This window comes from Neopelma chrysocephalum, unplaced genomic scaffold (assembly GCF_003984885.1).
Source record: "Neopelma chrysocephalum unplaced genomic scaffold, ASM398488v2 Primary Assembly neopelma1_63, whole genome shotgun sequence".
Taxonomy (NCBI): Eukaryota; Metazoa; Chordata; class Aves; order Passeriformes; family Pipridae; genus Neopelma; species Neopelma chrysocephalum.
Genome location: NW_020897720.1, coordinates 7,958,279 through 8,025,371, shown reverse-complemented (window position 1 = coordinate 8,025,371; position 67,093 = coordinate 7,958,279). Strand labels below are relative to the sequence as shown.

Here is a 67,093-nt window from a genome sequence, read left to right as displayed (position 1 = left end):
GGCGGCCATGGCCCCGCTCGCCTGCGCGCGCGCGCCGCCCCGCTCCGCGCATGCGCGGGCCCCGCCCCACCCGCGGAGCGGCCCCTCCGCCCCCGCCCGGAGCCGGGACTGGAAGGGGATTTTGGGTGGAAAGCACCGGGAATTTGGCCGGGGAGGTTACGCTCCCCGCCGGCTAGAGGGGTCTGGCACTAGTGCCCTTCGCCCGCCCCCACGAAAGGGCAGAAGTTGTGGTTTGGGTTCGGTTTTGGGTCCTCCCGGGACGCGTGGACTCGCCAGGGCAGCGGCGAGTCTGGGAGATGACTCAGAAAAGCCGGTCAGCAAAATTTGAGGTAGTGTCTGGGCAAATGTTTAAAAGGCAGCCCTGCTATTTTAATAGTACTCTTTAGTGGCCTTGTGGAACACAAAGTGCTATATTAATTTCAAATACTAAAGGCTGACTCTGTTTTTTTCCAGTGTTGCACTGCAGAATCTCCAGTCATCTTTGTTGTGAGATCAACCAGAAAAAAACATCAGAATTTCTGTATTACTGCACTGTCATTTTTCAGCTGGAGACCTGAGCCAGAGGCAGCTCCCTCAGCCCAGTTCATGCTTCAGAGCCCTTGCATGAAAAGTCTCACCAGTATTTACTCATCCTGTAAAGGTTGCGTGGCCAGGCCCTAGCACACATTCCTAAGTGGTATGGAAAAAATTATGATCCAAGAGAAGTAATGTTTTTTACCTTAATATTTGAAAAAAAAATACAAAGCCACATTGTCTGGAACATGAAAAAAAACTTTGCTGCAGTGAGGAATGAGGGAATACACTGAACTGGAAAATCCTGTAGTTCACGAGGGTTGGGCTAGCCAACTTAATAATTGCTTTTTTCCTTCCATCTCTAATGAGAACTGGAGCATTCACAGACATAGGTATTAACAGTGCATGGCTTTAACACAGTGTCTAACTCTGTGAAGCAGAGATATTAAAATAAGAGGTTTGGGTGTCTATTTGCATTCTGATTTGCAACATTACCCTTGTCTGAGTACCCAAAGGTTTTTAAGCCGACAGAAGAAAAGGGTAGTTTGAACGTGTCTGTGGTGGGGCTCTGCCTTGCTGCATCCTCAGCTGGTTGCACTTGGTGTTCACACTGGGCCAGTCTCCAAAACTCCAGTCAGTCCACAATGCAGAAGGAAGGAGACCAAATGGCACAACTGACGGGGGTGTCCTAGACCTTTGCAGGTACCACAGAGGAGCTAAGCACAATTTTTCACAAGCTTCAGATTTTAATGCTATTTGAAACAATAAAAGGCTTTTTATTGAAAAATTTTTAGTTTGAAGCAAATAGTCCATGCAAGGATTCCTAAACTCGGTAATTCTTCTCTTTAGAAAGAACCAACCTGCATGTCCTGCCAAACTAAGGACATAAACATGTGATTGTTACTCATAAGCACTTCATGCTCTGGTCAGGCTTAGGAGGTTCACAGAGCCTCCTGTGCACAGGGCTTCTCTGATCTGCTCAGTGTCTCCTCTCAGCAGTTGGGTTTCCTCCTTTGTCACTTAACAGGTCCCTGCATGACAAATATTTGCAGGTCTTGTTTTATGTATCTTCTTAATAATCATGCCACTATCAGTCAATCCTGTTGTACCTGGGGTAAACACACTGCTCCAAACCCTGGACTCTGCTTCACCAGTCTCCAGCCACCCTGTTTTTCTGCCTGGCTCAGCCCACTCACCACTGTGCCCTTGTTTAACACTTGCCAGTACCTCACTTCTTATCACAAGGAGTATGAATCAGTGTCATATAAGGCATAAGAATTTCGGCCTCATTTCCAGGGGCTGCTTGTCTACTCATGCCATACATGGAAAAAATTCATGAGTCACTTCTTTTCTGTTCTTTGTGGGCTCAGTTCAACGCTGACCGAGGTTATGGGGATGGTGCAGGATCTCTAAGTCCTACCTCTCTGCAAAGCTGCATGGGAGACAAAAAGACAGCAAGCAGATAGAGATAAATATACATTCACAACTATAGACAGTAACAGGTATTTATAGGAGTTGAACTGGAAGTATCTATTATTATTTTAGAAGTAATTATATCACGAAAGTATTGTAGCAAATCCCCGAAGTTCTCGCTTCAATTTGCAAGCAAACAATAGGAACTGAACCCCACCTTTATTTCATTCTATCATCTCTCAGCATATAATTCTGTAAATGTGTTACTTCACAAAAGCAAAGGCTTTGTAATGAGCAGATCAGGTATGTGCCGTTACCACTGTTTTGTCAGACATGGCTTTTTAAAAGCACCTCAACTTTCTGCTTCATTTCTCTGGAATTTTAAAAGCCTTCCCTGCATTTTACACTGGGTGGCTGAGAATTCTGAACTCAATGACTGTTCATCTTTCATTATTAACAGAGGCCTTTGGATTCCAGAATTTCAGTGATCAGCAACTGAAGACAGAAGGGCACCACTATGGTGACATCTCATTAAAACTTTGAAAAGACCTTCTCAGAGTTCAGATAATGTGGAAGCTTGATTTGTCCATGCAGATGGACAAATGCCAGCACCCCAAACTGCTTACAAAGAAAATCCCTCATAAGAATTCTCAAAGAGCAGCAAAATATGCTGACATGGAAGGACATTGCATGCATAAGGTGGACAATAACATGGGCAGTTTTATTTGAAGCTTTTTACAAGCCATTGTTTCAAAAAATACTCATACATACATATGTAACAGCAAAGGAATGTCTTAACAAGTAGGTTATATTGCATAAAGTCAGGCAAAAGTTAAATAATGCAAAAATTAAGATTGCCTGTGAAACCTAATTTGGTGCCTCGTGTGTAATACTGATGGCAGCCAGCCCCCAAAGCCTTTCTGTTCTCTTCTTGCAATTTTATCCCATTCACTAAACAAAGGAATGAATAAATTTTAATTAAACTTTAATTCAGGCAGAAACACATACCCAGGCAAAGAAATTGGGAGCATTACTGGGTCCCACAATAGTAACAGAGCCAGTGCATCTCTCTCTGATTTACCTACTCTCACTCTGTATCTCCATCTCAAAAATTCCCCTGCTTTTCATTATTGTGACCCTATTTCCTAAATTTCTGCCCATCACTTAGCTTCTCATCAACCCTTATTTTTCCTCTCACTCTCACTGCTTTTCAGAGCTCTTTCTAGAATTCAGCCAGTCACAGTTTCTGAATTTCCTATTTGTTTTCACTCTCTTCAAGAAACCACTTCTGCAGTATCTCCGATAATTAAATCTCTCCTATGATTACATATATTTTTACCACTTCATAACGCTGGAGAGTGCTGACTCCAAATAAACAGCTGCTGTGATTTTCAGTGTACCTAAAGGAAAGCCATAGCAATCTCTGTGTTGAAAAGCTGGAGAGCTGGGTGGTGATGTAAGGAAAGGGATGAATCAGGTTTTGTTCAGCGAACAAAAGCATCACAGTTCTTTCCCAAGATCCCTTGCCAGTGGGGCATAATCTAGAATACAAAGAATCGAAGTAAATAAAATAAAAATCATTGGGCTGAATAGTGGCAGAAGAATAACAGTTGCATTCAGAAAGTGGAAAATCATATGGTACACGGGTACAAGCCTCTAGTATTTATAACATCTCACAGTGCCAACATTAACTAAATAATCCTGAAAAAAACTCCTGTAAGGAAACTACATAAATATTATTCTAACCTCCCTTTTATTGATAAAGAAGCGGAGACAGAGACTTACTGTATTAGTGATAACCTGAAAAAGTGTTTAAATTCAAACTTGAGACATTTCCATGTCTTCAGCTGAGCTGCCAGCTCCTAAAGCATTATTGAACACTGGGAATGCAGCACTCAGTGTTGTGCCTGGAGTCACAGTGACTCAGAATCACAGGGAGCATTCAAATGCTGCATTTCTGGGGCACAGTGATGGCAGTGTCCAGCACACCCCGCTGGCTGCTCTGCTGCAGTCAAGTGGTGATAAGCAGGGCAGGAGACTTGCACACACACGGCTGAATCAGGCTGGAAACACTGGGATGGGATTAGACTTCCAGAGTATGACATTCTCAGACATCACTGTTTCTAGCACCTGCTTAGAACAAACTGTGTAATAGAGAAAGGGAACAGAAAAAAGCAATAAAGTATTGTAGAAAACTGTAAAAAGAGGTGTGAGAGGAAACCAGAGCATAAAACATATTAAGAGTAAAATACACTGCTACCAAGGTACTTTAGGGATTCCTCTATTCTTAGTGCAGAATATGGGCTCTGTTCTAGATATTTTCCTAATGTGGGTTCAATTTATAAGTGGGGTAGAGGCTGGTGCATATTCAAGTGAGTTTTCTGAACCAAAAAACAATTTGGAAAAACCCCAAAACTTTTAAGACTTTGAAATCTGTCTGTTGGTCCCTTCTTAGTCTGCAGCACATTAACAACTGCACTGACTCTCCCTGTTAAAGTCACTGAATAAAGAAATATTTAGCATCTCTCAGGCCTGCAATGTCATCACCTTTTGCTTTCTACCTCCTTAGATCACAGAGACGTGATCTAATCTCTTAATTCCCAAAGCAACCTTTGGAGCTTTCCACACAGTTTTCCGCTTTAAATTTTCAAGGATTCTTACCCAGCTTCCCCCTGAGTTACTTGTGGGAATTTTTTCTCTCTTACATGCAGCATGAACAGCAATTTAGGAGATGAGCTCCTGGGTTTCAGTAGTTATGCACAGGAGTGCATTGCTCAAAACGCTCAGAAATGCGTGATGTGAACCTGAGGCACAGGAAGGGAGCCAGGAGGCATCAATCTGACATGCAGTCACTTCTTTTATTTCACCCTGGAGCATCCCAGGACGTAGCAGTGCACATCAAGGTGAAAGGGAACGTGCATGTGCTTTAGAATTTCCACACTGCTCTTCCTGCCTCTTGCCTCTACTAATTTACCACAGTGCAAACCCACCACGAAACATATTCCTCAGTACAAAGAAAAGATTATGCTGTTTGGGCTTTGAATTGTAATTATATGGTCATAGTCAAATCACCACTTTGCACTTATTAACATTAGGATTGAGCACCACCATGTGTTTTCACAGCTAAATAAATGGAATTATTTATCTGCACCATATGAATGTAGTCAGGATAAGAGCATCTTTCAAGGATGTCCTAAAAGCCAGGATACTAAAACACCAGCATCACACCAGAAACTAGATATGTATAAATACCTATAAATACCTTTTCATATAACTCCTCAAACAGAAAAAAAACCCCAAACCCAAAACCCTACTGCCTCTTTTTCAAGAGAGCTTTTTCAAAGCCAACAAGAAAATAATAAAAAATATTTAAAAAAAATTACAACTAGAGAGGTGATCACACTACGTGTCATTTTTGTAGCCTGAATTTTTAAGAAGGCCTGGAGGGTGCATATTTTCATGACAGGGTGTGACTTCAATTACGAGTTGCAGCTTTGGAAGCTTCCCAGCATTACTGCAACGCGCTGCCTGCGTGCAGAGGACAACTGTGTGTCATTAAAGCAAAAAGTAAACCCTTGGTGACTGGGATACAAACACAGCAACTGGTTTTAAGTGGACTTACGTGCAGTCAGAAACTAAACTTGACAATAACAGTCGTTACAGCAATTTCCCATTTGCACCACTCTTCTGGAAACCAAAGCAGTGCTTTTACATGAAAACCTGAACACAGAACAAACTCAAAATTCATATCCAGGCAGGAAATACATTAAATTAATATCCACTTAGGAAAGAAATCAGGCTTCTACACACTTTTTGCTTATACTGCCCTTCTCCACTGAGATTTATTTATACTAGGAATAGCTCTTAGAAGTTCCAGCAGCCACTCCGAAGAAACTTGGACTCAGTACAGAGCTGTTTATCTCTGCTCTTTTGTTCTCTTCCCTACTTATTACCAAATTAAAAAGAGAGAGAAGAACTATCTAACCTCTCAACACAGCAAGACCTAAGGTAATGGAGGACTGAAACCTTCACTTCCTTCCCCAAATTTACCACCATCTCTACCAAGTGGAACCGCAGCCTGTGTCACCTCCATGTGATTTCACATAAGAAACCACACTACTGCACAACAATTTTCTTCCCTTTAAACTATTTCTGTAAAGCAGAATACGTGAGTGCAAAAGGCCATTTTGGGGCAAAGTACATTTTTATTTCTACATCTGTTATCCATCCACAAAACCACTGCAGCTGAAGCTAGTTCCCAAGAATCCCACCAGTAGCCAAGAAGTGACCCTTGATTCAACAGATACAACAATATACCTGTAGAGAGTCAGCTTAGGAGTTAAGGGAGCTTTGAGTCATAGAATCATGGAATGGTTTGGGTTGGAAGAGACCTCAAAGATCATGTAATTCCAACCCTCCAGCAGTGGGAAGGAACACTTTCCACTAGAGCAGGTTGCTTCAAGCCCCATCCAACCTGGTCTTGAACACTTCCAGGGATGGGGCAGCCACAGCTTCTCTGGGCAACCTGTGCCAGTGTCTCACCTCCCTCACAGGGAAGAATTTCCTCCTAACATCTAATCTAAACCTATTCCTTCAGTGTGAAGACATTCCCGCTTGTCCTGTCACTCCGGGCCCTTGTAAATAAGTTTCTCTTCATCTTTCTTTAGGCTCCCTTCAGGCCCCGGAAGGCCACAATTAGGCCACCCCGAAGCTTCTCCTCTCCAGGCTGAACAATCCCAACTCTCTCAGCCTTTCCTCATGGCAGAGCAGCTCCATCCCTCTCATCATCTTGGTGCCTCCTCTGGACTCGCTCCGTGTCCTTCCTGCGCTGGGGACCTCAGAGCTGGGGGCAGCGCTGCAGGGGAGTGTCTCAGTCGGTATCCGTGGGTACGGAACAATCTTCTTTAAAGGTTGACAGAAAAGACACACTGGCGGCACAGCTGCCCCTGCAAGCCGCCTCTGCGGCCTCCCCCGGCGCTGAGCTCCCACGGGCGCAGCTCCCTGCGCGACCCCGCTCCCAGGGAGCTCCCTCACGGAGCAGCCCCGCCGCCGCTGCCTCCCGGCCCCGCGCACATCCGGGGCCTCCCGCTTCCGCCGGGCGCCAGTTCCGCTTCCTGCGGGCGGACGGGACGGGGCCGGTGCCGCGGCCGGTGAGCGGCCGCTCCGCGCTGCGAGGGCGGATCGGCGGCCCCGGGCAGGCCGGTGGGTGCGGCGGGGCCGGGGGGGAGGCCGGGCCGGTGTGGGGAGGCGGGGGCGGGCGGCTGTGGCGGCCGTGCCGTTGCCCCCGCGGGGCGGGAGCGGCGCCGGGGCCGCAGCAGCGCCGTGTGGGAGCTCCCCTCGCCAAGGCCGTGTCCGTGCCGGGACAGCCCGGCCGGGGGAGGGGGGCGAACCCGGGCTGGCACCGAGCTGGCCCCAGACCCCGCTCCCCACCTGTTACGGGGCCGCACTTTGTACGGCTCATCAGGCACTTTGTGTGTTTCGGGGGTTTTATCTTTATGTTGCTTAGTGGGACTTAAAGATGTGGATGTCTCTCTTCGCGATCTGCCAAGATAAATCGGTGCGATGCTACAATTTCACAGCACGACTTCAGCGCTTTCTCTATGACCTTCCAATCCGTTGGCTCTTGGTGGTCCAAAGGCCTTGTGAAGGCTCAGGAGGTGTAATTAACCCAAGGAAGTTGTATTTCACAGCACCCAGCCCCCATGGTAGAGCCCTTCTCCCCACGTCTTCCTCTGCTTCTGATCCACTTTTTTGTATTCATTGATTCGGTCCCCGTGTTTGGTGTGGGATAAAGGTGCCTTGTCCATGATGCTGCTCATTGTGACAGGGCTGTGGTTGTGTAAGGATCAAGGGTTGGTCAAGTGCTCAGCTTTGGAGGGATGAGCGTTTCAATTTAGCGCTGGACAGAGACTTGAGAAGTTTTCTTGCAGTTCTTGCCCTGTGCATTTCCTTGCAGAATGATTTGAGGTGTATGGTACAGGTAAGGAAACAGGCAAATAAACCCTTCTTTCTGTAAACTTAGTGCAAGGATTGTGGACAGGAATAATTTATGGCAGTAACCCTATGTATCAACATTGCTTGACATTGCAGCCTTAATCTCAGTCGAACCTCTTGGTGCTTCTAAGACCCCTTCCTCATGAGTCTTTTTCACAGTATAATACCAGGTCTCTATCTGATTTGAGAATACTTGGGGGAAAAAAGGTAAAAAATCATTCATTTTTTGTGATACCACTTTTCCTCTTCAGTTTGTTTTCAGGACTCATAGGGGCAGTAGTGTGGAGATGAGGCTTGTAGTGTCCTCAGCAAGCAGGTTGTATCTAGCCTACTTCTCACCTGGTCTGAGCTTGGTGGGGATATGTGAGCAATTACTTGTTTGTTCCCAGTAGCTTTTACTGCATAAAAGAGAAGTATTTTGGCTGAGAGTAGGTAACCACTGACAATACAATGCTAGAGAGGAAGAGGAATCAGATTTTTGGATTCTGAGATTTTTTAGAGTTGTCAGACCTGCATTTATTGGTATAATGCACTTCTTGAAGGTGGATAGCCCCAGGTTTTTCACAGGTCTGCCCTCTCTTTGAATATCAGTCTTTTGAGGACAATTTCACCATCAGTGGTGCAGAGGCCTTCTGTGCATCTCCTGACACTCTGTATCAGCCTTTTCATACCTTTCTAGCTCCTTGATTCTCTGTTTCCAAGCCCTAACAGACAAAACCATGTTCCTAATTTTGCATTAACCTAAAAATCTTGTATTTCTGCTGTGTTTAATGTAGGACTAAACTGTTAAATACAGTTTGTATAAACGATGCTGTGTAAACTAAGGATAGTATAATTATGGTTGTTTTGTCAGCACTGCAATGCAAGTGCAGTTCTTGCAGCGTAATTGCATTGTGCGGGTGTATGTTTTGGCTTTGTTTTCAAATTCCTACATTGATATTGCTACAGTGAGATGTGACCTGGGGTGTGTATTACTGCAGGTAATGCACAGTGAAAGGGATTAGAGAAATCCAGTGCCAAAAATGGACTGTAGTGTTCAGAAAACTATTTTTATGTGTTTATGTATTTTAGGTATTTAATATTTGCTGTTTTATTATTGCATGTGTAAAGGTATCCACGGGTGGTTGCATAAGTGTTGCAGAGGACGTTTCTGAGCTTTGCAATGACTGTTATGGTGCTGCAGTGCTCTGCTCAAGTGCTGGGTGTGCAGTGCACAGGCTGTACCTGCACAGAACACACAGTGAACGGTGAATGTGACATTGCTAAATACATCAAAGTGGAACTCAGAGCCCCAGTTCTAGCACTGTTCTTTATCCCTTTGTTTCAACACTTTATCAACATGTTTATCTTCTGCTCATGCGAAACAAACAGCTCTTTGATGTGCAATATAATAAAAAATCAAGAATACTTTAAATAGATGTTATGGTTTGTCTTCTGAAAAGAGCAGTTCTCCTATTTCTTCCTTACATGATCTTTGTTTTCCTCCTGCAGCAGATTTTTCAGAAAACAATACTGAACATATGCTTCAAGGATGTCTCTCTCTCTCATAATAAAATGGGGTGGACAGGAGTATACAATAACCTCGCTGTCAGAAGAAGACACAGTGTTGGACCTGAAACAGTCTCTTAAAGGCCTTACTGGAGTGTTACCAGAGCGTCAAAAACTACTTGGGCTTAAAATGAAGGGTAACTATTCTTATTTGATGTTTGTTGTGGATGTGCCTGAGATGTTTAAGGACAAACATCCTCTAAACCTAGGCAAGATGCCCACTAACAGGGCATCTACCTCCCAGTTCTAGCTCTCAAGTGAACATGAATACAGACATTTTATAAATCACCGGATATTGATTATTATTGATACATTTACCTGGTAATTTTTTAGTGGTTGCCATGGAAATGTGCAAATATATGCTAAAAAGAAGTTAAATTGCTGCTAGCCAGATAAGCAATGTGTCTGTATGTTGTGGTTTAAACCCACCCAGCAACTAAGGACCACAGAGATGCTGGGTCTCTGCCCCATCCCAGTGGAGAAGAGAACTGGGCGTAGAAAAGTAAGTGTCATGGGTTGAGGTAAGAACAGTTTAACAGTTGAAACAGAATAAAATATAATACTAATTATAATAATGAAAATAGTAATGAAAAGGGGAAACAGAGGCATAAAACCCAAGGGAAACAAGTGATGCACAATACCATTGCTCACCACTCACTGACTGATGCCCAGCCTGTCCCTGAGCAGCCATCGGTGGCTCCCAGCCAATTTCCCCCAGTTTATATACTGGACATGATGTTCTGTGGTATGGAATATCCCTTTGGCCAGTTCCTCCCAGCTTCTTGCACACCTGGTCACTGTCAGAGCACAGGAAACTGAAGAGTCCTTGATTTAGAGTAAGCACTGCTTGGCACCAAAGAACCATCAGTGTGTTATCAGCATTATTTCCATACTAAATCCAAAACACAGCACTGCACCAGCTACTAGGAATAAAATTAACTCAATCTCAGCTGAAATCAGGACACTATATGGAAGAGAATGATAATACAGCTTGGGATAGCTGGTATTTTACAGGGAGCTTATTTCAGTTAAGCATGAAATGTATTGACATTTTTCTAAAATCTATCCCAGTAAAAAAATTCAAATATTACCTGTTTCTGTTACAGGCAAACCTGCAGATGATGATGTCAAGCTTGGAGCTCTCAAGTTGAAACCAAATACAAAAATAATGATGATGGGCACTCGTGAAGAGAGTTTGGTAAATATTTTACCTGTTTATTAGGTTAAATTTAATTTAATTAAATTTAATTTAAATTGTGATTTTAAATTTTAAATATTTCAGTCATCATTTGATAAATGATATAGTACAGTAGATTTCTGTTTGCATTTATTTTTCTATGTAAAGTTAGCTTTCCTGAAGATTTCTGAGAGCAGTGTGTATTCATGAAACTCCTGTATTGCTCTGGACTTGAAGTACAAACCTATTATTATGATATTCACTGACTTCTCAGATTGAACGATCATCAGTATACTTTAGTAATTCTTTCCACTACTTAAGTGAAATCATTTTGGTTAAATAGTATTTTTGTCCTGTAATGTGCAGTAACAGAAACTCGATATCCATTGTTATTTTCCTTCTGTGATTCTAGTTATCTTTTATTATTATTCCTTTAGGAAGATGTCCTTGGGCCACCTCCCGATAACGATGATGTGGTCAATGACTTTGATATCGAAGAGGAAGTTGTGGAAGTAGAAAATAGGTTAGGAGTTTTAGCTATTAAAACAGTTTGTTTGTTATTGAATGTAGAGTGTGCATTTTAATTAACTGTAACTTTTTGCACTGTTACATTAGGGAAGAAAATCTACTAAAAATTTCCCGTAGAGTTAAAGAATACAAAGTGGAAATTCTGAATCCTCCTAGAGAAGGGAAAAAGCTGCTGGTTCTAGATGTTGATTATACACTTTTTGGTGAGTTTTTATGCAACTTGTGGGATGTTTTTGTTTTAAGAGCTCGGTTCATTTGCCAGATCACATTTTTTGAGTTTTGCTTTGCTGTCTTATACAACATACCTTCTGCTTTGTATGATTTTGTGGTCTTCTGCTCACATTTTAAAAAGCACTGAGCTTTTAAAATGTTGTATGGTGTTGATTTTAGTGCAAGAAGATATAAAAAAGTGGCAATTTAGTAATCTGTCTAAATAGTCTTTCTCTTGACACCTTGTGTTTTGTGGCAGGGCAAGATATTGTAAAATAGTCATCCTGGTCTGTACCTGATTGACTCCACTTTTTTGGGGGTGTGGGAGAATAGCTTCAAATTTTATTTACAAATTAATACTAAACATGCATAAAAACATGTTTTACCTGAAAATTCTGTCAAGCTGGTTTTTTTGGAAGCCAGAATTTTGCTTCTGACTTAATTTTCTGGGATGTAGGTGTGTCATGGCAGCATAATTGTGAGTAGTAAATAATAGCTTTCCTTTTTGATGAGATTTGTTTCCAGTCTAAGATCAAAATTCAACCCATTACTGAGTTTAAAATTTTTGTTTAAAGGTCTTCTGCTAGCAGGTTTTGGCAACAGTTTTTGAATTGGAACAGGCAGTGTTTGCATCTCTGAAATGAGCTTCATATATGCTTACAAAGTAGCTGGACTAGGTTTTAAGGAGTCTGTTTCATATATGTCCTGTTACAAATTTGCTAAGTGCACAGATGAACTATTTGTCCTGACTTTTCAAAGATACTCATACTCAGAGAACTCTGATTTAATTATTAGCTAAGCCCTCAAGGACTTCTAAGGATAAACAGATAAATATCCTCTCTGCTTCTTCTTTCCGCCTTTAAAACAGGGATGGTAGTTTGCTATGAATTCATGCGTGATCTTGTAGTGCCTCAGTGTTTCCCTCATGAAACTCTTCAGGTCTTTGGATAGATAGGAAAGTCAGACTGAACTTTAATAACTCATACTTTAATAATGAATTGCTTATCTCTTATATTCTTTTTAGACCACAGATCGTGTGCTGAAACTGGGGTAGAACTGATGAGGCCATACCTTCATGAATTCCTGACTTCTGCATATGAGGATTATGATATTGTAATTTGGTGTAAGTTTTATAGTCAGTACCTCAGAGTTTAGAGTAAATTGTCATTCAGAGCAGACACTCCAGGTGGGAGGTTTTTTTATTGCTTTTTAGTGTGAATCACAAGATCTAAAACAATACAGAAATGTTTGGCTGTAAGTCACACAGCTATTAGGAATATTTTAGAAAAAATAGTAATTCTTACGTGAAAAAGCTCACAGCAATGGGTCTCAGCATCATTTTACTGAGTGTTACTTTGTACAAACAAATAAGTGCTTGAAGTAACAGAACTATATAATCAGCATTCAAACACTGTTTGATAGTGATCTTTACAAATAATCTCCATCCAGACAATACCTAGTGAACTGCCAAATGAACCAAATTCTCCTGTCTACAGGGATGGTTGATCCTTTGCCTTTGCATGCTGGGTTGTTTCCTGTCCAACAGCTGCAGAACAGACTTTAGCCAGAACAGGGTTCAAACCATATTAAAATTGTATTGCAAAATGTCATTTTCATAGTCTGGAACAATATTTCTGCATATTCTTAGGTAAGTGGGCAATGTTGAGACTTTGTCCTTTCCAGACCTTATGTATTCTTATCATTGCTTCCAGGAGGAGATCTGCACAGGCAGTGTGATTCCTCAAACTAGGTGTAGCCCATTCCTTATGGTCCTGCAGACTGTAGAGTTTAGTAACAGCTGATCTAGAAAATGGTTTCAACACTTGCACTGCTTATCTAGTTGTTCATCTGAAAAGTAAGCTTTTCCAAATAAGAACAGACTTCCATGAAGGAAGACTGTCTTTAAGGCAGTAACCCTACAAGCTGCAATGAAGATAGATCTTTCTGAAATTAAATTTTGTGTAAAAATTTGACTTATGAAGTGAGCAATTTCTTGGCTTATTCATTTTTTGCCTGTAATGACTTATTTTGATAAAGTATTCTTTCTGTTTTCTCTCATTTGTTTCAGCTGCTACTAATATGAAGTGGATTGAAGCCAAAATGAAAGTAAGTTGTCCTGAAAACGTGTGATTGGTTCCTGGTTTGGGTAACTTTTTGTGTAGTTGGGCTCATGCTCAGCATTACAGAACGGGTTAGAAATTGGGGAGGTTGTATGAATCATAGCCTCAGTATTTTAAATTTTCATAGTCACTTTAAATTGTCTCCATCACAAAACTAGATTAAGTCTAACTTTAGAATTCCACACAAACTATCAGCATAGGTGCTAAATTTAGCAGAACTAAACACAAGTCAGTACCTGCTGAAACTTGGATTCGTCACGCAGCCTTCACAGTTGCTTTCATCTTACCTCTAATTATAGATCTCTAGTCTTTAAATGTAATTTTTTTAAAGGAGCAGACAGATGTGAGATGCTGCAGTAGGTTATCAAGAGGAAACTCTTCATGTTTATCTTTACCTATTGCAGCTGTGTGGTTCTGTGACTTCCTCTGCCTTATTAAACATCCTGTAAGAGCTCTTCTTTCAGTCCTGGTTTCTTCCGTACTGAAATTGGGCAGGAAGCCAGTTTTGCACAGCTGACCCCGTGGTAAACATATTTACTGTCAGGCTTAGCTGTAAATCTAATGAGCTTACTAAGAATTGCTGTGTGTTTGGTTGGTGGGTTGGGACATTTTATAAATCAAAGCTTGTTTCCATTTCAGGAAAAAGTTTTCCAAGTTTAAGCTTTTATATCTCCACTTATTATTATAGACTATTTTTTTCAGGTTTTAACAGAGCAAAGCACATTTTTCTAGTGTTCTCTTCCTCAAAATAATTAATTTCTACAATTTTTTCTAAATAAAAATGCCTCTGAGTGATCTCAGAAATGGGAACCTGTAGTCAGAGCTATAAAGTGAAGTTAGTGCAAGTACAGTCAGTGTTGAGCCTTGCAAACGTACTTCATGTGGCAGTGTTACATGTTTATCTTGTGTCTGTCAGTGTAGTGCAAGGATTTGATCTTGTGGAAAACCAGTGTTCAAAACTGGGCTGTTTCCCCTGCATTTGTCACCTTTCTACATTTCTTGTTTGCTTTCCCAGCCCTGTCATGTTACTGAATCTCTGTACCTGCTCCTGAATCTTGATCCATTGAGATTCCTACCACTAGATGCCACCTGCTGTTTCTCCTTAAACTGGTGACACCAGGGGTGCTTGTCTACAGAAGTTTCAGTTTTTGTCAGGGAACAGTGAACCCAGCAATGCTTGGCACTGAAGTTTTTGTTTTAAACTACAAAGCAAGAACAGCACTAAAAAGAAGGGAGTATCAGATAACCAAATTTAATCTTTCATTTGCAATCTATTTATGCCTGGAATTCCAACAGTCTAGAACAGCTGGTTCTGTCAGTATAACAGGATACTGACCCAGGCAGGTAGTGCTTTTCATTTGCCACATTCACTTTTTCATATGAAAGCAAATCAGTTACGTGTGGCTGGATATTTGCAGGAGAGCTGCTTCAGTGGATATTTTCTCCTTGTTATGTAGCTTTGCATATTACTGCTGTGGGACACACCAGAAGTCATCAGCAATATCTGTGTTATACCATGTCAGCAGATTTTGCTACTACTCTTCAGCATTTGAAAGGAATTGAAATGGAAATAATGGTCTCTCATCTAGTTAAAGTTTTTTAGCTTTAAAAAGGACGTTTTCCTTAGAGTCTTTATTTCAAGAGTTATCAAATCTTTAAAGTGTAAACTGACAGATTTCTGACTAATGTCTTGGACATGTGCAGGAGGGAATGGTAACAATGAACTGTTACAAATATTTCATCTTAAATTGGGCTGTGGTTTGTGCAACTCACTGTAAGGAACAAATAGCAGTCAGTACACAGTTGCTATAGGTAGTAAAGTTGAGGCATGTAGAACTTGTGAAAGATTGTGCATAAAGGTATGAGCAAGGCCTCTGTATTTTGCCTTTTCTGCAAAGTTGCTTTAATTTTATGCTGACATCAGTTTATAAGTTACTGCTACTAAACACTGCAAAACTAAATTCCTATCTGCGTTTTTCTCATGGTAGAACAGTGTATGTTTATGATTCTCATTGTGTAACAAATTTAAATTGCCCCAGATATCTATTTTTAGTGTGTCTCTGGTAATCCTCCACTGCTCACTCCGTGACAAACAATGTGTTGTAATTGTGGCTCCAGTTGCTCAGCAGTAAAACTATCTTAATTAGAAGCTTTAATAATAAATTTTTATGATGCAGGAGCTTGGAGTGAGTACCAACACAAATTACAAGATAACTTTCATGCTGGACAGTGCTGCCATGATAACAGTGCACACTCCTCGAAGAGGACTAATAGATGTAAGTACCTATTTTCTCCTGATCTTTTTCTACATTCAGCTGACTTGTTGCCATACCCCTTTGAAATATTCAACTATAAAGTTGTGCTGAAGTTTTCATGCAAGAAAACTGTAAGAATCTTGGAATTGCAGATTTTTTTTGCTACTGAAAGTCTCTATTAATGTTTTGAGTCATTCATTTGTATGTCACAGGTTTCAAATCAAATAGTAGGTAACGGTTGCAAGAAAATTTAGTACCAACAGAAAGCTTATCCTTAGTGTGGAGTATTTAGTATGTTATATTATTTCACATATCTTCCTTTATTAAAGCCAAACTACCTGCTAATGCTGAAGGAAAAGAATACAAGTATCTATTTAAGTTTGGAATCAGGTTCCTATAGATGGTATTTTCAGCTCCTGTATATGGTCTGGTTTACCTCAGGTACCTTGTATGTGTTGTATTTCCAGGTGAAGCCCCTTGGTGTTATCTGGGGAAAGTTTTCAGAATATTACAGCAAAAAGAATACTATTATGTTTGATGATATTGGCCGAAACTTCCTAATGAATCCACAAAATGGACTCAAGGTAATGTAAACTGGAATTTTCATTTATTATTACTTTTTCTTCATCCTTCAAGTAGTACTTTCTCATACTTCTTAGCTGTATCATAAGGAAAAGCTATTCTTAACTAGCAAAGTTGCATATTTTATTATACTTTTTATTTACAGTGCCATTTGTCTGGACTAATATTTCCCTAAGAGTAGTATTAAATAAACTTTGTTTCACTATTAACTGAGCTTTTAAGAGACTTCCAAAATCAATAAAATTATGATTTATGTGTAAGTTATACCTGCAAGCTATAATTGAGCTGGGCATTGCTGACAGGCACCATTGAAATATATGACGTTCAATCTCAAGAGTGGTCATATTAAATAGACAGAAAATAAATCAAATAACAAGTGACTGTACTTCATGGTAGTATGCCAGTGCAATCACAAGTGTTCTCTTTGGATAAATAATTAGTACCTTGAGCTGTTTTGACACAGAACAGCAAATATTTCATTTTATACAACTGTCAACCACTTTGTGCTCCATTATTAGCGCTGGTTCTGAATAAGAATGAAACCTAAATTTCTTCATATATATGATGGTAGAGCAGTGTGGTACTAAAAGAAATTTCATGAATTTTTTTTTAAATGAAAAAGATGTTTTCAAATGCAGGAATTCAAGATTTCTTTGAAAGTATCCATGATGTGAAAAGGGTAGCAGTTGATGAGATCTAACAAGATGATCTTAATTGGAAGGAGAATCAGGAATAGCAAAGATCTTGCTGGGAGAGAATTATCCAGAGAGGTCCCTCAAGCTCAGATTTCAAAGGTGTTTATCAAAATGTCATTAACAGCTGCAGACAAAAATGTTGAATCACTAAAACAAGGCCCAGGTATAATGTATTCCAGGCTTAAAGCAGCTGTCTGATAAGCTTCATTTCTGACATCTCTTTTCACAGAAGCTCTGATTGTAGTCAAAGGCTTTTTATTGAAAAAAAGCATCTTGTTCCAGTGATACCACACAGTTCATAATGCAGAGCTGAAAACCCCTCTTGCAAAAATCTCTGTGAAATCATATTAGAAAATGTGCCAGTCCATTCCAGATCATTTTATCAGTCTGTCTGGGAGGGGAAGGCTCAGAAAAGTTCAAGAGAAAACAAATTTCTTCCAGGGTGGTGCAAAGCAAAACCCCCACAGTCCAGTTTGCAGGAAGAACAGGGCAAATTGGATGTGACCACTAATGGAAAGGTTTTTCTTCCTCCTACCTGTAAGAAGTTATAACTTGACATAGTACTGAAAATATACCTTAATTAATGGTAAATGATAAAGAATCTAAAACTTTTTTTTGTGAGCCAATGGTTATACTCAGTTTATTTATTTTGTATAGATAAGGCCCTTTATGAAAGCACATTTAAATCGGGATAAAGACAAGGAGCTTCTAAAGCTCACTCAGTACCTCAAAGAAATAGCAAAACTAGATGACTTTTTGGAGCTGAATCACAAACATTGGGAAAGGTAAGAACAAAGTCAAAATTCTTGCTTCCTTCTGTCCCTGACCTCACATGTTTTCCTTGAGGTTGTCTCTACAAAGACCGGAAACAGTGGAGCTGATGAACTTTGACATCACTTATGAAGTTATGAAGATCTTCAGTTTGAGTAGAATTTTAATAAGGTTGTAGTGTTTGGGCAAGTTCTCTAAAATGATAAGATTTTGACAGAATGCATCTGTGTTTTCATATGTCTCCAGTATTCAGGACTGCCAATTATGCTTCCTAAAAGGAAAAGAATATTTGAAGGAACCTGGTTCCTGGAAATCTCTCTCTTTTCCCTGCAAAGTTAGGCTGTCAGTTCAGATCCCAGCTCCTTTGTTAGGTGGCAACTTTTCTGGCAGTTACTTCAGAGCTCTGGGGTTTTTCAGAGTGGTTCTCTGTCACTACCCTGGTTGTGTGGTTTCATAGTATTCATCAGCTCCAAGTTACTGTGTTATGAACAAGAGTTTTCCAAGTGCTCAGGGCACCAGTTATCAACCTAATTCTTGATAGAAAATAACTAGCTGAAGTGTTTGGGCAAAATTCTTGTTAATGGTTTTATGCAACAGCCTGAAGCTTCAATGCATGTGAAGAAAAGTGTGTGCAATTTGCTGTTTGAAAACCACCCGTTCAGTGCTTAAAAGAACAGCCTTGCAGGCTTGGTACAATTTTCTTTCTTGTTTCTGATTAGACAGAAAGTCAAATGTTAAACCTTAAAAGCAGTGAAAGTCATTGGATAACTCACAGTCAGTGAAATTGGTTGGATTCTTTTTCCTGGAGTATTTGCAAAGCCTTCACTGTCACACCACGGATTGTTCCAGCTCTAGTGCCAGGAGAACTGTGGGATCAGAATACAAGCCATTGAACATCACTCAGATTCTCTAAAGAAGCTGGTGGAAGGCTGTTCTTTTCAGGTTATGCTGGATCACTGTTCACTGAAGTGCTGAATTTATTTGAAGGAGTGCCATTACTAATGGGCCTTTTTATCTTAAAGGATGTAATAGCCACTTTTCCAGCTGATGTAATTTTCCATCCTCTTTAAATAAAACAGGTTTCCATTTCCTTCCTCCCTTTTGTTTAAAAAGCCTGATAGAGTCTAACTAAAAACATGACTTTGAATTACTGTAAGATAACCTATCAGGGAACTGAAAAATGTTGAAATCAAATAAAAATCATAAGTAGTGTTGATTGCATTTCTAGTTTGGGGTTATCAATAGGGGCATTGTTAGTGAGAAAAGAAAGCAGATTCGTAGTTTGATCTTAAGATCATGGATATATTTGTGCCTACCTCTTATATTGTGAAAAACTGTACTTTTATTTCTTTCAGGTATCTTTCAAAGAAGCAAGGACAATAACACTAATAAAACTGTGTGGCACTGAGTTGAAGGGAACATCACTAAGATCATTGGACTTTTCCTTGCTTTTATGCTAGAGTGTAATAGTGCTGGACACTGGACCCAATGCCAGAATGACTGCTAAACTTGGTCTTCCAGTTGGTTGGTTGTGGGTTTTTTAAAAGATCACAGCAATAAGCTCAAAGTGGGAGAAACAAGTCAGTTGCTTTTTCTTGCATTCAGTTCTGGCGTTACTTCTCCAAATACGTTCCTCTCCTTTGCTGCCGAAGTACAACCATAACCATCAAAGACCAAAACCATTCTGAAACTAGAAAGAAATATTTAGACCAAAAAAAGTTGAGTAAAAAGCCAACCTTGGCAGTGTATGAATTGTATAAGTCCTCTATTCCCTCCATCTTTAGAAACAGTCTCCCTCTCCCATTCCAGTATTTAAGTCTATAAATTACAAGTTGTCTAAGTTTGGTATGTATTAGTATGTCAGTGTTTCTCTGTGCAAGACAGTAAGATGGGAAAGTACCACCTCTGTGGCAAATTTACCCCAGTATGTGAACTTGTACTATAAAGCAGTGTTTACTGGAAAACAAAAGATTGAAGTTTGAGGGAGAGAAACCCACTGTTACTTGGTCAGTGAAAAGCAGTCTGCCTGAAAAATTCCCCTATGCCAGATAAAGGGTTTAAACCTCAGATGGGAAAGTCACATTCCTAACAAAGCATGAACAAAACCCTTGTTCTCTTCTAGCTAAATCTTGTCAAAGTGCAAACACTGTGTTTAAATACAATATTCAGCCATACTGTTCTTAAAATATCATTTACTTGCGCTGCTTATGCCTGCACTAGGGAAGTGTGATGTGACTGCTGTTTGGCATTTCCAACACTTGTGCATTATGCAGTTCATGTATTTGAAAGAAGACTGACCCTTTCAAATAAAAATGGTATATATTGTTCTTAAGGAACTATAGCAGTTGTGTAAATAATAAAGACCTTTTTCATAATTTGTGTCCCGTGCTGCCTTAAACATTTAGCTTGAATAATAGAGAAACCATCGATAATACTAATTTTGGGGGTTTTGGAGGATTTATTTGGATTCCAGAGACACAGGTTTTGCGTCAGTAGTTAAGTAAGAGACTGGTATGTGCCTCTGCAGATTAGGGCAGTGGTGCTGAATAGTGGAGCACCAGCCTGGCTGGGAAAGGAACCTTGACAGCACATGTCAGACTGTCAGGACAGCAGGCACAAATGAGCTGTTGGGATGAGCACACGAGGCTCCAGCTCAGTGACCTGTCAGAAAATATACAGTTTCTTATCCACGGCTCTGTGTGGTTTAGTGCCAACCCAAGCTGTGCTTTAAACTGGTAAACCAGAAACCTGATGCATAAAAATCACGTTTTAGGTAAGTGTGGAAGGTGAATATCTGGAGTTTTGTCTCCTAGAGCTGATTTCTGATCTAGAAGCTGACTGACTCCTGTACACACAGTCCAGGGAGAACCCCTGAGGCTCAAACAGTGATCCTTTACTGGAAAGGCTGCAGCCACATAGATCATGGAATGTAGGACTGGTACATGGTGCACTGGAATTCCTTTGAATTTAAACAGTTGAAAAAAGTCAAGACATTGCACTTGAATCACCTGTAGAGTTTGTTGTGGGCAGAGAGAGAAAGCCAAACCAAGGGAATGTATTCAAAGATATGCCCATATTTTTTTGCTTAAAGTTAGTCTACAAACTGAAGTTAACAGTAAATGAGCAATACTCCTTCCTTCTGCTTTATACAAGGAACATTTAAAAAAATCTATTTTGATTTTCTTTTATGTCAGTGACACTGTGATTTTGTCCCAGAATTTCAGAGTATTTGCTGATCTGAAGTAGGCTAAGAAGGTCCAATATCCATAATAATAGAATTGGAGGTGCTCAGGAAGATGACAGTGGGTCACTCACAGCAGCTCCTCACTGTACTACGTGACTTCTCTGGGCTATACATACAATATGATTCTGTGCCAAACTACCAGAATAACTGCAAGGATAAATGGCTAGTTTTCTGCTTAGCTCTAGAACAACATATTTATTACTTATAAATTCAGAGGAAAACACCTCTGCTGATTTCTTTGTTCTACCTTTTCAATAGAGAGGGCAGTTTTAACTTACTTGCATTTCCAAAGTGTAGTTGAGCCTTGGAATAACTATTAACAGCAAAGTTTAAAAGTTCCCTGTTAACATTTACTTTCCTTTTAGATTATATTGAGGTGCCTGAGAAGTATTTGATCAATGGCTTTCATAATCTCTATTAAAAGAAATAGGATTGAAGCATAATCAAAGGCAATGTATGGCTTAATTACAGAGCTTGTAATTTACCATTCTGCAAAACTCTGGGGAAGCATTAAATGGAGTCTGAAATATTCCAAATATTTTCATGTGTCAGAGACTGTACCAGGCTCCCAATACATGTCAAACATTTTGTATGTTGTTCTGTCTGATTATTCAGACCAGAAGAGACAGTTCATTTTAAAATGAAGTTATTTCAGTAAGCCCTGGATATCTGACAACTCCAATTCCTCACTGTGGCATGAATGCTCATCACTGGAGGTACATGGAGTGACAGCTGAAGCCAAGAACTGAACTGCAAATTCAGCTCCACAAATCCTGCTGCATGACTGTGAAATCTACAGCTAGTTGCCAATTTTTATTCCTGACTTGACATTCAACTGACAGCAAGTGGATGCCAAAGGGTTTAAGACAATTTTCCACTCTGTCTGTTCAGGATGTATTTAAGACTGATGTGAGAAGCGCTGAACGCTTGCCCCCAGTAAGACAAAGGCCAAGTAAAAACTGTATTTCAGAGGGTAAAGAAAAGTACTCAGTTCTCCTAATTCATTACAGCTGCTTAAAACAAGAAATGCTGGTGTCAGAGGGCAGAATCCTATTTACATTACACTATTTTACATTACACTATTGGCATTGCAGCAGTTGTGGCAGGTGCTAGTGTGCAGTAGTTTGGGTGACCCAGTGTAGGGTCCTGATGAAGTGCTTTGGCTGGGGGATTGACAGAGAAAAATTTCTGCAAAAAGAAAACGTTGAGAGAGAAAATAACAAGACTAGAAGAGAAAAATACTGTTCTATCCTAGAGAAGACAAGGCATATCTTCCAAGTGTTACGAGTTTCCTGTGTGAGTAATATTAGCAATATGCTCTTACCAGTGAGTGGTGCTGACATCTGTGCTTTGAATGGGCTCTTCACTAATGAGGGCATGTTTTAGGTATAAGCAACACAGAAAATTCAGTAAGAACTGCCTCATGGAGAGATGAGCATCTCTGGTTAGGTTTTCCTAGACAAAAGGTGAAAAATGGCTTCAATGGCTCATGGTGCCAAGTTTGACTCTCCTGGCTTTACCTGCTGCACCTGGTCTACTTTACATCTGTATTTCTCAGCACATCTGTATCACCCCTCATTATCCTTTAAATCACTGGTAATCACACAAGGCCTCCAACTCCCCATTCATTCATCTGCCCTTTTCTAATGGTGTTTTATAATAGGGAATTTCAAAATGATCTATTTATATACTGATGAGCTTTCTCATACAACCCCGAGCTTCATTATTTATGCTTGTTTAGGAAGTTTGCTCATCTCTGGAGATCCTTTGATTCTGCTTTGAGCACTTGGATGCTCATTTAGTTCTCAGGAGTCTGTGCAGAGCTTGGCCTGTGTCCTTGCCACACACAGACACATACAATGCCATGCCATTAATTTCTATGTCTCTCCTAGCAAATAGTTTTCCTACCAATTCATTTTCTGTTAAGAATGGGTACAAGTCAAAGGGAACTTGTTCTCAAATTGCATAATGCTCTGAGCAGTATGGGTGGGGTGCCAGGCACAGCAAAAAGTGCATCATTAACATTGCTTGAAAGTTTTTGTTGTTTTTTTGTTGTTTTATTTTTCCATCCACTCTCTAGTTGGAATTGCACATTAGCTCTGCTCACACCCCACCATTTGTCAAGGTGCTTATATATCAGAAAAGAGCAACTTTTATCATTTATCATGGCAGGAGGCAGGGTTGGCTGCAGCTCATGCATGCAAGGGGACTGGGTGACCTGGAGCAGAGCCTGCATGGGGCACTGCTGCTGAGTGATGTCCCCTCCTCCACTTGCAACACCCCAGAAGACTGACCCTGGTGTTTTGAAACACTAAGATTGCATCAGATTTGTAGTGCTAAATATCTGTGGTGTTAATGCATTTGGTATTCAACAGTGGGAGCCTTGTTCATCACTGTTTATGCTGCTCTTAAGAGGAAAGCAAGTCAAGCTCAGGATCAGAGCATCAGAGAAGTCATAGTTCAATATAAATGCTTGAGCCAAACATCTCAACCTTCAGATTTGATTGGGCTTTTCATCTCCATTCTGTTCTACTTGCTGCAAGACCAACCCCTGGATTTTGAGTTGGATCTGTCATGCTCCTTCCTGAGCACAGACAGCTGGGCATGAGTGATGATTCACAGGCTGTTCAGAAAAGTTGTTTAAATTTTCATATTATAGGAAAATGTCCACAGATGATTAAAAAAAAAAAAGGGTGTCAAAGCTGATGTTCAAGAGTTCTATATCTGAGCATTTTCTCATAGTAATATTGCTGGTAAAAACCTCCTTTCCTCTGTTTCCTTCAATACTCTATAATTTTTTCCTCATTTCTTGAAAGGTTCTTGATGTGGAGGTCTGTCATATCTCCCAATTTCTGTTTCTTTGCCCCAGTGGGCTCCTGCTCTATGGCAGGCAATGTGCTGTGGCATTGGAATGACTGAGTGGTTGGATGGCTTTTGTACATTATTGATGTGTTAAAAGCCAAGAGATCCATTGGTAGACATCAAACTTTGTCCCTCAGGTGTTTTCCCCTAGTTTGGGTCATGCTGGAAGAACCAATGGTGGCACAGGAAGAATAATGTAAATTATTTAACAAATTCTAGTAAAACTGTCTAAGACAGCCTGCTTCCCAGGGCAAGCTGAGGTGGCTCTAGAATTGTGTTTTGCAAAACTTACGATTGTTTACCCAATTTTCTATATTCAGTTCACATTTCATGACATACACAAGCATGTGACATTTGTGAGCAGTGAAAGCTGCATCAGTTTAGTGGGGGAGCATGAACAGAATTTCAAGCAGTCACTTAAACTGCAACTGGTGCACTTTTGGGTCCCTCTGCTGTCCTAATGATGGATATTCCTTGAATGAGGACCAAAATGAGCACATTTTTGGAAAAGTTAAGTGTATTAAACTGCCTCAGAGATGAAAATGATAAAGTGATGTGAGATTTTTTAAAATCTGATTAATGCCTTACAGATGTGACATAACAGGTATGTTGTGAAGTCTTTTTCCATGACAAATGGTATTAAAAACTAAATAATTTGTGTCTAACACTGAAAGGAAATTCTCAGCTTCAGATACAGTGGGTTGTACTCACATCTAGGCAAGATCCACACCCCCAGAAATAGTAAATTAGTTGAGATAAACACATTCAGAAGCTGTTAAGCTACTTTGTTTTGGATTTAGTGAGTAGCTACAGCTGGAAGAAAGCAGGCAAATACTTGAAACTTCTGACTTCTTTAAACAGAATCAAAATGTTGCATTTTGTTTGTGCATTTCCACTTTCAAATGGTCCTAAATTTTAAGAATTTAAGTAACCTACACTGAATTCTTTTCCTTAATCTGATATGATTGGTTTGGTTGGTTCACTAAAATTGTCAAACAACCCATTATAAAAATCATTACTTTAGACAGACAAAGATCAAGTAAAATTAGGTAGATTTACTTCTGCAACTAGTAAATCATATAAGATTCAGTTTTATGGAAATGAGATGATACTGTTTTTCACTGATAAAACTGAGTGCATGGCTTGTCCTTCACTTATTCCAGCAATACCTGACCAAGTTATGTGACAGTTTCTCTGGTTTTAAACTTAGAGATGCTACAAAATTGTTGTCCAGCTGCACTTACATCACTGATGCAGAGCCAGTCATCACCCTCTGATGCTTGCAAAGGCGTGTTGAAGCCCATATGCCAAGAGCCCCACAGCTCGGTGCTGGTCCAGGAGCCTCAGGTGGGTGCTGGGATCTCACCTGCACAGCTGGGATCAGGGATAAAGGTGAGTTAGGGAGAGACAGACAAGGAGAAATGCTTGCCTGCATCTCTACTCACCCTGCAGTTAACCCAGCATGTTGCTTGCAGGGGTTATGGGCAGCCGGCAAGATGAAAACGTCAAAATGAGCAGTAGCTCTTGTGAGATTAACATATAAAATCCCTTAATGGATATGTAGGTAGCACAGATAATTATAGGCCCACAGTGCATGACTCAGTCAAGTACAGGGCACAATTCCAGAAACTATGGAGGGAAAATAAGTCACGCTTTTACCTCCAAAGAGACTTCAATCAAGCCAGAGAGCAGCAACATTACTAAGTTATCAGACAATTTCAGCAGTAACCAGGGCAAATGGAGAGCCATGGGAAGAGCTTCCAGTACTGATCAGTCTTTCATGAGAATCAGTTGAGCTTTACACCCCCTTCCTGCCTTGCCATTCCAGAGAGTTAAACAGAAGCCTTGGGACAGGCATGGGACATGTACTGTACCAAAGTCTGGGAAGGAAACCAGACAGGAGCCTTTGAGCTAAAGCTTCTGCCAGAGCCAATTAGCCAGTGATGGCTGGATCGCAGCAGCTTTACAGGGGCAAGAGACAGCACAGAGTGACCTGATCTTACCTGAAGAGACAGAGCAGGGTGTTCCTGCAGCCAGCGTCAGTCTCTCTAGCTCTAGAAGGACCTAGCAGCAAATGTACTCACTCAAACCATTCCTGGACCTTTGGATCAGTGCATTTTCACTATTCCTAATCTCACTGAAACATGGACATAACAGGACTTTCTCAAGACAAACAGATGTGCCCCAAAAGCAACAGAGCAAGGTTGAAGTGGTATCTGCAGGTCCTACCATCCCCCCCCCGCCCCTGATTGTGCTGTAGGTGGGCAGAGGGGTTCATACCCACACTCATGTCCTAGAGCAGAGTGCCCTGGACAATCATTTCCCCATATTCATCTCCTCCTCTCCTGTGGAGGCAGGAATAAGGGCTGTTATGACAGCTCAGCAAGGAGGATCATATTTTTGTCTCAGCATCTGTGGCATTTACCAGGCTCCTGGAGCTACCAGGGGAACACTGGCATGACATGACCCAGGGCTAACCAGAGTTACAAACAAAACAGGGCCTGGGATTTAGTCCACCGAAATTGTTTCTCCCTTGCAATACAACATTATGCTGATGTTTCAAACAAGTTTGGTTTTCTGTCTTTGAGTTTTGTCAGCCTACTTCTTGAATCATGATTTGACCTTGTATCAGATGGGCTTAAACTATATAAATGTATATAGAAATACATACATGTATTTAGGGAGGTAGAAGTTTAGGTCTCACCTAATCACTACAGTCCAGGAGCTTGGGCTTTACATAAACTTCATTGCAAGGATCACAGCCTGGTGGTAGAAGGGCTCAAAGCTGAACTGCACTGAACAGACAAGATAAAACTGCCTGGTCTGTGGGAGCATCCAGTGTCCATGGCCAGTACTGCACTCTGCCCCCTCCAGCGCTCCGCAATGTGCTCACTAGAGGAGGAGCATCATCATCCTGCCAGGCCTTGGAGAGGTACCACCATGGCCTGAAGCATTCCAAGGGATTAGCAGGACCTGGAAAAGCCACCAAGACAAAACAGCAAACAGCAGAAGGTCCTCTGAGGCCTTGTTGGGGTGGAGGGACTTGCACCAACTCTGTGGCTGCACTATCCCACAGCTGTTCAGATACAAGGGCAGGGAATGGTTTTCTCCTTTTTCACAGCTTTAACAGAGGGGAAGAGCTTCACAGAGGCAGAGTCCAAGTCTCAGCTGGGTTCAGTGAAAAATGGAGCAAGTGTGTCCTGCCTGGAGTCACACCATTGATGCTAAATCTCAATATTTGCATTAGGCAGAGTAACCAAAAAGCATTCCCCAAATCCTAGACCTACAAAGCCCAGCTCATTTCAGCTTCATTTCTCTGTCCCCAAACTTCTTCCTCCAATGTCTCAAGGAAATGTGAGAAACACCCTGGGAAAGACAGAGGATTGAGTATTCTCAGGCCAAGGAAGTCATTGCCTTTTCTATGAAGGGTACATGCTGAGACTGCATCCTGTTCCTGAGCTCTTCGATGGGCCCTGCAGGAGCATTCTGGCCCAACAGCTGTCTCAGGAGCAGGGGAAGACCAGCTGCTGGCAGGGAGAGCCAAGACACAAGTAACAAACAGAATGAATTTACTAGGTCAGCTCACAGCACTGGTGCCTCCCTGCCTGCATCTGTCAGTGTGATCCATTGCAAGAACAGCAGTTGAGCTCAGCAAAAATGGGCTAATAGAGACACCCATCCTGAAAGGAGGATGGCTGGTGCAATTTGAGGAACATTTGAGGGTGTGAGGGTGAACAGCTTTGTCCGCATTTGTGCACAGCTCTGCTGTGGGCCCCTCTACATTTAAACAGTATTTGATAGAATCATAGAATGGTTTGAGCCAGAAGGGACCTTATATATTATCTTGTTATAACCCCCCTGCCATGGGCAGGAACACCTTTCACTAACCCAGGTTGCTCAAAGCTTCGTCCAGCCTGGCCTCAAACACTTCCAGGGATGGGGCAGCCACAGCTTCCCTGGGCAACCTGTGCCAGTGTCTCACCACCCCCACATTTTCAAAGTCTTCCTAATTTCCCATCCAAAACTATTCTCTGTTAGTGTGAAGCCATTCCCCCTGTCCCACCACTCCAGGTCCTTGTAAATAATCTCTCTCCATCTCTTCCTTGTGCGCTCCCTTCAGGTTCTGCAAGGCCACAGTTCAGTCACCCCAGAGACTTCTCTTCTCCAGGCTGAACAGTCCCAGTTCTCTCACCCTTTTCTTGTAGGAGAAGCGCTTCATCCCTCTCATCATCTTGGTGGCCTCCTGTGGACTTGCTCCAACAGGTCCATGTCCTTCCTGTGCTGGGGACCTCAATAGTTTAAACCAGCTCTGGAGCCTGATCATGCCTCCGGCAGAGCATCAGGGCCCCTAGAATTGCACTGTGCTCAATTTCGCAGGGCTGACCTGCTCCCAAAGGTCGGCACAAGGAGGACACAGTAGGGCTTCTCTCCAAAACGAGCCTGTCCGGCAGGACCAAAACCTGTTCCCAGTTCCCGGGGCCGGAGCGGCGCCGCTCCCGGCGGTCACCAGAGGGAGCCCGATGCCCGGGAACGGCGCGTCCTCCGGGCAGGGATGGACCTGCGGGACGTGGGAGCGGCACGGGTGACCTTCTGCAGCCTCTCCTGGCTCCTTTCTAGTGAGCCATCATCAGACAAAACTGGAGCTCCCAATGGCCTTGTGTAACTGTGCATAAGGATTTAGGGTATGTCTAGAAACTGAGGATGCGTTTGCAGGGCAGCTCCCAGGCAGCTGATGGCTTTATTGCAGGTGACTCCCCAAAATCACCCTCCCAAAGAAAGGCACGAAATCATTTGGGAAGAAGGCCAGGAGTGTCAGAAGGGCCAGCCCTTGTCACAAAACCAACATTTCTGTTCACTCCAAATTAATTGAGCAATTTTAGCTTAGAAAGGGAAGCACTGTATTACACAGCACTAGCGCTTTTCCACATCCCTGGGAAACCCTTATTCCACAAAATGAGTACGAAGTCCAACCCTGCTACAACCACTGAAGCCTTAGGTTGGGCAGGGCACCCTTCAGGAGAAAAAAACAAACCTTTTCAGGAGAAAAAACCAAACAACCAACCCACCCACAAAAGCAAGCAACAACCCCCCCAACAACTCCCAAAAAACAACCAAATACAAATACGAACACTATCACATCACCTCACCTCCTTTTTTGCTCTGTAATCTGTGAAAAGAGACAAATACTTTCCCTGGGCTCCTATTTAAGTCCTTCAGCTGTGATGGGGATGGAGGGAACTGTTGGCTGATTCCCAACACCTGGGGGCCCTTTCACCCCAGAGCAGGCTCAGCTGCTCTCTAATCCTTAAAGGACCCAATACACGCTGACATCCTCCCTGTAGTTGTCACCATCTATGTCTTTTCAGTCCCCTGCAATACTCCTACAGCTCTCCCACCTGCTCTCTGAACAATCATTTTCCCTGTCCCCATAGCTCAGCCTCCTCTCCCCTATTCAGTTTTGGGCCCTGCCCCAGTATAAAAAAGGCATTGGAAAACTGGAGTAAGTTAAGTGAAGAGCCACCAAGGGAGTGGGGGGGCTGGAGCGTTTGATCAGCGAGAGGAGGTGGGCTCGCTCAGCCTGGTGAGAAGAAGACTTCAGGGGGACAGAACAGCATCCTGCTGGTTAACAACCAGCTTACTCCTCCTTGTGGTATATGGTTTGGAAATGAGAGAGTTGAAAGAAAAGAGGTTGAAATTGGGTACAAGGAAAAAATTCTTTACCATAGTGGCAGTCAAAGCCTGGGACAGGCAGCCTAGGGAGATTGTACATCCCACCCTTGGGGATTTTCAGTGCTAGACTGGATAAAGCCCTGAGCAACCTGATAAGACATCAGCACTGACCCTGCCATAAGCAACAGGTTGGACCAAAGTCCCTTCCAACCTGATTCAGCCTGCTTGTCTTAAGGAAAAGAGGGTGAACCAGAATGATAACCAAGTCCAGAGCTTCCTCCCCAGCCGGGTTGTGGGAACCCTGCCATCAGCACCACCACCCTGGGATCATCCCATGGCAGCTTGAAAAGCCTTGTCAAACACTGTGAATGTCAAGAGAAAAAAGTAGGACAAAGGATTGAACTGAGTTGTGACAGTGACACGTGTCTGTGCTGGGGGAGGAGGAGGAAGAAGTTGAGCACACAAGTTAAATGGGCCAAGAGGCTGGACACAGCAATGTATCAGCTGCATCACCAGCAGAGTGAAGCTGTGAGGTGTAAATACATCCTTCCTCTGCCATGTGCATGGCCTGGTCACAGGAGGGTGCTCAGACATGAGCAATGGCTTCCTTGCAGTAAGAGCAACCAGGCACAGATTTAATTCTTACTGTATTTTAACTGCTGAGGGGGCTGAGTGAGATGTGGGGAGCACCAGGCCCTCATTCTGCTGCAAGGGGCAGGTCTTGGCAGCAACCCAGCTGCTGGGACAGCTCCCACCCCAGCCTCTGCCCCTTCTTCCCCAGGGAGAGAAAAAGCTGTGAAGACGCTCATGTTATCTAATAGAAGAGAGATCTCAAATGTACCATGACTCACTCACCTTTCAAAGCTGTCAAAAAAAAAAAATGCACAAAAACAACCCAAGCCCAACACAACTTAGAATGTAGGGGAAGGAAATCAAGGTAAAAATAGTGGGTGAAGATTTGGGTTCTGGTTTGGTGTGTCAGGAAAGGCAGCCAGACACAGATGGGAGTTCAGGCTGGACAGCCTGTGGCCACTGCTGCACCCCTGCCCTGTCCCAGAGATCCATCCATCAGCTCCACTGGGAAGGTGATCCCAGCACTTTGAAACCAAAAGTGAACGGAATCCAGCACCACCAAAGCATCCCTGCCACCTTGGCTAACCTGAGCCAGGTACCCACTCTGCCAGAAGGATGGACTGCGACAGAAATGGTTCTTTTGCTGTAGTGCTGCCTCTCTTGGCCTCTCCTAGGGACACGTTTCTCCAAGTGAGGGAAATAATTTCCTCCAAGCAGATGACTCCCACCCTCCACTTCCCCAGCACAGGTGGAGGGGATGGTAATTGGGTCTTTGAGGTACAGAGGTGTTTTTAGTTGCTATTTGCTCTGAAAAAGCAAAATACAGGATGGTTACTAAACAGTGAGCTCTGAATCTCAGCATCAAGATCAAAAATTAGGATTAGATATGGGAATATGCTGTGAGATATTTGGAGTCACTGAGGGCCATCTCAGGTATAAAATGTCCCGTAACCCCTCTTTCATTTTCTGTCTTAAAAATGGTGTCTTTTTGCTCCTGTACTCTAAATATGGTGCTGGTCCAGAGCTACACAATGTAATAGGATCACCACAGGATAACTCAGGTAGGAGAGGACATGTGGAGGTCATCCTGCTCCAAGAAGGAAGAATGAGGAAGACCTTCCCACTTTCCCAGTGTGTCCTTTGTGACCACTTGAGCATCTTACCTCAATCTTGCCCATGTTCTGAGTGTCCTGCTGTTGAGTTTATTAATGTAACCTCCAAATTTAAAATCAAAGAAGTGCCCAGGCTGTACAACTGGGCCACAGAGAGGGTTGGTCTGCTTCAAAGAAGAGGCGGCAGATTTTGCAAGAATCCAGTAGGCTGGGATGGGAAAAATGTCAGGATCAAAGACAGCTGGTCCAAAAGAAGCTCCAAACCAGCCAGCTCGGAACTTTGCCTGTGCAGTTCAACCACTGGCTGGCTGCCTGTGAAGTTACCAAATGACAAAGGATTTGCCAGAATTGGGTTATGTGGATTATCAGAGGAGAAGCTGGCATTAGGTGTGCTGAGCACATTGCTGAGGCCTCTCTTTTTAGGCATTGTGCCCCAATTGAGTTCAAAGCAGGGATTGTGGCATGAGAGGCAAACACTCAAGCTCTGTCCAAACAAGGTCCAGAGGTTTAGGTGCTCAGCATTTAGGTGCTTGCAAAAGATGTTGACCCCTGAGGCTCATGATAAAATCTAAAGCTCCCTTTGAAAATTAAGTGTTTAACATGAAGGAGCTGGTGTCCCATTGATCTGCTGCCAATGTTTTAACAAGAGGATGCCACAAGTATTTCCCTGTGAGAATTTTTCACAGTGAATGGGGAGAGAATTACGTTTCTTGTGTTTGCACAAAGAAGGATTTTCCAGCCAGCATGAAGAAGAGAGAGGGCAGCAGTGTGAAAAGTAAAGAAAGGACTAAATCTATGTGCATTAAAAATGTTAAATAAATGCAAACATTTGTGCCTAGAAAATCAAGGTCTGTGTATGATTCAGGGAGAATTTATCCTAGAGGAGGGAGGAGGAAGCCCACAGCTCTTTTCCTTCAGGGAATTTTTTTTTTTTAAATTATTAACACTTTATACAATCTGGTGCTCTTCTAAATATAATTTTATTAGCATGAGAAACCACTTGGCAGCAGGAAACTAACGCTGGTGAGTTCCCAGTTTTCAAGACAAAGCGTTCTCATACAAGTAAGAGGAAAAAAGACTGATTTGGGAAGAAGAGCCTTGCAGCTTCTGCCTAAAACCAGCCTCCACCTGCCATTATCTTGGTGCAGGCTTAAATGGAGCAATATTCCCTACCCTCAAGCTTGCTTGTCTCTGCTTTCTGAAGGAGATGAGGCATATGCAGTCACACTGTTCACCAGCTCTCCCGTCACCCTCCCACAATAACCTCTGAGAGAGGAAGGAACATGTCTAGGGAGGCTGGGAAGGGAATCGGGGCGCCCGCTCTCACCCACCCCCTGGGATGGGGAGAGTCGGGCAGGAGCCCTCGAGCAGGAGCTGCTTGGCTGCCCGGCAAGCGTGTGACAATTTTTCAGGCAGGACGGGACAGAAGAGCTGTGGCTGCTGGGGACGGGAGGACACAGCTCACGGGAGCCGTGGGAATCGCCGCTCCGGCACAGGGAGCGCCTTTCTTCCCGGGAGGAGGGTGATGCAATAGCGCGGGGTAGCAAAGCCGTGCATTAGGCTCCAGTACGGCTGGATCAAAGCGTTTTTCTGGGTATTGTGGAAAAAAGAGTCCAGCCAAGGAATCGTGCTGAGGTTTATTTTATTGAGCAGAGACAGCAGAGGCGAGGGCAGGCTGCTCCTGTGTCCAGGCACAGCTGTGTGCAGCCACTGCCAACAGGGGCTCAGCTCTTGCTGCTCGGTGACAATGAGGACTCAGCATTTCCCCAGGTGCTTCAATCTTATTTTCCCTCCGCTTCTCCTGTAAAAAGAGCGAGACAGACTTAGGCCAAGCACCAAATAACACACAATAGTGTGGGACAAAGAGCTCATCCGTCCCAGCAGGCCTGACTTGTGCCAGCTTAACCTGGTGCCTTGCAGGGAATATCAAGCCATTTTCCCCTCTCCTTTTTCTATAATTTTCCCTAGGATAAGACAGCCTTGAGTGCACACTAAGTGTAAGGATTGTTAAAGAAAAAATTATGTTTTGGAAGCACATTCCATCCAGGGGGGCTGGCTCCTATTGCATCTCCTTTAAAAGGTGACAGAGCTCAGAAAAGGAGAAACATCATGTTCTTCCCCTGAGATCTTGTGTCTTGTTCCACAAAGTTCATTCAGACTTTTCAGGAATAGCTTGGCACGGCTCAGCTCCCACATTCCTCCAGGCACTTCTCAGTACCCAGGAGTGTGGGCAGTGAGAGCTGCAGCCTGTGGCATATACTGGGAATTGTGCATCAAATTAGTGCGTGTGGAAGGTACAGGCAGGATGCAATTGCCTCCCAGGCCCTGTGCTGCCTCTCAGCATGGCAACCAGCAGCCTGCAATGCCTAGAAATTAATTCAAATTAACTCGCCCCAAGGAGGAAATATTCCACTTGGCACGATACAGGATCTGGTTCGTATAACAGGAGCAGCCTGGATGCAAGGCCTTCCCTCCATGAAGAACATCATTAGATTCACGGCAATGAAGCCAACTCTCTCTTATTTCCATTCCCTCTGTGTCACTTACAGCACTGCCTTGCAGAAGGCGCACTTGTTTCCGTACGTGATGCCATCAGTGCCGCAGTGAGGGTTGGACTCCCTCGTGCAGTACACGCTCCTGTTTACGAACTCTTTACAAATCTGCACAAGAAATTGAAAAAAACAAACCTTTCAGGACTCCCATACTCTTTGTTTCACTTTCCAAATTGGACACAAGGTCACTAAAGTAATGCTTTTTCGGACAAGTGATGACACAGATAGAAAAAGCCCTCCCAGAAATGAGCGGAAGAAGCATTTCAGGGGAATTTTTGCCCCGTGTTTGTGGAAGGAAACTGTAGTCACCTTGGAGAACTCTTGATCTCCCAGTGACAGGAGTGGATTAGCCTAGGCATGCAGGAGAAGAGTCAGCACTGATGCTCTGTCAGGCATTTGGAGTCAAGTTACCTCCCTGCTGCAGGGCTTCATGCCTCTTGCGAAACTCTGCACTCAACTTGGTGCTTGCTGAGCCTCTGCCTTCCCAGAGGAAGGAGGAGAAAAACATAGTCAATGGTGAATTAAAAATGGTGCCCAGGAAGTGCACAGGTATCCTGTCTCTGTACAAGTCCCAGTGATGGACTTAATTTTGGGGAATAGAACACCCAAGAGTCCATTTATTTCATGAGAAGATTGGACAGTGGAGCCAAGTCAAAAGTGGTGCAGTGTGTAAACATTGCCCCTGTGCAAGCAGGGGCAGATGTAGCTGTGCGAAACATCTGCTAAACCAACCATCTTTTTCCCTACTCTACCTCCTAACATGGCCACACATAGGATCCCCTGTGTAATGATGAACTCTCCAGTGTTGGGAATTCTTGGAAGGGCCCACCTGCTCTCAGCAGACTTTAAAAACTCTTTAGCCAGAACCAAGATTTTGGTTAAAAAAAAATTCCTCTAAAGTGGAATGACATAACTGGATGTGGCACTTAGAGCTATGGTCTAGCTGACAAGGTGTGATTGGTTAAAGGTTGGACTCGATGATCTTGAAGGCCTTTTCCAACCTTAATGATACCATAATTCTATGAAGTGCAGATTCAGCAAGCAGAAACAGCAGCACTAACCTCTTAAATGTCTTGACCTGCTAAATCTGGAAAAAAAAAAAGAAAAAAAAAATTAAAAAAAAAAAAAGTAAAAACCAAACAGAGATTTTATGCATCAGCATTACTTTCTGATAGAGTCTGAACTAAAGTCATAAACCATTTATGCAAATCACAGTGAAACATACTCCAAGTTTTTCTTACTCCGTCATCCTGTGCAGCAGAAGAGGGGGCAGGAAATACATTACCTTAATTGCTTTTTAGTATTTTTGTATTTTGAAAAATGTTACTAAAATACCATGAAATCAGTCGTTCAGCTGCTAACTACACCTCAGACACATAACCCAGTCTCCTGGAAGGCAGCCACTCCCAGGGAAGCAAGCTGCCATATCGGATCTGGAGCTGTGCTCCCAGAGATTTTAAAGCTATATGGGCTTTTAAGGCTTTTAGGCTCCTGCATCTCTGAACAGTGCAAATGGCCAGTACTGTTAACAGGAGCGTGCCATGGAGAAGGAGACCTTACAGCCAGAGACTCTCCCAGAACAGGCTCATCCTGGGCGAGGTACAGAAAGACGTCATGGGGTGATACAGAGCAGAACAGGCAGTGTCGGTCAGTATGAGCACAAAAATACCCTCTGTAACCACAGGCTCTGAGCTTGAAGCTGATCAGTCCATCCTCTCTATATTTCTTCCCAGCAAAGCCTGCAGTCAGGTGTGTAGGTTGAGTCAGAGCTGTGAAATGGGGCAACCCTGCCATGTTTCTAAGGGGGAGCCTGACACTCGAGGGTGGCTTGAATGCAAATTTGCAGAATCTGGGTCACAGCACTGTGGGACAAATTCCCAGCATCTCACACAGCAGCGGAGGTTCGTATTTGAGGCTGTACCTGCTGGGTCAGTGGGGTCACCGTGATGCTGCTCGGGTGGCTCTGGGCAGGAGGGAGCTTGGGACAGGAGATGGGAGGGCCTTGTCCCACACTCCGCCCTCCCCAATGGAAATCCCACTCAGCCCTCAGTCAGCTCAAACATCATCCATCAACCTCCCCTACTATTTTTGCCCTTTGATGTTTTATCCCTGGTGCTGGCACACTTACCCTGTCCTCATGTTTGGCCAGGCTGCCTTAATGGTAAAGGCATTGGTATGGCTATCTGCATATTATTTACAAAACAGCTCATTAGATAGGTCTTATAAATATTACATGCAGCTACAGAAGACTTTGTGATGAAGCCTCTTGACATCTGTTTATTTTACAGGAGATCACAGAGTTTGCTGCTGTTCTGCCTGGCCTTGGAAGGAAGCTTAAGCCTTCTGACAGAACCCCGTCCCAATTAAGACTCAATTAGGGACAGATGAATATTTCATAATGAATAATGTGTACAAAGCAATTCACCTCTTTTCTCCATGCACAGCTTGCCATTTTCTCAAGTGAATTCTTTATTCAAATTATTCACAGAAAAACAAGTATAAATAATTCTTGTTCCACACATTCTTCAATATCTGTTGCCACAAACCTTGCAGACCTGGGTCAGCTGGACTCAAGCAAGTGATAACACTGACATGGTCTATATGTTCAAAAATCATCACTCAGCTTCCCCGCATCATCAGAGAGATGTGTAAATCTCCAGATAAATAGTTGCTGAATCCTTTTAATTTGCCCTCTTTGTTCTGACTCCTTGAGGACATTTGAATTTAATTTTCAAGCTTTTCTCTGCAACATCAACGAATGCTGAAACTTTCATCTAATTACGTTTCCACATCTCCAAGGAAAACACCAAGTACCAAGATGCTTAGGATCAAAACAAGAGCAGATGACCCTGAGGTGAGGGAGTTCTTCTCTAACTGGTTCAGCAAAACTCTCCAGCGAACATTCATACCAAAAACTCATAATTACACTCTGCTTTGGTACATTTGCTGAAGAGATGCTCAGAATTTGCTTGTTCTGTCTCCCAGTGACACCTCTGCTGCGTTATTCACTGTGGAGGCACACAAGGAGTGGAAATATGTCATATGAGTGAGCAAGTTCCGCAGATATTTTCTACTTGCTCAGCTTTATCTTCAAGCCTGTCAGCCAGTGATCAAGGCTCTCCGAAGTTTGTTGTCAGGAGAGGTTTTGGGTGGCTTTTTTTTCCTAGGCTAGGGAAAAGATCACTTACCCGAGAAGAAAGAGAGCAGCAGCAGGCTGAGAAGCACTAAGGCACCTGTTGCCTTCATGCTGCAGGTAGCTCTTTAGTCCAAGCCCAGTGGTCAGAGCGGGAAGTGTCGTCTCAGCCCCGGAGCCCACAGTGTGCACACAGACCTGCCTTTCTGTGTATTTATGTGCCTGTCCATAGCTGTCCTCATTCCCCACCTTAATTGTGAGAACTGCTCCACTTGGTTTCTAAAGCCATTATTGGTCCTGGCCGGTTTATTGTGCTGTAAGGAATGCTGCCCTGTCCACATCAAACCTAGAAAGGGATAATTATATGAGTGATAGGCAGGCTTGTAATATAATTATTTTTTTTTCCAAATAGTCACAGGATTCTCACAAGGGTGAATTTTCAAAGCAGTGATTCATCGGGGAAGCTGGTAATTTTCATTCTCTGGGTCCTTGCTGAATGCCAGTTCCGAGCCTTTGAGTGCGGCGTGATGACACTCACTAGACGTTACGAAATAAATCACAGCATGAGAATGTGTTGTCTGTGAAACCAATTATACGTTGTTCCCTGGCTATTTTTGAGGATGGTTCTAAATTTGTTGAGTTGGGGTGGAGAAGCACTCAGATGTGACATGCTCTCATCGCTGCGTGCACAGTCCCAGATAGGACTGCTGACTCTCCTCCCTGAACTATTTAAACTCTAGCTGTCAATGTTTTCCAGTTTTTCACATTCCCAAACATATGTTAGGGCTCTGCTCCCGCAGCAAGTGGCAATGAAGGGAATTTGATGGGGAATAGGGAAATCTGAGCTCTATTTCCAGCTGAGGCTGTGCAAGGATTTGTGTTCAGCTGCACCATTCGCCAAACACCTCTTCAGATAAGAATAAGCTTAAATGTTAGTATTCTTTCCCAAGGAGACAAAGCTTAGGACAGCAATGTGTATAGATACATCTCTTTATTGGTTCCCCCAGTAAATTTTTAATCCACTAGTGCCAACTAAATTTTACATAGGAGTGAAAAAAATTAAAAATAATAAAGACATTTTCATACATTTTTTTAACAACAGAGGAAAGATGCTTAACATCCCAAGCCAGCAAGGGAGGGAGTTTCTGTGAGATAGCAATGTTATGGATGCCCTACATCTGGGGAAGCATTACAGTTCTCAGCTTGCTAGACATCTGAAAATCCACACAACAGAGAAACTGTGACTGACAGGTGAATCCTCAGATGTCTATTAAGGGTGAGCTCACGACACAGCCTCTCATATAATTTAGTCATCAGGTCCGTCAGCCACAGCGCCGTTCAAAACCACGCTCAGATCTGCCACTCGCAGCACTACCTGTTTGCCTTTTCTAGTTTCATACGTCACTGTCCATGACCACAGCCTTGATGCCTCAGCCCCTTATCTGCCCAAACATTTCGGTTGCTGCAGCACAACTGACTGGCTAAAGCCTCAGCAAATGCACTGCAGGGACCAACCCCTTCAGGGCTGAGGAGGGGAAAAGACTAAATTACCAAGCAGGTGATTATTGTTATTACCCATTTCCACTTCTTTATAACATCTGAACAGTCCAGTTGCTGGTGTAGGTGAGGGAATTCTGTTCCTCTGAAAATCTGGGATAGAAGAAGGGCACCTGGACCTTGTTTTGCATCCTAAGGGTTAGTTGGGCAAAGTCTTGCTGGTGTCAAGCTGAGTACTAACCTGTGCTGGGCCAGTCTTTAGACTTAAATACTACAAAACTTTCCATATTCTAGAGAGTCCTTGCTTATAGGCTCATGAGGCATCTGGGATACAATCACATATTCACCATTTGCCCTCTCTTTTGCTGCAGGTGAGCTGTTCTTTGGGCTTTTCCAAAGGCTTCTGAGCTCCTAAGAAAGTATCTGGAGTCCTCAGGCAGAAACTACCACCACAGAGGAGCTTCACTGTAGGACCTCACCATTGAAAACAATTTCCTTCTACAGCCAAAACTCCACTAGTCTGTGACCACTCTATAAACCTTCTTGTCCAACAAGAAATCATAGCTGAGCTCTGTTCTGTGTTGACAGGTCTCTGTTCACATCCACCAGCTGTTGTTCCTTAACTATTCTTCAGACACACAAGCAGGTAAACAGTGAGGACTCATATGACTCTTCAGTCTGTCTTTTCTTTAGAGCAGTCATAAAGCCATGATGTGATTTATACTGCCCGTACTAATACAAAAACACCTGAAAATAAGAAGTTTCATTACTCTTCCTAGAAGCATTGTTCTAGGCTGGTTCTAGGGGAAGAACGAGCCTCTTATCTTCTTTATCTACAAAAATCCTTATCAAGAAATTATTTACTTCAGGAAGCAAGACCCAAAGAAAAGGCTTGGAAGTCACAGATTTTGTCCTAAATATCAGCCTTAGCAAGAGCTATTCTTTTACATAACAAGGGAATGGGAGGTGGAGAAAGGATGAGGAAGGGAATGTGTGAGCCATGGCACTTGGGAATTTTTGCCTGTGCTGTTTGCATACTAATTCCTTGACTCACCCAAAAACATGGCACATCATCGTGAACATTCATATATATCACTGCTCCTCCAGTGCATTCTTTAGGCTCCCACAAAGATGTTATCTCCATACCTTTTTTCCCAAGATAGAAAACATGTTGGAGCTACTAACACATCTGCTGGCCCTTCTTTCCTGGAGTTAAAAAATCCAAGACCTTTTCCTGAAGGGTCCCCTGCCTCATCTCTGCCTCAAATACCCCCAGTACAGCTTTTCAGTTTTCTTCTTCAAGAAGCTGAAAACCTGAGCCCAGTCTAATTTCTCCTCAGGTTCTCATTAGGCTCATTACAGCCTTGCGTAGCTTGCTGCAATTTTCTGCTGATGAGCACGGTCTCGGTGGACACACCCTTCAAGGAAGCAGCAGTTCCTAATTTTCTTCCCTATGAGATACCTCCTCCCTTTGACATAATCCTCCTTTTTGTAATGCACCCCCAGACCCACCCCTTGCCCAGGTGAGACTGGGTAGGGCTGACTATGGCCACCTTTCACACTTTCTCAGGGCCATCCCCCTATGTCAAGGCCCCTAAAAGGACCAGTTCCTCCCAGTCCCAGAGCTGTAACAAGTTCAAATCCATTTGCACTCTGTAAGACATCAAAATTAGGAAAGTGACACTACTGTGTAGCCTGGTTTCTCTTCTGATGGTTTGCTACAGAGTGACATTCTCTCGTGAGGCCTTGGGTGAGTGTATGATGTGCATTAACTTTTGGTCTTTATTGTGGTTTATTCCACAACTTCTCCTGCCTGACAGATATGTACCCAAAAGCCTGAACACCATGAAAATAGAACCAAAACCAAACATTCCAGGGCAAAGATTGTGGCTGCATTTAATTTATTGATCAATCAAAGCAGAGACCAATGCGTAACAGTCGAGGGAGCAAGGAAGAGCGTGTTTGATTGTAGAATTTGCAAGGGAAAAGTCATGATGAAGGGTCCGGCTCCAGCGCTTAGCACTCGCCCTGGTGGCGGACGAGCAGATTTGCACGGCCGCGGCTGAAGAGAAGAGACCAAAGTTAGAGACATGGATCTCATTTTCATGGCCTAACTTCACCCAAATAAGCCAAATGCCCTTGTGCTCTCCAGCTTATTAAGTACTTCACTCAATGTTTCACCTCTCCTCTGATTCCCCGGGTTACATACTTTCATATGTTAGAGAGATTTGGGACAAACCCCATAATTTTGGACACCTCCTGCCGTCACAGTTTCAATTACCCTGACCGGGAGGGACTCAGCAATGCTATGAGCCTGCAAGCAGGAATCTGATTTTAATTGCAAAGGAAGGAGAAGACTCACTCAGGCTTAAGATCTGCAGTGCCTAGGGGGTGACACAGGAGTGAGCACTGGGAGAGGAACACGGGGCAGGGATAGATTTATCAAGGAGCTAACGGGAGCTCTGGGGCTTCCATACCAGCTGCCACCACTGTGTGTGGGCTCCAGCTACTCTGGTTTCATGGCCACATGGTGAGCTCTGTACTTACTTGACTGCATTGCAGAACTGGCACTTGTTTGCATAAGTTCTGCCATCGGAACCGCAAATGGGGTTGTACTCGGAGGTGCAGATGTTGCTGCCCTTCTGCTGGGTGCAGTCAATGTACTGTGGCTAATAATGGAGCAAAAAACAGGTTTTAAAGGTTTTGTTCCCTGCATCTTCCTACATAAGTGCTTTATGTTTATTTAATATTCATGATATGGCAAAGCATAAAAGCACTTTTCAGGAGCAGGGCTCTGTTGTTCCAGCAATTCTGCAAACTCAGAGGCAGAGAATGTTCTTGCCTGGAACTGCCTAAAGTAGGGAGATGTCGGAGGCAAAAATATCTAATAAATACTATAATAAGTAGTGAAATGACCATGCTGATATTTCCAGGCTGGCTCTCCCACTGCCTGCCCTGGTTCAGCAGGCAAGCAGAGACAAGTGAACAGAAAGGGGGTGGTCACAAGCCCCACTGCAGCAAGTACTCCAACTTGGGAAATCACCACTACTAATAGTGCTGGTAGCACAGGACCCTCCTGCTCTCCCACAGACAGGATGACACAGCATCTCTTGCTCATCCAGTTTCCCAGTAAATGAAGGTCTCAGCACCCACTGCCTGTTGTGTTCCAAGGTCAGAGAGGGGATCACATATCTTAACTGTGGATTTGGTTCAATACCTATTGACCCCGACATCCTTTAACTACTTTCCTCAAATCCTATTTCCAGACCAAATGCACCAGGACAGTGCAGGCATTTCTGTTATTTAGTTATGAATCAGTGAATTTGTGTTGCAAAAGGTGACAGCAGCAAAGAGTGCAGATTTCTGAGTTTTACCTGCTGGTAGCACTGTCCATAACTCTGCAGATTCACTTCCAGTCCGCTCCTTTGGAAAGAAAGAGAGTTGAGAATGAATGAGCACAGTGCAGCTGCTTCATGAGTCAAACTACCTTATTATGCTCCAAATACCAAGAGGAGCAGCTACTGATCCAGAAAGCCGTCCCACGACCCAGGCCCTTCACTTACGCCACAGCTCTACAGAAGAGGCACTTGTTTCTGTAGGTAACACCATTGGTGCCGCAGATGGGAGAGTACTCCTGGGTGCAGGGCATGGTCAGACCATTGCCAGGCCTCAGGTGTCCAGTACAGTCGACCTGAAACAGCCACAGAACTGCATTTTAACCTCTGCTCCCCTTGGCATCAGCCCTGTGTAATGGAGCATGGCGCTAGAGACATCTCCCCCTTTCTCCAGAGCTTCAAGGGGACAAGGTTCTCCAGCCCCAGTGTGGTGGAGCTGGAGGAGCATAGATGAAAAATCCTGCATGTGGATATAGCAGGGAGTATCTGTCCTGAAGTATCTGGAGTATCTGGGCTTCACTGCTGTCATGTTGGGGATTTTCACCCTGAAGGCCACTGTGAAGGATCTTTGCCTAAAATACCTTATGCAGCAGCAACTTCTGCTGCGATGTACCAATGCCTCTTGAAAATGGAGTTTACGCTCAGCTCGCTGTTTCTGCTCACTCTGAGTGTATTGAAATGGAAGTTGTTGTATTATGTTGAATTGCACAGCCAGAGTGTTTCTTTACTCTATCTCTCTCTAAACTAAAAATAGATGTGCTTTGCCACTTCATGGTAGCTCCATATATTGATAAACAAACTTTATGATAGACATTCCAATAGAATCATTTTTTTCTGTTACAAAATTATGATTCAGTAAAAATCCAAACTTCCTCTGGGAATTTCTTAACTTCAAGAAGCCTCTAAGTCTAAATCTGAAAAGAAGTGTTTTCATAACGCTGAACGAAACATTCTCAAAATCAAAAGTTTCCTTTCTAAAGTCTGGTGTTATACAGAAGATATTTTGCACTTTAAAAGTCACTGATTTTAACAGTTCAAACAAAATGTAAATTAAAAACTTGCAAATTTGAAATTCTTCATTTTCATTCGATTTCTGACAGTAAGAAATTGTGTGGGTTCACTACAGAATTAATCCTAGGCAAGGTTTGTGTCTAGATCTCTGCTGTAATTTCACCCACAGCTGCTCAGAGCAGCAGGAGAAGGAACCGTTCTCAGACCGTACCTGAACGCATCTTCCATCGTGTTTCTTGTCAAGGGCACGGTTACGGCTGGAGGGAGAAAGAGAGAAGGAAAGGAAAGATTAATCTCTTCATACCATGTAGTCATCTCAATCATCAAGTCTCTTGACTCGTAAAGCCCCAGTAATTAATCAGATTCTGGAGCTTTGACATGGAAGATCATGAGCATTAGGGAAGACAGAAACTCAAGAAAAATCTAGTCCACCCCACGATTAGTCACAACACCAAGGGCTTCTGCCTGCTGCTTGAACTGGCATTGTAGGTGATTGGGAGACCTTCTACTCACAAGAAATCCCTGCAGAGGGAGCACTCATTGGGGTAGGTTCGGCCGTTGGTTCCACAGACGGGGCTGTAGTTGCGGGGACAGGCAATAGTCATGGTTTTTCCAGACATTCCAGTCATGTATGTGCTGCAGGAGGCCTAAGAAAGAGGACTTACAATGTCTCCAAGTAGAGAGAAAGCTATGATTAGCTTGTGCTAATCATGTTTTTGCTGCGTTGGGAGGCTACTGATGGTTATTTTTTTTCTCTGTGATTCCTCCAAGGTGAAGAGGAGAGAGAACAAAATAGACCATGTATCCTACAGCACATGAAAGCACCTTTTTGCTATTAAGACTTAAAGTACTTTTGGTGAGAATTACAGGCAAAAATGATCATTCCTTGGGGAATGAAGACAGGGAAGATATTTAGGCAGTTATTCAATAGTCATATAGATTTTCTGCTGGCACTCTGTGCTGTGCTGACTCGCACTCTACATTATTAATCGCTCTTTTTAATCATCAACGTGGTAAGTCATCTTTCTCTGACAAAGGTATTTTCTTATGTTGGGGAGAAGAGGTGCACTTAGGGGCACTTCTTTTTATTCGCTCTCCATTTTTAATTTTTTTTTCCTCAAGCCTTCCCTGGAATGCAGTGTGAGTATGAATTATTGATCTGGACTTAGAAATCAAGACTAAATCACAAGCAGTTCTACTACTCACCCGTCGTTGAGCAACAGCAAGATCTGCAATAAAAACAGAGATTATACAATATAAAAATTGTACAATGTCCTTGACTAAAGTTCTTTGGAATCATCAAATTCCCTACAGAGTAACCAAATACACCTTCTCATTATTGAGAAGTGATTGTTTTCCCGAATGTTTTATCTACTCCAAGTAAATGAGAAGTTATACACTGAGATTAAAAAACTCAATTATTTGTGAAACCAGGAATTTTGACTCACTAAAGAAGAAACAGGACATAAAATATTCTCCTTTTTTTTATCACTATTATCCCCACTAAACTTAAACTTAAAGCAGACATAGATCCTACCAATCTGTAGTGTTTATCTGCATAAGGGTGACATTCATTGAAAGAGAGCCCGCATATTCCTAAATCATCGCATCCCCAAAAGGCTGCACTCTCCTTAAGGATGTATATAGACATGCAGAGGATTGGGAGGACTAGAGATGCCAGCATAGACTGTAGCAAAAATGACTTACCAGAAAAGCAGCCGAGAAGGACCAGCCCAAGAAGGGCAACGCTATTTGCCATCTTCATGTTGGTGGTGCTGTAACGGCTGCTACTGGAGAGTCTGTAGCCGGTGAGTTCGGGGATGGTTCTCAGCCTCCTCTGTCCCCACTATATATATACATCTCCCCGACCTTGTGAAGTCATCACAGAAAGTAATTATTTGCTCTGTAAACTAAGAAAATTGTATTGATTATTGAGTTGAGCTCTAAAGAATACTTGCTTGTTAGAGAGATGCCCAGAAGAATTAAACAAAAATTTGAGCTACACCCAGCTTGTTAACAAAGGCGCCCTGCTGTACAATGAGTGATTTGTACTTTGCAAACAGGAGCACTGTCTCAATAGTGGATGTTGTGAAATTACGTATGGAAGTTGGGGAAGGAAAAAAAGCACATTTGTTGGAAGTGTTTGCCTTGCGCACACCATATCACACGTGCTAGACAGGAGTGGGGTGCCAGGAGACTTTCATGGTACAGCAGAGTGAGGGGACAGCATCATGGGACACTCTAAGCTTTTACAGACATCAACTCTGGGGTTTGGCAGACATCAGTGTACTTAAAAGGTTCTGAAGGCTCAGTGAATCTCTCCACACTCTCTGCTGTAATTTTCTGGTACACTGGATTTCTCACCAACAGGAAGGAAACAGTCATCACAAGAGGAAAGCATTACCTAAAACCTCAGAAGTTTATAAGACAATTCTATGAAGGAGTAAGAATTATTAATCTTTTGGCAATGGGCATTAGTCTGATTAAGAAATTATGAGAATAAGTACTCTTAGATCTGTACTGGGATAACGTTTCCTATTAATGGCAAGCAAGTGGTATTCTGTGCAGGTGACATGGGCTTCTTAATACCAAAGACATTCCAGAAAAATTTCCAGTAGCTGCAAACAGAAGGCGAGCCGTTAGGCTCCCCCCTTCCCCCACAATTATATGGCATTAAATTTAGAGTGTCAGCTGAAAGTCGTGTTTTAGGGAAGATAAGTGATAAATAATGTGCTAGGCTCTGCTAAGTGGTTCAACTCTATCACAAGTGTATGGAAAAACAAATAAGGGATATTGCATAAAATAATAAATTTTTGATTTAAGGCAGTCATGGAAGGAAGTGACGGATGGAACTTGTTTGTGCTTTAGAAGAGGCTTGATTCATACGTGTGGCTTAAAGACAGCCTGAGTTTTAAATAGAAAATCAGAATTGGTTTTCTTATTATCCTGGGAGATGTTCAACACTTGGCATGAGCAGATAAATCATAAAAACATAGCTGAAAGTGTAAGGGAATTGTAGTCACAGAATAGAGCTTGTGGGATTTGGCCTGATTATATCAATGAAATCATTTTCCTGAAAAATAAATGAATAATGCTATTTGGATCTCATTCACAAATATCACAAGTTGAAGGGTTCCTTTGAAAGTTGTTTCTGTTGCATTCTTAGCATCCTGAGTGAGTTGACTTTCAGATTCCTTGAACTGATTGTGAGCATATTTGGAAAGGAAGCATTAGTCACGGAAGCATTAATAATTATTATTTTCCAGGGGCAGGAATGCCAAAACCTGAAAACAAAGCTTCCTCACAACTTGCACCAGCTGCTGGTGGATGTAGTGGTTGCCAGCTCTGTGGTGGCTGGGGAGGCTACAGGAACAGAGTCTGTCTCCTCTTCAGCCCTGCAGCCTGAGCTTCTCCATACCCATCTCCAGATCAGAGATCCTCAGCTAGCAGAAGCTGTGATGCTTCTCCTGTTTCCTCTCCTGCAAGACTGAAGTAACACAGGAGCTGTTGAGCATGGCAGGTATCAGCCAGGGAGTGGCACTGCTCTCATGTTTGCCCAACAGCCGCCCTTTCATTAGCTAGATCCGCTGGGAAGATCCCCTGGGAAGATCCCCTCTGATCCCCATGCCGCTTCTGACGGTCTGGGTGGCCAGCCAGGACTGCTCCAAAAGCAGTTCTTCTCCTCCCATAACTCCTGCCACTTCACAGGGCAGCAGGGAGAAAAGGAGAAGCAAATAAGGAGCCCTGCTACAGGGTCTGTGGGAAGGGATGGGACATAATGGACAGCAGCCAGGGCAGGGCTGGGAGAGCTGCTGGGGCAGATGTGACAGGGATTGCACAAGGAGCAAAATTAATAGGAAACAGAGGGAACAGGACTGGAGTAATTGTGGGGAAGCAGATGGGCTGAAAACAGGCATTAGGAACAGTCAAAAACAACTGTTCCCAGACAGTGAGCCTCAGGAAATGTGAAACACGTGCTGCAAATGGGAAGGGCAGAGTGCACCCACCTGCCCAAACCCCTCTGTGATATGTGTGAAGGTGCCAGACTCTTTTCAGTGGTGCCCAGCTACAGGACAAGGAGTAATGGCCTTAAAACACAAGTTTCACCTCAATGTGAGAAAGAACTTCTTTACACTGATGGTGGCAGAGCACTGGAACAGACACGTGGGAGGTTGTGGAGTCTCCCCCTCTGGAGACATTCAAAACCCCCCTGGATGAGTTCCTGTGTCACCTGCTCCAGGTGACCCCACCTTGGCAGGGGAGTTGGACTGGATAAACTCCAGGGGTCCCTTCCAACCTAAACTATTCAGTGATTCTGAGATTCTGAGATTCAGGAATATCATGATGGTGGGCTCAGTAAAGTGGTTTTCACCATAGGATTATTTTAACATTTCTACAGACATGAGATCCATAGAAAAGCTTAAATAAAACTCTTCCTGCTATTTTAGGTTCTTAGAGGACAAACATTCAAGAAGGTTATGGTCACATGAATGGGATAAATGTTGGCAGTGATATGATGGGTCCTCTTGTATTAAGGTAAATTTCCAATAATTCTGGAAATTCTACCCACGTTCTAATCCAGAAGTATTTCTTCCCATAGCAGTGATATTCTCCAGGGAAGCTTTTGCTCTTGTCTTGAGATTCCCTGTCTCAAGCAAGTCCATAGTCTACCACGACCTACAGAATTCTTCATTGATGTTCCCTGCTTTAGTTTAAAACTTGCCACAGGCTTCATCTGGCTACAAAGAGCAATTATACCCTTTTTTTTTTTTTTAAAAAAAAAAAAGGTGGATGTGTGCATGCAAGTCCACGTGTTGTTCCTGCTGAGGTATCATTGTCCTTGCTCCCGTACCCTGCTGTCACACCGTAATCGAGAACAAAGCGGTACCACACTCGAGCCTGTGCTGCTGTAGAAACCGGCGCAAACTGCGTTCCTCTGCGGTTGGCTGGCGATGTGGAACATTGCAAGAGCTCCCAGACACGTTGCTGTTCCCAGACCTCTGCACACGGGGGCAGAGCTGGATCTTCTATCAGAATATAAATTCAATTTACAGCCAGCAAACCCCCTGCTCTAAGCCGCACTCACCTAATATTTCTCCGTGTAGTTCAGCCATCTGATTGCTGCCTGCATATCTCCAGTCTTTTAAGAATAGATGATATCATAGGCAAGGGTGTCTGGAATAATTTAACTGTCTGGAAGCTGCATGCTAACAGCAAAAGGCTGAGGATCCCAGTCCTGCAGTAAATCTTAGCTCTGCCTCACTGCAATAGCTCTGACACAGACAGCCCCTCAAAACAATGTCCACAATTAATTTCCTTTTAAAATATAGTTTTATTTTTCTCCTCATCAAGAAAGAGCATAATAACAAACCATTTATCCTGCATAAAGCCTCAGAGAGAAACTGCATTAACAGAAAGGTCTAGACTGGCCTGAGGTATATTTTGGCCAGTAACAAGTAGAATAATTCACTATAACAGAAAGATCAAAATAAAATAAAGCAGAATGAAATAAGTACATGCAATGTCTTAATCAAGTTGTGAGGTAATTGAATGGCATTTCCTAAATTCACAAACAACAGATAATGACATGAAGTGCCGAGAATACTGCTTAAAGAATTGTACCATGAGATACCTCGGCAGGCAGACAATGTTTCCTGCCTTGAATTTCCTGGAGGGAGAGTTAGATTAGCAATGGTGAGAGGCTTTTGTGCTGTTGTGACAGGATTTTATTGAGAAGCAGTAAAAAAAATTATTTCCAACGAGGTGCCCATAAAAGAGGACTTTCTTTCTCTCTGTCCTAAGGAGCAGGATGGGAGCATGAGCCTGCTGGGGCAGGAGGCTGGGAGTGCCACTGGGGTCCTGCTCTGCCCTTTGTTACACCTGAGCAACACTGCTAGCTCAGCATCAGGGAGGAGGATCTGTCCCCGTTCCTTTCTACTCACAGTTTCCCCTCAATTTCCTGATGGATTTTCCTGTTTAGCAGACATGGCCCCTGGAAGATGCCCTCTGATGATCATGGGGATCTTGAGCGCGATCAGGAGCTCTTCTTGTCTCCAAGGCATCATGGTTCCTGAGGGCCATCCTCATCCTCTCTGCTGCTCCTCAGGAAAGAAAATAAGTGCGGGAGCTGATGTTCTCTCACCCCGAATCCCACACTCCGTGGAGAGGGAGAAGAAGGAGCATGAACCCCACGAGCCCCACACCCCTGGCACTACCTCCCAGAGCCTCAATTTACCTTGGTCCTCAGAGATCACATCTGACATTGAAATGCCTTCCTGGACACAGACCCCCCTCTCCCAGGAGGGATATTCCAGCCTCAGGAAGGGACTTGGCACTAAATGGTTGCAGAGAGTCATGTCTTTTGGAAATAAATTGTCTCCTTTTAGAGAGTGCTCTCTCCAGTCTCTGGGAAGTGACACATTGTCACTTAAGATCATTAACTATTTGACTATGAGACTTGCTGCCTGTATAGCACGAGGCACTGCCAGCGCCTCACTTTTAATGAATAATAAATTAACACTATGACTCTGAGACCTTCCTTTCATCAGTCGAGATTTCCAGAGGCCGAAGAATCTCAAAGGATCCTCCACAAGTGACAGTTGACGTCACTACGTACAAGCAGCAGCTCAGTGAGGGGTGAGGTGCCAGTGATTGTTAGCAGTACTCTGAACATCAGGTCTGTTAGGACTGGTTTTCTACAATACCCCACAGCAGTGAACATTACAAACATGAACACGGGCAGCAAGGTATCCTGCTTGCCCAGAGAAAACATCCTGTGCCATTGCTTTGGGAAGCAAAGCAGGTTGAAAAAGGTGGGTTTCCAGTCCTGCCTGCGAGGGGAAGAGAGGCAGTTTGGAATCTCACCTTCTTTGCCTCTTCTCTTGTGGGTATAAGAAATTGGGGATAACCCTGGAAACTGAAACAAGGATGAGCAGCTCATGGTGCCAGCAAGACCCTCTTTGCCACTACGGCTTTTGCAAAACAACCCCAAAACACCCCAACTGCAACAATCTTGGGACTGCCTCTAATTATGTGAACACTGAGGTTCACCTGGGGCCCCCTCGTGCTACCAGTCTGCAAAACAGTAATGCTGGTTTAGGCTGTAGGTATTCGACAGAAGCAGCTGTGGGGGGAGGCTGTTCCTCTCACCCAAGCAGAGAGTCTGTCTGTGATACCCTCAGTGGAGTAAATTGACAGGAGCAGCAGAATGCATCTTCAGCCCTGGTTTTCTTTCAGAAAGTTGGATGAAGGCTGATGCCCAGAAGATCTACCCATTGCCTTTGCAGTTGGGGTTGATTTTTTTGTAGATCAGAGCATTGTACTCCCTCTCCCTGGAATAATTTCCCCATTAATTCCCACACCCCAGGACTGTTGCAGCGTTATAATCATGCAACATCTTAGGCAAAACCAAAATGAGACTAAGGCAAGACATAAATGCTGATGGATTTTTTTTTTTATTAAGCAGAGGTTTCAAGATTAATCAGAAGCTTTCAAGGGTCAGGTCAAGACTTTAGGAAATCATCTGCCATGGGGAACATTGCCAGGGAGGGATCCTCTTTCTGAGATGAAGGCTGTTGAGAACTCAACAGGCACTCATAGACCTCAGTTCAAGAGTCCGACGGCTTCTCCTGCAGAGAAGGAAATCAGTAGCTCAGACATGGAACATCTGAGCTTTTACTGTTGGTCTGTCTCTCCTCTACACCACAGAGGAACTTCTGAACTCTATTCCATCTATTTTCTTTTATTATTAACATACAAAGACAAGATAAATTCTTAATTTAAAAGAACAAATAGTCTGTAGAAAATGAACTTTTTTTGCTGGAAGAAGGCTCTTCAGCAAATCACTTAAGAAGGAAATTGAGAACTCTATGCTATCTCTTTATATCTGTAAGAAAACAGTTCCTGGAAGACTATCCCTCCCTCAAAAAAAAAAACAACAAACAAAACAAAACAAACCTTGCTGGTGAAATAACAGGTAAACAAAATAAAAGAACTTTACTTCTCCAACCAGTCTCCAAGTCTGATTTGCTAGTTTAAGCTAAGTTAATTTAGTTAGTGAAGAGATTGATTTTATACGTACGCGTATGCGTTGCAGAATAAGCATTTGTTGCCATATGTGACACCATTAGACCCGCAGTGTGGCATGTACTCCATGGTACAGAAGTTTCTGGCTATCGGCTGGTTATTACAGTACTGGGCTGCAAACTGTATTCATAATAAAAAAAAAAAGCTCTCAACCAAAGATATGCAAGAAAGGTGACATTAGGAGACCCCACACACCCCCTGAGCTCGCCACTTATTGTCCAGAAGCAGATGCTGAGAAAAAGCCCAGGGACAGGGCAGGATACAGTAGTATGTTGCCTCCCACCATGTAGAGCCTGTGTAACCACTGTAAATGATGCCGCAGTAACTTTGACAGTAAGTGGGACATGAACTGGATATCGCCCTACTTGTTAAAACTGTCATCAGATGAAAATGGCAATTTCACCCAACAATATCTACGGCAAATACTGTTCAGGCAGCTGGATGTCTCAGGATTGTCAAAGGCTCAGTCACAATGTGATTAGTAAGGACTTATACAGAAACATCTTTGAGGAAAGAAAGGATCGAAAGTAGAAAAATCTGTCCCTTACCTGCGCTGCACCAGTAGCTGGGAAAAAAAGAAGAAAAAAGGAAATATGTTACAAATGTAATTCATGGATTCTGTTAGAGTTAAAATCTGTGAATTAGTGCCCTGAATACACAACTTCCAACTCACTGTGTGTTAGCAAATTTCTTCTTAGACAAAAGGAATTTCAGGCAAAATTTTGTGCCCTACTGTATGTTGATTCTGTAGTATTGTTTTGGCCTTTTAATGAGGGCTACAGTCAAGATGGAAAAAGGTATGCAAAATGAAAGAAGAGAAAGACAGTTTCCATGGTTCAAAAGATGGAGCAGGACATGTACTCAAAGCAAAGCAAGTTATTGAGGCAAGAAGGGTCATAAAGCTGACAAATACACAGAGGCAGCATCTTATATGTATTGCCACTGTTATTCTTAAACAAGAGGAGTATTTAGTGAGATGTAAATTTATAAAGCTTCTACAGCAGTTCAGGCTCTCAAATTGTATCTCGGTTCAGGATGACTACAGGAAATATTCATTTTCATTCAGTAAAATCATTTGTGTTTCTGCAACATTTCAGAGGTTAAATACTGGATGTCTGACTCTCTGGGTTGTACCACGTACATGTCACTTCTTTCATTATGCATAAACTAACGCTGAGAGTAGAGCTGTTCCCACAGTTGTTCTTACCCACTCAGTTCTGTTGCTAAAATATTACCCCATAAGTGATAGTCTTTGATGTCAAGTCTTTTCAACACTATCTTTCTAGGAGTAAATAAGTCCTTGCAGAATGAAGCTCTTTTCAGTCTGGGGATGTTTTTTTGTGGTTCTAAAGACAGCCAGCGCTTACTCGAAGGCAGAGCGGGAGGCAGTGGAGCAACTCACCTGAGATGCAGCAAAGGGCCAGAGTGACCAGCAGCAACACACCTGTCGCCTTCATGGTGGCTGGAGCGTCTGTGAGCAGCAGCGTTTGGCTTTTGCTCAGTAAACGCAGCCCTGATTCTGCCCTCAGCTGGTAACCGCGCTTATATTCCCGCCCGCACGGCTGGGTGTGTGTGTGCTTGCGCGTGTTTGTGCATGTTCATATCTGCCTTATCCACCCTTATTCTGGAATAACATTCCCAGTCTTTTGTTGCAGTGGCAATCCCGATAGAGGGAAGCCGTGCTGTGAGCCAAGAAGGATGTTTCTTCATCAACGGGAGTCACAAGAAGTTCGGATGTGTTAGATACACCCTCTGTGTCGTTATTGTAAGTGAAATATGTGACAGTTTCCTTCTGAAGGATCATAGAAAGTTCCTGCAGGCAAAAGAGCGACTGTACAAACCTGAGCAGCAACTGCTGTCAGATTTTCTCTGTGTGCACCTATCAGTGCCTATTTATGTACGGTGTTTTTTCAAGAGAAAAACATTGAATGAAATGCTTCTGTAGCAGAAAGTCTCTCCTTTTATTTTTGTGCTTCACCACAGTAAAGCGTCATTAAGTTATAGTGAAACCAGGAAAACAATGAACTGGGAAGGCAAGCAAGAGTGTGTCACAGACACTGAAAGGAGTACTTGGAAAGGACAAGGAATGGAGCGACTTTTATGGGATTATGCAAATTTACAATTGTTATTTCCTTTAAAATCCATTAGCATTGCAGTAATAAGCTTTTAGTATGATGATGACAGAATGATGTGAGGCCCTAGCATGGATCCCAGAAAAGTTGAACCCAATCTGGAAATCACTGCTTCATCCATCTGCCCATCTCAGCATAAATCCTTTGTTGTACCACCAAAGCACTGCTTTTTGGGACGACCTCATTCCATCAAGGAGAGCAAGCAGACTCCCAGAAGAAATGCATGTGGGAGATATTATATTTTAGAAGGGATATGTCCAATTTATTTATGTTACTCTTGTGTGGATCAAAAAACCACCAATTCAATACTCAAACAGAGGACAAAAGCAAAATAAATTTCATGGACAATATGCCAATGACAGGTCACACTCTCAAAAAACAGAAGGATACTTTGTCCTTGGATTGTGAAACACTGCTGAAATACTTCTTGGGCTGGCAAAGAGCCTTGTGTTATTAAAGACTAAGAGAGAAGACAAGTAGGCAGGAGTAGGCACCATCCCTAGGAAGGCATTTATCTTAAAACACTTGAAGGTTGCTAAAGGATGATTTCAAGATGAGAAAAACCTAGTAATAAGTCATTTGGAGGACCTAGACAAATAGACTGGGACCATGCACGTGTCTGAAAAATATGGGCTTTGGCCACAGACTATCCCTGTAGAGTGCTACGCTTCAGGTGAGGATGGTGCTGAGGAGTCCAGGGAACAGCTCTGGGCACAGACACCACAGTCTGACCAGGTTTTGCTGATGCTGCCTGCACAGGGAAAATGCACCAGGAATACCTGTGTCACTGCTCCAGCCCTTTACAATGTCAAACACCTAAAGGGTCTGAACACTAATGCAGGCCGACTATCACTTATGTGCAAAGACACACAGCTCTGGGGTTTATGCATCTGTATTTCATTTTCTGCCTTTTATGAGAGGGAGGGGAGCAAGATGTTGTTCTTGTTATATCCCAGAGCTATGAGCACATAACCTATTCTGCCTGGCATCATCATTCAACAAATCAGAAGCAAATGTTTCATGAGACAACACATGAAACAAGACAAAGAAATGTTGCTGATTTAGTTTATTGAGAAAGAAAGTCAGGAGTGAACTGAGTTCCCCAGAGGGTGAGATGAACTGAGGTGAGATCTTTAGCTGGGATTTGCCAGTGGGGATCCTGTGATGAATTCTCTCAGCACTGATACTCAGCATTTTCCAAAATGGCTTAAAGTGATAGTCCCATTGCTGTCCCTGAAAGTGAGGAGAAATAAAAGTGAATCAGACAGCTTGGCTCCTAGAGATGGTGTCAGATGGGATCCTGCCCCAGAGCCAAGGAACTCGCACAGTCAGAATTCCATTAGCTATTTGATTATTAAGAGATGAGCAAAACAATTTAACCCATTCTTAAGACTGAAAACATTTGGGGGGAAACTATAGTGAAATTTCAAAAGTAATTTCTTTTGCAACATGCAAGAAAAATTCCATTAAAGTTAAATGGCCTTCAAACCATTCATGCTAACAAAGCAGACACAGCTCTTTGTATGCTCTAATGAAAAAAAAAAAAGAATGGTTGGCATGGTGGCTGGCATTCTCTCCTGCCCCAAATCCCTAATCAACACTGTCCAGCAAACAAGAAAGCGGCAACTGTGCAAACTTGCACCCATAGGAGGCAAATGATAACACAAATGTGATTCATGTTTGTACATACATGACTGCGTTGCAGAAGTTACACTTATTGCTGTATGTTGTGTTGTCCGAGCCACAGAGAGGCATGTAGTCAACTGAGCAGACAGGTTTAGGGTAGTCACTGCAGTCAACCTGCAAAATAAAAATAAATATAAGAGTCTGATGTGAAGGAGTCAATAGCAGAAGGGCTTGAACCCTGAGCTACAGCTGCAGTGCTAATGATAACAATCTAACTAAAAGTAATTAACTTCCTCGCACATCTCATATAAACTGTGGTGTCAGTTTCTCCTATGCCAGGAGAATTTAATAATATAAAAATAGATCATAATTTCCTGTTTGAAGAGATATATATCATAACCTGATCACAGCATTTCTAAGCAGCAGAAGTTCACTCGGTGAAGGTGCCATGCCTGTAATCACATTGCACTGTGTTCCCAAGCTATCCAGGAAATTAAAAGGAAAAACATTGGTGAAACTTCTGGAGAAGTGTAGTTGCTGATTCCTCTATAAAGGTCCAGTATCCCCCCTGTAGTCTTAAAACAGGAAGTTTTAAGACTCCTCAGTTCTGCCCTAATGGATTATTTCTGCTACGATTCTTTCACTGATCCCTTCCTGAGCAGTCACCTGCTCTCTATTCTGGTGTTCACATGAATAATGGGTATTATATGTGGAGGAAACAAAATCTTCCCTGTGCTGAAGCACAGCAGCAGTTACACTCCTGCAGGACCCTGCTGGTCTGGGGGCTGCTGCGGACACTGGCAGTGCTTCCTCTGACAGCAGCAGGACCAAAACCCAGTCCCTCATCACACAATTCACTTACTGCGACAATTTCCTTCTTACATTCACCGTCATTCTTCTTGCCAAGACTAGTTCCAGCCTCTCTGGAAAGGGAAGAGACTGGCATTAGGGAGCTCTACCAGCAACCTGTTCTGCTGAACCCCACATCCCAGCAATGCTGGTCAGTCTGAGCTATAATGTTTGGGATATAGGAGACATCCCGCTTATCTTGTGTCCACATGGCTCTAGACACCAGCTCAGGTGGTGTCACTGCTTGCCAGAATGTTGTTTTATGGCATCATGTAAAGGACAAGGGAGAATCCAGAGCATTACAGTGGATGAGGAGAGAGGTTGTGTGGAACATAGATGCCCCTTAGGTTAGTTGTTGTCCTCTGCAAGGCAGCGTCTGTCACACAGATCCTTATGATTTACTTCAGAGAAGCATTCTGTCCTGTGTTTGATCCCCACTCAGCCCTCTACTTCTCTTTCTAGATTAAAGGGACAGTTTTCCTTCTAATCACAAAGGAAAACGAGGTCTTGTTATGAGGGAAAGAGGAGGGTCAAAGTCCAAGCACCTTACAGAAAAGGCCTTGGTAGAAGTGCTGATACTCAGAAGAGCAGTTGCCAGGAGCACTAAGCCTGAGCACACACAGTACTCACAGGTTACGGGCACACAGCAGGCACTCGTTGTCGTAGGTGACCCAGTCGGTACCACAGATGGGGTTGAGGTCTTTGTTGCAGAGCAGCACCACTTTGCCTTCCTCACTTGTTGTGTTGGGGTACCTACTGCAGTCCACCTGTTGAGGGAACACACAACAACACACTGCTGAAGACTTGCTTAAAGGAAGCAAGTAGATCTGGTGAGTGTTTCTGTCTGGCCACGTAGGATACCACCACAGCAGGAAAAATGCTTTTTTGTGTGTCACTATGACAATCCACTTGCAGATGGCCACTGCAAGATTCTGACATCTCATAAGTGCTCTTGTTTAGAGTTTGAGTTACATCTTTGGGAATTCCATAAGCAGCTTTGGGCACTCAGAAGCAGGACATGCCCCTTGTTTTGCCCTTGGTTTCACTTACAGGGACAACTTCCTTGCATTCTCCATCGTGGTCTTTGCTGACATTGGTTCCGTATTCTCTGGAGAGGGAAAGACAAATGTTAGAAGTTCAGCAAAGACATCACTACATCCCAAGTGCTGGAAATATGTAACTAATGCAAGGGAAAACTGACTCTTTCTCAGTTAGGCTCATATATGTATTTTTGAGAAGGTAGTGCCATTCTCTCTAAGCAGCTGAGTGGTTGGCAGGGATGTAAAACCCCGGGAGCTTTATGACCATTTTGGACATAAGAGCTCAGAGCAGAGCAGAGCATCTCTCAGAGCAGAGCATCTCTCCATCCTTCAGCTGTGATGAGATGTGCTCTCAGAGCTGTCATCTGGCTGATCCTTGAACTGGAGAAGAAAAACCTGAATAAATTACACAAGCAAAAGAGAGACACAGTGACTAAAGCAAAGTCTAAGCACCAGAGCACCACAAAGTGATACCCAAGCTCATTTTGAAGGAACTGACACAACTGACATTATAGGTCACTGACTGTGGAAAAGTGGTGCTGCCAGGAGCCCTAAGCATGGCTGCCTGAGATCTCCCATGCAGTACATACATGTTATAGGCACAGAGCAGGCACTCGTTGCCGTAGGTGACTCCATCGGAACCGCAGATGGGGCTGACGGCCTCGCTGCACACCAACACCTCTTTGCCTTCCTCATTTGTAGTGTTGGGATATGTACTGCAGTCCACCTGCCGAGGGAACGTACAGCAACAGGGTAGAGAAGTCATTTGACATTCACAACTCTCATTTTGTATGCAACAGTGACCAAGTACAACCAGTTTCCACAACCACAGCAAAAACTTGTGCTGGTGGGTCAGTCTGGGAACAGGTGAGTCCTTCCTGCAAGGACCTTCCCACAAGGACCTTCCCACACAGCAGGAGAGGAGGAGGAGGAGGAGAGGGCTGTAGCCATGCAGCCCCTTGGATTGGGTAAATCAGTAGTGGTCTCTCATGCTCACTTGGCATCGTTTTTTAAAGGCTCTCCATTGGTCCCTTGTTCTCCTATTCCTGTGGCCCCTCCAGTGCACTTCTGTTTTTACTCTTTCATTCTCAGTACCCTGATAATGATTTTTTTCAGAGGACCAAGACTAATGACCTGGTGCATGGAAGCTGGAGTAGCTCAGAATATTTTAGTCTTTCACTAGGTTGCCCTCACATAGGTTCTGATACCACAGTCTATTGCTATGAGTTTAAAACCAGTTATATATGACCAGATTAAAGCTTAGACCAGTCTAAAGCTGCTGAAAAATTAATTAATCAAAAAATTTTGTATCATTATTACTAAAACATTATTAACATACGGCATAGATGTAGAGCCAAGAGCAGTAAAATTTAATGTTTTACACTGTAGAATCTGATTACAATGACACCAGCATCACACTAGGTGAAAAACAGCAGAATATCTACAGGCTGGAGGTTTTTCCCATTCCTTTGGTTATGTCTTTACCAGGCCACATACTTGAGAAAAGTGACAGAAAGAATTCTTCCACTCACCTCAATCCCAAAGGCAGCATCTGGAAAAGAGAGGCAGAGAGCATGAAACAAAGCCAATATGATAAGACCTCAGTTAAAGCTGGAAGTATAGGTGTAAAATTCCACAGGGCCGAGCTGAATGATTTCCAGTGATTGGGTTTTGAACTAAATAAACTATGTATGATTTTTTTTCTCTATGTTGATAAGTATAATAGCATTGCTTATTGCTGGCTGTGATGAAAAACATTTTTTAATAGCTTTGTTCTTTTCTGGTTTGAGATAGGTAGATTTATTAATTGAAAATAGAAGAACTTTTCCTTCCTTATCTTTTCACATATCCGTTTTGACCCTAAAGAGCTGCTGTTACGTATTTGAAAATACACCTGAATCAATACAGACAAATGCAAATAGTCACCTACAGGATAAGCAAATACATACAGCATCTGTTGTCAGAAATATGCATTTTAAAGAAGCCGAGTGTAAAAAAAAAAATGTCTTTGGCTCTGTGATTTCATCCGTTGTAAATATGCAATGAAAACATCAGACTCTGGCTTGTTTTCATCTCTATTAGCAGAAAAAGTATTGCAGGAAATTTGCCAGGGTCCTGCAAAGAACTTGCTTATGACATTACAATATTTTCACAACTAGTTACTGGAGGTCTGACCCTCTTCTTATGGCCCTATTTCAAGTATTGATCCATTTGCTGTAATTGTACAACAAGTCTAAGCAGTGTAATGGTGTTAAAACATCAGTATACAAAGTGTAACAGCACTAGTTGCCAGCACAGAACTCCACTTGCAGTTATTTGTATTTATGACAGATAACCAGCTACAGCCTTGAGCCATTGAGGACTGTCCAGAAATATGCTCCTGCATCCTGCACGATACCAATGCACCAAGGCAGCCAAGTGCTCTGAAGGAGAATATTTTCTCTCTTTGAAGCCACTATCTTATGCTTTTAAAGATGGACAGGAATCAGACACGAAGCTTCTGTGGCACCTTGAGAGTTACTCACCTGGGATGCAGCAAAGTGCGAAGGAGAGGAGCACAAAAACACCCGCCGCAGTCATGGTGGAAGTGTCTGGAGTCTGCAGGCTGAGCTCCTGTGCTGCTCACGAGATGGTCTCTCCAGGGCTGACTGCAAATATATACAAATGCAATGTCTAAACTGTTCAACTGTAACACAAAACAACAGCAGAATCTGTCACCAGTACAATGAGGCTGGTAATATTTATTGAGGTCTTGACTGCTCAGGTAATGGTCTGCGTCTGCTAGGCAATTGATTTTGGCTGGACACCTGGTTAATAGCTCAAGACAAGTATCACAAGGTCCCAATGGTCAAAACCAAACAAACAGCCCTTTGGACAAAAGGAACCTCTTTAGGATTCTAGTAGAAATATAAGGAGCACAAAATACTGAGGAGAATAAAGAGTAGGCCCTTCATTTGTCTCTCGCAGAGCAACATCTCCCTTCAGGGAGCAGCTTAGGCAGGATGCAGTACCATCCTGTTTGCAGATCAGGCCAAGTCTCTGCTTTCCTTTCTGGTTTTGGGTGGGGGTTTTTTCCCCGCATTCCCACATATTCACCACTAGATACAAACACAGGTCAGGTGTGGCTTTGCCATCAGCAGAACTGGTTGAGCTTTTTCAGGCAAGTTTGGCAGTACTGTGTCTAACCTGTGAAACCAATGGTATTTAGCACTGGTTTGACTAAAGCAAAGGCTTCTTGACAGTTTCACTGCCTGGGTATAGAAGAGCTCAGTATAAGACTTGAAAGCAGGTTAAAAATCTGTCACTAAAAATGTCACTTGAACCTTACCAGCAGGGAGCACTTATTTACAGACCCAGTCCCAGTTAAACACACCGACCAACTCAGAGTGTTCCGCCAAGCCATCTGAAGAACAAAAGACACCGAAGGTTTGGGAACCTATTTACATAGCACCAGCTACACTTGAAAGTACAGTAGCTCCTTTCCTCTTGCAGATATTTTAGAAAATGATACTTAAAATATAGGAGCTGTCCCAATTTTCCTGTCTGTCTCTCACCAGCAGCCTTTGTGCCATCTCCAAATTGCTCCTTCCTAGGAGGAGGTCTGCACCTCTGCTGTTTCAGTAGCTGTAATTTTGCAGGAGTGGGTTCTGCCTGTAACCTAAGTTCCTCATGCCTTTCACAGGTCCAAAATGTCAAGAATACCTGGGGGGTTTTTTGGTGGTGGGAGCTAAGCATTGTGCTTTGGGCAAGCTTCAGAACGGTGGGAGCTGCAGAGCAAAAGGTGCTTTACAGGTGCTGCCTTGAACAAACAAGGCACCACCCATCAGACAAATGGAATTTAGCTGAAATCATTGAAATTCAGGACAAGCAAATATGTTCTTGTCTGATACATCACAGTAGTCTAAAGAGTATATTTTGATCCTTAAATGGATATACTGTATAGTGTATGGAATCACCTATCCTGGCACTGGCATGCTCAAAAGGCTGCAGCATGGCTGTGCTGATATACAGATTACATTTTTACCTAAGAGATTCTTCACAGGGAGAAGCATCAAAATAATTATGCTGCTGTGATTGTTTCCATAAATTACAGAGAGCATCCATGAATATTTCAGACAGATTTGGCTCATCTTCAAGATGTATTGCCCTAATGTCTTGGGGATGGTGTCTGGAAGCCAAATACTTTTCCCTGAGTGCATGCAGGAGCACACTGTCACATGCCAACCTTGCTGCCTTCATCAGATCACCCATATAGGCTCTGCACTGTTGGAAGAATGTACATCTTTCTGGGTTAAATATGAACTTTGCCACTGCCTTCTCCAGCCAGGCAGCAAGACCTCTGTGAATCATTCTCACCAGACTTCCCAGCCCTAACCTGGCAGCTTTTGACAGGTTTCCTCCTACATGATGCTCAATGCTGCTGCCTGCCCTGGACAGTGCTGTCCTCTAGGCAGCATCAATCTCTCTCCTGATGAGTGGAGAGCACCTTCCTGCCAAAGGTTGGCGTGTGTTGCCTGCATACATCAAAGAAAAATTTTCCACTGCAACTGCTGGGTTCAGCACTGGGTCTGGCACTTACTGGCCCTGAGCAGCACAGATTTCCTCTGACCACCACAGTGCCTCAGATGTTCAGCAGATCCATTCCTTCATTTTCTCATCTACAGACAATCTAGGGAGACTCAAGTCAGTGACAATTAAGTGCTGACTGGGGAACACCAGTCCCCCATGAGCCATTCAGGTATCCCCCAGGCAAGTCACAAAAGTAACACCCAGCAATCACCAGGTTTCAGACACATGCACAGCCTTCAACCAGACAATGTCCACAGCCTCCAGATTTACAGCTCCAGATTATCCCACCTCTGAAAAAAAGCATGGAAAAATCCCACAGCTGTCTAAGCTCATGCTGTAGGACAGGTTGCTCAGTTCCTAGCTGCTCCTGGAAGAATAGTTAGAAAGAGGATTTGGTCTGCAATCCTGCCACTGATCTCATGCTGTAATCCACTTCATTATGGTCTTCTAATCCTCAAAGTCAGATGCAGCATCTGGCTAATGACCATTTGCCTAAAGAAAAATTCTCCTGTGTGCAGCAGCCAGCACAAGGACAGAGATCCTACAAGAGAGCTAAAGATGGACTTTTGACAAGGGGAAATGGTTTTAAGCTGAAGGAGGGTCAATTTAGATCAGGTATTAGGAAGAAATTCTTCCCTGTGAGGGTGGTGAGGCCCTGGCACAGGCTGCCCAGAGAAGCTGTGGCTGCCTCATCCCTGGAAGTGTTCAAGGCCAGATTGGACAGGGCTTGGAGCAACCTGGGATAGTGGAAGATGTCCCTGCCCATGGCAGAAGGGTTGATCTTTAAGGTCTCTTCCAATGCAAAAAATTCTATGATTCTGTGATCTGCAAGTAAGCAAAGGCAGTGCCACATCTCCGTGTACCACTTGTTATGGTCCTGAGCACCATAGGGTCTGTGGGCTGACACCAGGGCAGGGTTTGGCAATTATACAACATCCTCTCTCACTTACTCAAGTAATTTCTTGTTTTACATTTTCCATTACATTTTTTTTCAGTATCGATTTCATATTCTCTAAAATAATCAAAACTGATGTTGGAAAATTTTCTTAGCGGATGTGTGACTTCTCAGCATAAATAATACATTGATAAACAAATGAAAAATTATTTAACGCACTTATCCAAACCCTCCTGGGTTTTGTCACATTATTTAACTAACAAAAAGCTTTTGTAAAAGTGGGAAATAACAACAATTAGTTGTAGCTCTTTCATGAAAATGCCTCTAATCACTTCAAACCACCTGCAGAACACAATTCAGACTGCAGTTTTCATCTTTGGCTTTCTCTTGGCCACAGTGTGGCCAACAACTATTTGCACTGAGCCACAAGCCTGGAGAAACCAATGGAGCACAAATGGAAGCTCTGCCTCTTAGTGCCTGAAGGCCCCATTTGAACTAAGCAATAAAGCAAACAAAGTCACTGATATGATTAAAACATTTTGATATCAAAACATATCCATGTTTTATGAACTTATTAAATAGAACTTGATCCAGGTAATGCCGGTGGATGTTTTCCTGAACTAATAAGACCTGTGCAGAACTTTGTACCCTGCAGGTGAAGGCTAACATGGTTTCACATTACTTATGCAATGAATTAAATGTACTTGGCCCCACTGCAAAGGCAGATGTTGACACACAGGAACGAGTCCAACAGAGGCCAGCAGGCTGCCCAGGGGCTGGAGCACAGGGCATTCCAGGGAAGTTGAAGGAGCTGAGATTCTTCATCCTGGAGAATAGATGGCTATCTGCTAATAGATTGCTCTCTGCAGCTCCCTGATGGGGTTATAGATAAGGCAGAGTCAGAGTCTAAGCACAGCTGTATCACAAAAAGATTAAATTCTGAATTAATGTGAGGAATTATTCGTTGCCATGAGGATGATTAAGCACAGGAACCAAAGAGGCCATGCATGTCTTTCCTCGGTGATATTGAAAACTAAATTGAACAAGAAAGGCCTTGGGCACCTGAGCTGACTTTGACTTTGGCCTTGCTTTGAGCACAGGTTGAGCTAGAGACCTCTGGAGAGCTCTTACAACCTGAATTATTTTATGTATATGGTACTTTTATAATGCTCTCTCCTATAAATAGTTTTATTAATAAGGAAACATAATACTTCTCTATGACCCAGGAGAGCAGCCTCAGTTTTCCTACAACTTTTACTGAAGGGTCACATGTAAGCCCTACAAAGATCTCCCAGGACGTTTTTACAGGGGGTCACCAGTAACATATACAACAAAAAGAGTGAATTACAGTAATTTTTTAAAAACTCCACATGCTAAACTGTTCAAATTTGAGGACATTATGAGCTCTCGGTGGTTTCAAAGTCCCTCCACTACTGCAGCAGCCCAGCACTCTGGCACCACAACCCCTCTCCAGAAGAGCATCAACACTCAAACCTACAAAGCTATCTGCACCATGAAAAATCAGCTGCCAAAATATTGGCCACTTCACTGCTGTGCTGCAGCCTGGACCAGACGTGGGTCTCAGCAGTATCAGCTCCGAGGACACACCTGCAGCTCGTGCTGTGCTCCAGCTCCATGAGGTTTCCAGATGATGAGGATGTCAGGTCAGGGCTCCATTGCACAGGGCAGAGGTTACTCACAGGAAAGCAGGAAAATGCTAGAATGAGCATCAGAAAAAGGAGGCAGTAAACAACACAATTTTGCTGGACATTGACCCAGGTTATTGCTCTTTGAAGTGAACCTGCTGCAGGAAGGTGGGTTGGAGGTAATGAAGAGATATTAACCTGCAGCTGGTCAGAGGAAATCATTGGTTTAATCAGTTTCCCTGACACTTCAGTGATCTCAGCTCTGCATCACTGAGCACTCAGTTCATCTTTGCCACAGCCCAAGCAGGAACAACGAGGAGGTGGCTGCAAGGAAGCTGACCTGGGATTGACACCATTCATGGCTGCCTGGCAGGAGAAAATCAACCTGGCAACTTCACTACTAGGGCTGGGAAAGTCTCCTTCACGAGCTAGGGTCAGGAGAAAATCTTACAAAGGTAGGAAAAAGATAATAAAATTCAATAGATTCTTATCTGCAAGGAGACAGTATTTATAGCACAATGCAGTTAAAATAGAACGAATAAGCATGTTCTGCCATGAAAGCAAATTGCTTTGAGGTTATATAAACCAGGGGAATAGTTGAACACATTTTCAAACTACCAGTCATCTAGCAGCACACACATCATCAGAATAGCACACAGCAGGGGGATTGTGGCTGTGTCCCTTGGATTTCAGACAGCTACGTGACCCACTAAGGAGTGTCATTGCCGAGAGAGGCTGATAGGCAGAAATAAGATATTTTAAATGACTAACAAGCAGGGCTGGGAAAAGTGATCCAGTATGGGTGGGATGAGCCCTTGCTGCTTGCTGAGCAGCAAAGGGGAAAGCTAAGGCCTCGAGGAAGATCGTTTGATCCCTGTACAGCTGGATTTCAGAGTTTGTTTACAGAGGGATAAACATCCCGGATGCAACTGCAGTATGAAATCTGTGGCCAGGCTGGCTGAGGAGCCAGGTTACTGTCTCCCAGGAAGCACAGGGATCATCTCTTCACAGTGAGCTGCCAAGTCTCATTAATTTATCATAGGAACATGCCTTCAGTGCTTGCTCCCCTCAGTTCTGTTTTGTAAGATTGACAGATATGTCTATAGACCACAAAGTGTTCTTGACAAAAGGGTAATTAACCTTCAGTGTTTACATCTCCCTCCTCTTGGTAAGTAACACGACAATTTGGGGATTTGGGGAGATTTGGCTGTAAATGAGTTATGGTTTCCTTTTATGCTCTTGATCAGAGGCCAGGAGGATTAGAGTTTTCTTAGCTCTACCTGGAACGGTAGGTAACCAAGGGAGAATTTCCTTGGGTAAATGGCCAAAGCCTTGGACACAGGGATTCTGGACCAGACCAAGTCTGCATTCATCATTCAGTCTGTAGCTCCACAGCCCTTTGGGCCAGGATCTGGGACCTGCTTCATGAAAGCTCAGGACAGGGTAAGCTGAGGCTCTGCCCAACTTGAGAGACCAAGGGGTGAAGTTTGTACACAGATAATGACATGTATGGGAGGCGCTATTGTAAAGTGGTTTTTAAGTTAGAGAAACACTTCAGGAGTATGTCCTTCTGCACAAATCCAATATGGGAGGAAGAAACCAGGAGTGCAAAGCAGCTGTTCCTGTAGGTGCCAGTCCATTGCTGCCAGAGTGACCTGGAGGCATCGCTCTGCCTCGGAACTGCCCCAAGGAAGATCAACACACCACATCCCCAGGCAAAGTTTTCTTTCCATGTGAAACCACAGGAGGAGGTGATGCAGAACGGAAGCAAGTAGATCACCAAATAAAAACATGCTCCCAGGTCTCACCTTATCAACCAACAAGCCAGCAAAAATGCGTATGAGAAACAATGTTTGGAAGAGACAAGTGAAGGTGGTTGTTTTCATTTATGGGAAGAAAACCAGTAACCTCTGGGATTTGAGATTAATGGTGGTTTGGCTTTTTAAGAATGATCTTGTAAATAAAGCAGCAACAAGGGATAGGGTGCAAGAGGCTAAGAATGAAAACCCACTGCTCGCTCTAGTGGGAAAGGCAGGGAGAGTAGTGTGAGAGGCAGGATACATCATGGTGCTGTAACTTGAATGCTTGGCTGGGACAAGATGAACTGGATGGAAAGAATTTTGGTAGCTGAAGGACTATAAGCATCATAACCACTGAACATGTCTTCATTATTAACATCAAAAGAAATGGCAACAATTTCATTTATTCTACAGAGCTGAGCTCTAATGAGACCACTGGCTGATTCTTTACAGCTAGACATGGGTGAAGCACAGTTGGTGCTGACAGAAAGGAACATGCTGCCAAATTACAGGATTTTACTGTTTCACAGTAGACAGCAGGTAGACAGAGGTAGACAGCAGGTATTCTACCATCTCTTAACTATTGCACTATCAAAGTATTATATATAACAACTGCTATGTTATGCATGATCATATGGCCCCTACATGACCTGGCTTGGGCAATGCTCCGTTTGCAACCTGACAAAAAATTCTTATCTCAGGAGAGCTGAATACTGACATCTGCAAAGGTTTTGTGTGTCTCCTTTTCTGGTCTTGAAATGGGTTATGCTACACTCTCCTGCTGGTGAGAGTGAAGGTTGTTTGTGAGTGCTTCCATAGCAAAGAAATATTTTTGCTACTTGTCTCATATTTTGCATCTTTTTGCCATCCTTCTCTTCCTACATTTGAAAGCAGCCTGTGGAGAACAGCAATATTAGAAAGCTAGCGTTAAATCACTGCCAAATAAAATGTCAACAGAAGGTATATGCATCACTTACATCCAATCGTGTGCTGCCTGCTCAGCATCCGGCTGACACTGTTTGGGATGCTGCCACACAGAGCAATGGGAGTTCAGGCTGCTTCTTGGTTTGCTTTCCTTCTTAGTCATTGGGATGGCTGCTGTTCCTGAGCCCCTGAGTGTCCCAAGCTCTCTGAGGAGGGGAAAGTCTGCCATTAGAGACTCAGTATGACCATTTTCCCTAAAGGGAACTGGTGCTGGGAATGTAAATAAAGCTCCCAAATGATGCAAGTGAAGGAGAGTTCATCTGAGTTAACCACCACCAGTGAAGTCTTTCTGCTGTCTCTGACTGTTATAAACCTATCAGTCAACAAACCTCTGCCATCTGAATATGCTACATCATTTGAATTTCCACTCTGGATACTTTCTGCAGCTATTTTCTTTTCTCTGCTAAATCTTCATGATTTACCCCCCAAGCACAAACAGCAAGTGAAGAGGGAGAAAAGGAGGATAAATTGGAAAAGCACAGGGAGAGGCCAGGGGCTAGGGGACTGTCACTTGGAAAGCATGTTCTTTCCATCAGACTGACACTTTATAGGCACAGATCCCACATTCAGTGGTGTAAGTGGATCCATCTGTGCCACAGATCTGCTCCAGTGC

At 43.2% G+C, this 67,093-nt stretch overlaps 4 protein-coding genes and 1 long non-coding RNA gene across 8 annotated transcripts; 1 reads left to right on the top strand and 4 right to left on the bottom strand.

Moving 5' to 3' along the window:
• Window positions 1-2,621: 2,621 nt before the first annotated feature.
• On the bottom strand, window positions 2,622-6,460 carry LOC113967358. Its single transcript, XR_003534137.1, has 2 exons — window positions 5,549-6,460; window positions 2,622-4,070 (listed from the first exon to the last, which is right to left on the bottom strand). It is a non-coding gene; the product is annotated as an uncharacterized LOC113967358 (long non-coding RNA).
• A 591-nt stretch (window positions 6,461-7,051) lies between these two features.
• On the top strand, window positions 7,052-20,183 carry UBLCP1 (ubiquitin like domain containing CTD phosphatase 1). Of its 2 annotated transcripts, none has more exons than XM_027682792.1 (11): window positions 7,052-7,128; window positions 9,412-9,605; window positions 10,575-10,666; window positions 11,083-11,168; window positions 11,261-11,376; window positions 12,408-12,506; window positions 13,452-13,489; window positions 15,681-15,779; window positions 16,226-16,342; window positions 17,693-17,820; window positions 19,162-20,183. In XM_027682792.1, the coding sequence occupies exons 2-11, from the start codon at window positions 9,452-9,454 to the stop codon at window positions 19,187-19,189; spliced, it is 957 nt and encodes a 318-aa protein (XP_027538593.1). In that variant the 5' UTR covers window positions 7,052-7,128; window positions 9,412-9,451; the 3' UTR covers window positions 19,190-20,183. The 2 variants fall into 2 exon arrangements, with proteins under 2 accessions (XP_027538593.1, XP_027538595.1); XM_027682794.1 differs by having other exon boundaries at window positions 7,074-7,128; window positions 9,415-9,605.
• A 13,627-nt stretch (window positions 20,184-33,810) lies between these two features.
• LOC113967300 (ovoinhibitor-like) lies at window positions 33,811-44,669 on the bottom strand. The gene is made up of 10 exons (XM_027682807.1): window positions 44,563-44,669; window positions 44,062-44,084; window positions 43,369-43,502; window positions 43,067-43,112; window positions 42,013-42,140; window positions 41,824-41,872; window positions 40,997-41,118; window positions 40,477-40,511; window positions 35,948-35,973; window positions 33,811-33,927 (listed from the first exon to the last, which is right to left on the bottom strand). Exons 1-10 carry the CDS (start codon window positions 44,618-44,620, stop codon window positions 33,811-33,813), a joined length of 738 nt encoding a protein of 245 aa, XP_027538608.1. The 5' UTR covers window positions 44,621-44,669.
• Window positions 44,670-50,359: 5,690 nt separating this feature from the next.
• On the bottom strand, window positions 50,360-52,506 carry LOC113967420 (ovomucoid-like). Its single transcript, XM_027682995.1, has 4 exons — window positions 52,343-52,506; window positions 51,489-51,505; window positions 50,936-51,060; window positions 50,360-50,483 (listed from the first exon to the last, which is right to left on the bottom strand). Exons 1-4 carry the CDS (start codon window positions 52,395-52,397, stop codon window positions 50,438-50,440), a joined length of 243 nt encoding a protein of 80 aa, XP_027538796.1. The 5' UTR covers window positions 52,398-52,506; the 3' UTR covers window positions 50,360-50,437.
• A 1,544-nt stretch (window positions 52,507-54,050) lies between these two features.
• Window positions 54,051-66,639, bottom strand: LOC113967206 (ovomucoid-like). Of its 3 annotated transcripts, none has more exons than XM_027682616.1 (10): window positions 66,474-66,639; window positions 63,550-63,768; window positions 59,113-59,235; window positions 58,120-58,139; window positions 57,178-57,314; window positions 56,598-56,655; window positions 56,178-56,314; window positions 55,561-55,621; window positions 54,763-54,872; window positions 54,051-54,305 (listed from the first exon to the last, which is right to left on the bottom strand). In XM_027682616.1, the coding sequence occupies exons 3-10, from the start codon at window positions 59,165-59,167 to the stop codon at window positions 54,260-54,262; spliced, it is 624 nt and encodes a 207-aa protein (XP_027538417.1). In that variant the 5' UTR covers window positions 59,168-59,235; window positions 63,550-63,768; window positions 66,474-66,639; the 3' UTR covers window positions 54,051-54,259. The 3 variants fall into 3 exon arrangements, with proteins under 3 accessions (XP_027538417.1, XP_027538418.1, XP_027538419.1); XM_027682617.1 differs by having other exon boundaries at window positions 63,550-63,746; XM_027682618.1 differs by lacking the exon at window positions 63,550-63,768.
• Between the last annotated feature and the right edge of the window lie 454 nt (window positions 66,640-67,093).

What these genes read in the sequence shown, in the direction of transcription:
- UBLCP1 (XM_027682792.1), top strand. Translation starts at nt 9,452, where the DNA reads ATGTCTCTCTCTCTCATAATAAAATGGGGTGGACAGGAGTATACAATA. An exon ending in GCACTCGTGAAGAGAGTTTG is followed by an intron (nt 10,667 to 11,082) that starts GTAAATATTTTA and finishes TTATTCCTTTAG; the next exon opens with GAAGATGTCCTTGGGCCACC. An exon ending in ATCCACAAAATGGACTCAAG is followed by an intron (nt 16,343 to 17,692) that starts GTAATGTAAACT and finishes TATTTTGTATAG; the next exon opens with ATAAGGCCCTTTATGAAAGC.
- LOC113967300 (XM_027682807.1), bottom strand. Translation starts at nt 44,620, where the DNA reads ATGAAGATGGCAAATAGCGTTGCCCTTCTTGGGCTGGTCCTTCTCGGC. An exon ending in ATGGACAGTGCTACCAGCAG is followed by an intron (nt 41,119 to 41,823) that starts GTAAAACTCAGA and finishes CTCCATTATTAG; the next exon opens with CCACAGTACATTGACTGCAC. An exon ending in TCTGCTCGTCCGCCACCAGG is followed by an intron (nt 35,974 to 40,476) that starts GCGAGTGCTAAG and finishes TTTACCATTAAG; the next exon opens with GCAGCCTGGCCAAACATGAG.
- LOC113967420 (XM_027682995.1), bottom strand. Translation starts at nt 52,397, where the DNA reads ATGAAGGCGACAGGTGTGTTGCTGCTGGTCACTCTGGCCCTTTGCTGC. An exon ending in TTATTCTGCAACGCATACGC is followed by an intron (nt 50,484 to 50,935) that starts GTACGTATAAAA and finishes CCTTCTCTGCAG; the next exon opens with GAGAAGCCGTCGGACTCTTG.
- LOC113967206 (XM_027682616.1), bottom strand. Translation starts at nt 59,167, where the DNA reads ATGACTGCGGCGGGTGTTTTTGTGCTCCTCTCCTTCGCACTTTGCTGC. An exon ending in ATGCTGCCTTTGGGATTGAG is followed by an intron (nt 57,315 to 58,119) that starts GTGAGTGGAAGA and finishes TTCCCTCGGCAG; the next exon opens with GTGGACTGCAGTACATATCC. An exon ending in GTAAGAAGGAAATTGTCGCA is followed by an intron (nt 54,873 to 55,560) that starts GTAAGTGAATTG and finishes TTTATTTTGCAG; the next exon opens with GTTGACTGCAGTGACTACCC.